This window comes from Staurois parvus, unplaced genomic scaffold (genome assembly GCF_062004578.1).
Source record: "Staurois parvus isolate SC_StPar_1 unplaced genomic scaffold, SC_StPar_1.0 ptg000682l, whole genome shotgun sequence".
Taxonomy (NCBI): Eukaryota; Metazoa; Chordata; class Amphibia; order Anura; family Ranidae; genus Staurois; species Staurois parvus.
The window spans coordinates 1,987,211-2,059,299 of NW_028318478.1; the positions used below are offsets into that span (position 1 = coordinate 1,987,211).

The 72,089-nt window shown below is 40.4% G+C and overlaps 2 protein-coding genes across 2 annotated transcripts in view; one reads left to right on the forward strand and one right to left on the reverse strand.

Moving 5' to 3' along the window:
• Positions 1–5,312: 5,312 nt before the first annotated feature.
• Positions 5,313–38,450, forward strand: LOC149447527 (uncharacterized). The gene is made up of 12 exons (XM_089652336.1): positions 5,313–8,258; positions 9,655–9,719; positions 19,930–20,087; positions 22,584–22,711; positions 24,608–24,666; positions 25,606–25,742; positions 25,821–25,945; positions 32,078–32,133; positions 33,269–33,423; positions 34,795–34,904; positions 36,365–36,487; positions 37,592–38,450. The coding sequence occupies exons 1-12, from the start codon at positions 5,313–5,315 to the stop codon at positions 37,595–37,597; spliced, it is 4,068 nt and encodes a 1,355-aa protein (XP_089508462.1). The 3' UTR covers positions 37,598–38,450.
• A 23,019-nt stretch (positions 38,451–61,469) lies between these two features.
• Positions 61,470–72,089, reverse strand: part of LOC149447528 (uncharacterized) — a 97,005-nt gene continuing 86,385 nt past the window's right edge. Inside the window, exons 19-20 of the mRNA XM_089652378.1 lie at positions 67,867–67,974; positions 61,470–63,069 (exon numbers count right to left, since the gene is read on the reverse strand). Of these exons, the coding sequence (XP_089508504.1) occupies positions 63,043–63,069; positions 67,867–67,974 (135 nt within the window). The 3' untranslated portion in view covers positions 61,470–63,042. The remainder of the gene's footprint in view (positions 63,070–67,866; positions 67,975–72,089) is intronic.

A 72,089-nucleotide genomic window follows, 5' to 3' on the forward strand; every position in this document is an offset into this window, starting at 1 on the left:
ATAGCGCAACAAATAAAAAACGCACAGGCGATCAAATACCACCAAAAGAAAGTTTTATTTGTGGAAAAAAAGGACATAAATTAAATTTGGGTGCAGCGTTGCATGACCGCGCAATTGTCAAATAAAATAACGCAGTGCCGTATCACAAAAAATGATCTGGTCAGGAAGGGGGGAAATCCTCTGGAGGGCAAGTGGTTAAAATAAAATTTGAAAATTTTTTTTTTTTAAAAGTGATCCTACACAGTGGACCCCAGTGTGTGTTATATTGAGCATAACACACATGGACTGGTGAGAATGGGCTCCAAAGGCTTCAGCAAAGTTACTTGAAGCTTGCGGTCCTTACAAAAGCTGAAACCAGTGTGAACACAACCATTCATGCTGTGAAAGGCTGTACTGGGTGAGTGGCTGCTGCCCCATGATTTAGATTAGCAGACAGCTGTGTGATCTCTGCATTCACCTGACTTGCATCAACCCTACCTGTAGCACAGAAGGGATAAACACTAGAGGAAGCACTGTTACTCTTCATCTTTTCCATTGCAATCACATTTTTCCCCCTTTTGTTTTTTTTTAATTAAGAGAGTTTGTCATGGTGTCACTGGTCTTTTAGCTCAGCAGAATATGTAAGGTTTATGGTAAGTTACACTAACATATATACTCATGTTTGTTTTATCTTCTAAAAAAGATTTCTCAGATAAGGAGACTTGGAAATTGATATTCAAACAATGGAATAATATACAAAAAAAAGTGACCATGTAAAGTTTCTTTGTATGAGTAAGTATTTTATACAGTACTGTGCAAATGTTTGGTGTCCAATCCTAAACAATACTTTTATTTTTATTTCAAGTACTTGTATAGCACTGTCAATTTATGCAGCACTTTCCATATGTATTGTACATTCACATTGCTCAGCAAGTAGACAGCCCCTTCTTCAATGTACACCTGTAATACACACTGGGCCATGTTTGGTTATATTTGTTATGTGTATTGTGTTTTTCCCACTGACCCGCTCTGTCTGGCAAGTGTTTAAAAGAAACCTTTCCTGAGACATATAGGCTGTCATTTCTGATCTGAAAATACTGGTTGCCTGTACGTTTAGCTGACCCTATGCATTCAATCCTATCAGATGCAGATCTGGAAAATCAGGGTAAAGTTGTAAATTCTTAGCTGCATACCTTTATGGGGTCATTGACTCCAAGCATTGAAACAAGGAGCTTGTCTGCATGCTAACCAGCATTTTAGGAGAGATCCACAATGACATCCTTCATGTTTCTTTGCCTAGGTTCACACTAGTGCTGCGTTTTTGTAGCCCATTTATGTGCTATTTTATGCTAGTTATTGGCAAAAATAAAAATGCAATATCCACTGTGACATCATTGGAAGAGACTGGACTGGGGAAAAAAAATGCACTTCCAAAACACGTCAAATATGCTCTGTGATCCCACTGAAGTCTATGGGGCCAAAATCACACATGCACTTTGAAAAATTGCACCGCACCATGTTGTATTAATGTGCGAATGGGCACCATAGACAAGAATGTGATTTCTATGGTCGTGCGTTGCAGCGCAGACCAGTGCAATAACAAATTGCACTGGTGTGAATGGATGCTTGGGAAAGCTTTTCTCTACAGTAGTAGATTTTAGCTTCTCTTTTCTGCTGTAGCTAGAATTTTTGACATCTGAACAATTTGGTGTCACCATCATGCTGGACATACTATTTGTTTTTGTTTTGCCACTTGGGGCTCATTCATATACATGCGTTTGCAATGCATTTTTCTGAATCATTTACCTGTATTTCCTATGAGGCCACTTCCTTGGTTTTTGGGGTTTCTTTGTTGTGGTTCACTTTCATATGAATCTCCATGTATTTTTGTGGTGCACAAATATATATATATATATATATATATATATATATATATATATATATATATATATTTTTTTTTTTTATTTTTTTTATTTTATATATATTTTTTTTTTTCTGCACTGTAATAGTGTGATGACCTGGATTTTGGACTGCCTATGCAGAATGGAAATGTACTAAAAAATGCATTCCACTGCATCTGGTGTGAATGGGTCCTTAGGCTTGGTTCACATTTATGCATTTTGCATTTGATGCTTTCTCCAGTGCTTTTTGCAGTTTGTTCTTGTGTTTTTCGACATGCATTTTTGACACATTCTTACCATGCTTTGCATTTTTGTTCAGCTCCCTTTTTTTTTCCTTTTTTTGTTAAAGTGGAATTTTTTTTTTTTAATTGCTTGGCAGAATAAGAAGGCAAAAACACGACCAAAATGCACTACCATGCATTTCAGCAGCTTCTCCATTGAACTCTTTTGTAGCAAAAAATGCTGCTTTTTTTGCTTTTAAAGTCCCTGACCCTTTCCAAAAATGCAGCAGCACAAAAAAGCATAGATGTAAACATGTTCCATAGGAAACCATGTTAAATGGACTGTAGTGTGTTTTTGCTAAAAGTACTAAAAAATGCATTGGTGTGAACAGAGCCTTAAAGTGGTGTTTGCGACTGCTTTACCTGGTCAGCTAGTTCCTGAGCAATCCTCCAAGCTTCAGAAGCTGAGAAGGCTGGAGCTAAAGGATAAACTAGGCATCAGAAAATGACTTGTTTGGATGGGACCTGCCATTGCTACATTCTGCTGAAAATGCTAATTGCCTGGCTGTCCCTTGACTTCAGTGCTTTCTTTTATGGATTGCTGACTTCAAAACAATCAGCATGTCAGCCAGGAAACTAGCATTTTTGGCCATCTTGATTGGCTGGAAGGATGTAATTCATTTGCAAGGGACTGGGCCAGGAATGTTTCTGAGCTGTGTGTGAACAGAGTACATTCTTCACTTTCTTTTTTTGCAGAAGAGACCTAGTATATCTAATCTGCAATAAACATCCGTACTGCTGGCAAATTTTTGTTTTAGAGTCCAAATGTTATTTTCCAATGCAGTGCTTTGTTTGCATTATCACATAATTTTGCATCGCAGCTGCGGTAAATGGGAATAAATGAAATGTAATTTGACATTTCAATAAAGTAAAAAAGAGGAAGAACGGTAAATGGCGCCCTGAATTGTAACACCGTAAGGCTCCACCCCTCACCAAATGTACAAAGATGGCATTGGCCTGCACATTAAACTAGCTGTGGTGTGAACAAGCTCTTAGACTGCTGTCTCTGCTTTCCCAAATTCAAAGCCGGAGGTAAAAGGAGATTTCACCAATGTAAGGGGATATCTACTCTTAAGCTGACCATACAATGTATAAATATGACGGTCATTGAGGAAGCGGTTGCAGTCAATCAGATGCAGCCACTGTACAGGTATTTTTACAGCCAGCAGGGCTGGCTGCCAAAATATATCGGCCATATCGGGCGATTCCTCCTACCACACTGTATAGCATGGATGAAGGAATCTGTCGTTCTGTGGTCAGCTTTAGACCATTTTGTCTCCATAACAGGTTTGCCCATTGGAGGATATCTTCTCCTATCCCGTTCTGTTCCAACTGGAAAATGTTGGATTTCTGATCACATTCTGTACCTCGGATCACTGTAACCAGAACCAATGAAAAGCGTGAATTTCTACAGTAAAGACACAAGAATAAAAACCTGACAGAGGATCTAACCTTTCCACATTTTACACTTTTTAAATGGAGCCTACAAAGATGGTAATGAGATTCATTTCTGACGTTCCGTATCCTAGATGTAGTATCCATTTGTATCTAAAGTATAATAGCAATTGGTGGCTTCAATATGCCTCATACACCAGGTCACATGAGCAACTTTTTTTTTTTTTTTTTAATATGTATAGTGCAGGGAGGAGTAACTATTGAGTTTTAACTGCGCTATAGCCGAATGACAGCTACAGTGCGGTCGTCCAGTTCTGGAAGGACATCTGACATTCTGCCAGAATGCGCCCCCAGTGGTGCACACCCGGCGCTCTGTGATCGTTGCGGACACAGCTGATCACATGACACAGTAAAGGGCCAATCAGAGCGGCCTTTTACCATGTGATCAGCTATGTCCAATCAGAGCTGATTACCATGTAAATACACTTCCCGGGTTTATACATTTTTATTTATTTTTTATTGCTACATGTTTTCCCCTTGGGGTAAATGGGGGTGGGGGAGATTTTTCCAGAACTGAGAGATCTGCCAAATAGGAATGCAGACAGCAATAAAATGTTGATCATTTTTATAACCCTTTAATACATCAAAATCTATGATGAAAAAAGACTGTAGTGGGCATTAAAGTGTTTCTTTTCTTAAGTTTACATCTCTCAGCAATGGGTAAAAAAGAAAAACAACTCTTGCTGCAATACTCTCCTCCTCTCTGGCACTGTGCCTCATGGGAAATCCTTTTGCCACACCTTGCTTAAAGTGGAAGTGTACTCAGAACATTAAAGACTGCTAAATAACTTCAGGCTGGCCCCTTCTGCAGGTGTAACTTTGTAAAACATTAAGTGCCTATACTTTTTAAAATCTATTAATGCACGTTCACTCTGCACATGCTCAGTTGCTCTCTCTTTTTCGCTATTGTACCGAAAATGTAGAGGCTGATTTACTGACCAGCTAAAGATTTAATGCTACTCTGGACTTCAGCAAAATGGCAGCCTCTTGCAAAAAGAAACAGGAAAAATGCTGGAGGTAATTTACAGAGCGTACTCATTTTGATAAACTAATTTTTAAAGTGGAATGTATGTTCTTTGCTAAAGAACATTATCATTTTTCAAGTTATGGGTAAAGTTCCACTTTAATTCACCCAATAGATTGAGGATGTACTGGGAGTGAAGGGCCTCATAGACCTGCTCTCTAAAGGGGCATCACCACAGCACCCAGCAGGGACAGTGAAATAATGCAGAGAGGAACATTGACATCATAATATCAGCTCCACACTCTGCATTATTGGGGACCATCCAGTGCTATAGAAAGGTTGATGAGAACCCTGTGTCACATAACTGGATAGAAAACTTCAGAATTGAAAACGCACACCCACTGTGGTAGGGGCACTGGTGGGAGGAATCTGGAGTTGGACTTTAATAATGCACAAATGGGCACACTTTGGCCCCTTGGCTGCTGATGCTGTACAAACCCCCAACATATGCTAGTAAACGGAGACTTGTAGTTCTCAACAAAAGGACGGTAGTTTAATATATGTTGTAAGTGTTGGTCCTAACTTAAAAGCTAACTAACTCTTATCTGTTTAATGTTTCAGTATCTTGGTGATTTACCTGAAATGTGGAGTTCCTCTAACATTCACAAAAAGTAGAAAGTTGGAATACCCCCTAAATTGTTTGATTCAAGCTGTGCTTCCCAGAGTAACAAAATGTATCCTTGGTGGCAGAGTCTCATTTTCGTCTGTGCTATTGCATGCTGTGGTGCCCAAAGAGAGAGATCCCTCTCTGATTCATTAAACTTGCAAACAATTCAGAAAATTTCATTTTCAAAAACCCTATTAAAATTACTGCAGTCCCCTGATGTGCAGCATGCTGCACATCAAATACTCTTCTGGAAGTCTCGGTTAATGCCAGATATGCTGACTCTGTACCCTGTTTCTGGTCACTATAAAAGTTTACCAAGGTCTCAACGTTGGTACAGCAGAAGACTCTTTAGAAGAGCAGTGGAAACTCCAGATACATTTATGACTGCTTTTAAAGCTGCTATAAAGGAAGCTTTAAGAGAGATTCTTGCTGAAAACAAAACTCTTTCTTCTCAGTCTAACATGGCAGCTTTTTGGTCAAGAGTCAATGAAAACGCTGGAAGTTTGTCATCAAATGCAGAAGTTAATTTTTTAAGAAGTATTGGTTTTCATGCTGAAGATACCCCTTTAGATTTTGTGCAACCTTCCTTGGAACATGGCACTTCTGAACCTGGTCAAGGTATGCATATCTCTTCAACCATGATATTGCCTTTCACTAGCAACAAAGGTACAACAGTGAACTCTTTAAATGAGCAAGAATCAGTAAAGTCACTGCCTGTTTTGCAAATACAACAATCTGTAACAACTTTGCCTTCTGGGAGTTATTCTAGTAATACGACAAATATGGAAAAGTCAAAGACCTACACAGAAGTTACAACTGCACCTGGTTCTAGTAAAACATTTAATTTAAGACCTCTAACGTCAAGTTACAGTCAACGTTCTGAAACTCAAGAGTCTTCAAATCCTGTTACAAAAGACCCTTCTATTGTGGTGGCCAATCCAGTATTTGAAAGCTCAACTCTAGGGAAAAGCCTGACCTCTAATTTTAAAACATCTGCTGGGAAACTAGGGTCAGCTGTATTGCCTATTACAGAAAAATCCCTAACTAGTTTTGGCATGGTAAATATCACAATGGCTGTAGACCAGTTTCCTTTTGATAGGAAGACCTCATCTCAAATCAAGCATTCCATACCACAAAAAGACCATATATCAAGTCCCATATTTAGTTCAGCTAGTGCATACTCAAAACTTATCTTGTCAAATAGCATTTTTAAGATCACAAGATCCTCTATTTTGCCCACACCTAGAGAAGCTTTTGGGACCTCTGTTTACTTTACCTCAAATAATAAATCTGCTAATGTCAATCAAATAACTAGCATAAAAGAAAAGATGGCTCCATCTTTAATGATGAAGAGCACATCTGCAACTGCTGCTATAACTTCGGAGATGCCAATTAAATCTGTCTTTACTGAATCACAAATATTCTCTAAACATAAATCAATTGGTGCTGAGAATACGAGCAATGAGGGGAAGCTGGCAAACACTGCAGGAACATTGATGAGCTCAACCTTATCCACTCCAAAACATTTCAGTGCTATAGAGGGAAACACTGTATCAAGGGAAGCAGTTTCTTTTGAAATGAACTATGAAATGTTTTCCAGTATTACTCCTTTACCCATTGTGGCAAGTGATCAAGCATGTGTACTGAAAGTTCGTAATACAACAACCACTGAGCAGACACCTTTTAAAGAGCAGACTACATATGAAAATGATAGAACTGAGTATTTGGCCAGAATAAAGACTTCTCTTAACCCCAAAAGTGAAGCTCCATTTACTGGCACTGTTACTTCAACAGAATTCCCAAGCACTGTGGCTCTATCCCCATTGACAGACTTTTACTCTACTGACCAAAAAGAAAACTCCAGTATTGTACCTCTTTATTACTTAATGGGTACCCATTCTCCTTATCCACCAAAATCGGATCCTGCTGCAACTTCTTCATTTACAAATGCATTTCCTGCATCCCCTGAGTCGTCAACCTTCCCCAACACAGCAACTCTTTCCTTAGACTATGACATTTTTCAAGATGATATTAATGAAAATGTGAATTCACACCAAGTAGCCCCCCTTGTGACAAGTACATTGATTTCTACAGTCTTTCCATTTTTGTTCAATAAGTCTTTGGCATCTGTAACACCATCTTGGAAATCTACAAGTTCATTCTTTCAAAGAGAAGGATCTGCACTACCTCAAACTGCAGCTAATCAAATCTTTGATTCCAACACCGCATCAAAATCCACAAACTTCTATTCGACACAGATCACTCCACAAAGCCAAGCCAATCTTGGCACAACACATGTGACTTCTGAAGTATCTGCTTCTAAAATATGGAGACCTCTATCTACAACTAATCATCATGGCTACAATATGTTTACCATGCCACCAAATTCCAGTATCTTTTATCGCTCCACTTACATCACTCCACAGAGCCAAGCCATATCCAGCACTACACAGAGTAGGTCTACAGTTTCCCAGTCTTTTCTTTCCACAGCCATAAATCCACTCTTCACAGGATCCCAATCCAGAAACAAAACAACCATAAGACCTAGAAGTTCTACTAGGGCATCTTTCAAGACCTCTCAAATGTCTCCTAAAATATGGAAACTCCAATCTTCTGTTGCCCCTTCAGAATCTGCTACTTCTGGTCACCCCCTTTCAAAATCTACAGCTAGATTAATTCATACAGAAAGAACAGCAAGACGTCTAACTGTAGCTAAGCGTCAAAGGTTTACTTCCTCAACTCGTACCCCTGGAAATACATCAGAGATTCCTGCTCTTAAAATTTGGATACCCCAATCTTCAGATGTAATTTCTACAAAATCTACCACTTCTGTAACTATGAGCAAGGACCTTCTGGAGATCCAGGCAACCCATCACACCACATTGTCCTCTATTTCAGCCTTAGTTGCAATGCCACTGACCTTCCATCTCTCTGGTGTGTCGTACAGTGAGCGGCTTAGTGACCACACAACTGATGAGTACAAGACACTGGAAGGAGAAGTCATACTTGTGGTAAGTATAGATGGCCAGTATGGTATGTAACCTTGCTCACAGCAGGTCTAAAATCAATCACTGAAATCTGATTTAAGCCTTAAAATTAAACATTTTTGGAATGTTATTACTATTTAAATTTGTGTTTTGTCTTTAAAGGAAAGTATACATTTAGACAGTTTCCTTACCCTCTTGCTCCAGCTCCCTTAAAGCTGGCCATAGATGAGTAGTAGCCATAAGGCTGAACAATAAAGTAAATCCTCCAACACAAATGAGGAACATAATCACTTTCCAATCCACAGCTACAAATCGGAACGTTTTTCCGTGTCCATTTAACATGTCTGTGCTCAACCGTCCTAATTATGATCTATCTATGGCCAGCTTAAATAGGTCTAGTCTTCCAACCCCCCCCCACTCAATTGCTAGACCTTGCTTTAAGGTCCATGACATTGTTAGTGTTACTAAACCCGGGGCCCTGCATTTACTATATCTGGTCTCCTACAGTACACACATGGAAATGCAATTATTTTAGTAAATGTATACTTTTAAATACTTTTTCTCATCGGCAGTATATAGCAGTCTTGTGACTTCTATCAGTGTCAGGCTGCGCAGTGGTTAATCTTGTAGGAGTTTTCATTCTCCTCTGACTGTCCTATGAAGCTGTATGACCCTGACCCTCTATCTGGACAGTGCTGATTGGCCCTGTGCTGATCACATGCACCCTCACAAAGGGGGAAAAAAAAAAACCCTCTAGCAATACACACCAAACTGAGCATGTGCAAAGTGACTCCCTAGAGCTCCATACTATCAGCAGATGGATTGGGGACAGGAAAAGGGGAGGATCAGAGAAGACGGGATCAAACAGCCTTTTTAAACAATGCAGAATTTTAACCCAATAGGTTCCACACTTGGTATAACAAGCATGCTTTACTGCATATACAGACTGATTTTACTAATGTGGGTTTAGTAACACGTTAACATCACTCTGTAAGTATCTTGATCTGACAGCTGCTCATGTGCAGTTAAGCCCTATAGGCTTCTATTGCAAAAGTAAAATAGAAGAACATTTTTTTGTAAGCTTTTCTACATTTTAAGATATCTGATGGGGTTCCAGTTCCTGAAATCCCTCTAATTGCACATGGTTAAATTCCAATTCTGGGAACTTCCTAGGGGAAATAGCTGCATATAGCAACCCATAGATATACGTCATGAATTTTTTTTGTTAACCTTTTTGGAATGTGTCTGCTGTAGGTTAACTGATATTGTTACATGATTTCAGCTCTTTCAATTACCTTCTCTAATAAGCCGCTAAAGTGTCACAATCCATGCCTAACCTATCCTAAAGTGATTATGCTGGCTTTAGAGACTGTACTGGTATAGAATTGTGAAAAACATTATTTTTTTTTTAATTCTACAGCTGAACAAAGTTTTTGCTACCAAATACCAGCAAGAGTATGTTCAAGCAGAAATACTTGGATTTTTGTAAGTATTTCCACAGGCTATTCTATTTCTTCTTCCTCTTTTTCTTTCTTTTTTCCCAATAACCCTACAAGAAAATATTAGTGCATTGTCATCATCTAGTGGTAAGACATGATATCGCAATAACTGATTTTACAAGCACATAGGCAATGCATGCAAGTGTGTTTTTTTTTTTTTTTTCTTCTTTTTTTTTTTTCCAATAGCCGTCTGTTGGCCATGAAAAGGCTGTAGATTTCCGGGTGGACGCCATATGGCGTCCTCCCGCACATGCGCAGTTTTTGCGCTTGCAGAGCCGCTTAGCGGCGCGATCTGTCACCGGCCTTGTACCTCAGACACGGTTGATGACAGATCTGAGTACCGCCCCCCGTTGCCGGTACCATGTGACCTGCTGTGACCAATCACAGCAGGTCACATGACAGTTGTGTACAATGGATGGCTTCATTCATGTCGTCCATTGTATACTAGTGTCTAGCTGTGAATGGTCACAGCGATCACATGCACATGTCATGTGATTAGCTGTGGCCAAATCACAGCTAAGCACAAAAAAAAAAACCCTGAATGAATCGGTCATTCAGGTAAATGCTTGCTTATAGCAAAGTAATTCTTTGCTATAAGCAAATTGTGTGGTTAAAAAAAAAAAAAATACTGATCACTTCCCCAAAGTCGTACAAAGTAGTAGTTACTATGGTAACATTGTACTACTTTGGACATAGTGGAATATGAAAAAATAAATCTTTTAAAAAAAAAAAGAAAAAATGTAATTAAAAAAAAATATATATATTTTTTTTCATACTGTCACCAGTCAGTGTCCCTGATCACTGCCATGCCAGTTATATGATGACGCTGTACTGCACTGGTGACAATATGTCAAAGAAAAAAATTGTGAAAATACTTTTTTTTTTAATTTTTTTTTATTCATTTTCTGAAAAATTATGAAGAAAAAAAAAATACAAGTTCAAATAACTCGCCATGCCTCTTATGAAGTATGTCGGACTGTCTACTCTGCAAAAAGGGGTCATTTGGGGGATATCTGTAATGTCCTGACATTTTTGGACCTCAAGAAATTAGATTGGCTGTCAGTACTTCAGGATTGATCAATATTCAGATATATCCCATAGTTTGTGAACTCTATAACTTTCCTACAAACTAAAAATACATCCTAATTTGGGTTATTTTCACCAAAGACATGTAGTAGAATACATCTTGGCCTAAATTTATGAAGAACAATTATTTAGTTGCAAACTTTTATAACAGAAACAAAGAAAAACATGTGTGGTTTTTTGTTTTTGTGTTTAGTTTTTGTGTTTTTTGTGTTTTTTGTGTTTTTGTGTTTTTGTGTGTGTTTTTTTGTTTTTTTTTGTTAATTTTAGGAAAAAATAAAAACCCCGGTGGTGATTAAATACCACCAAAATAAAGCTCTAGTTGTTGAAAATGATAAAATTTTAGTTTGGGTACAATATTGTATGACCGCGCAATTGTCATTCAAAGTGTGAGAGCGCTGAAACCTGAAAAATGGCCTGGGCAGGAAGGGGGTAACAGTGCCCGGTATGGAAATGGTTAAACAGTTATTTGATTTTAAAGACGCCCAACTAAAGTCAAAGGCTTTTTATTATAGTTAGATTGAGGAGAATAAGTGTTAAAATTTCTGGAAGGTTTTTACTTCTACAAAATGAAAGTTTATGTGCCAAAGGAAAGCCAAGAGTACAGCAAATTCTTACATAAACATAAGGAAAATAATTGTGCTAAACACTGTCCTGAATAACCACAAATTACTTTTGTTGTTATATTGGTCTCCAACTCTGCTGCTGAATATATGCAACCAAGGAGGTGATTCATTTTTACTTTTGGTATATATGGAGCAGTATAGTTTGTGACATAACAAAAATACTCTTGAGAGGCAAATAATGCAGTGTAGACTTTTTTTTATTTTAATAGGTTTTTATTCTCTATGACCCAGTGGGGAGATTTTAATGAACTTCCTGTCCCTGTGACACCCATTCAAGAAATAGGCAGGATTCTGGAAAGCCCAGACAACAATAAAAAAACAAACCTGGACATGGGCATATTCAGTTGACTGTTAGTGGAACTTCACTCTCTCAATCGACATGGGCTGTTTTTAATCCTTATCTTGCATTAGTAAATAGATCAGAAAGTATATCATTTACGTGTTAAACTTGTTTTGCATTTCTTCAGTAAGATTCCTAGTTTCCATGCCTAGGCAAATGATGTCATATATCCCAGGAGTCTTCAGGAGGGAGGAGGGGTATTTTGCAGCTAAGCACACCCTTCTGCCTGCACCGTTGAGCGAAGGGCAGATTAATTCCAGGCAGTAAATGCTATATGAATAATCTGCCCTTACGCAAGATGGCCGCTGCCAGATATGCTAGTGGGTGTTTTTCACAGTGATTTCGCAGCAAAATAAAGCACGGAGCCATGGATGGATGGGGGAGTTTATTAAAAATGACTTAAATAGTGTTTTTGGTTTGTTGTACTGTAGTTACCTGTTTAAACATTTACTACTTCTTCTTCCCTTTTTTTTTTTTTTTTTTTCTTTTCTGAAGTGGTTTAAATTTACTCTAAAATACTAATCTGCTTTATAAAACAATGCATTTAATAAAGAATATAACTTTATGCTTTATTAAATGCATTGAAATGCCTTAGCTTGCATATGCTTTTACGGTACCAATTAAGTTGGCTATATATTCTTGGAAGCCAGTTTGTTCATTTCATACATTGTAACTTTCCACATGTACCGTATATGCTTGTTACATAGTCTGGCTGAAAAAAGACAAGTTCAACCATTAAAAAAAAAATAAAATTTTAATCCTACACCCACAGTTGATCCAGAAGAAGGCAAAACCTGATCCAATTTGTTCCTGCAGGGGAAAACAAATTTCTTCCTGATCCTCTGAGAGGCAATCTGATATTCCCTGGATCAACTTTACCTATAAGTGTTAGTATCCAGTTACCGTATTTTTCGCTCCATAAGACGCACTTTTTTTTTCCCCCCAAAATATGGGGGGAAATTGTCTGTGCGTCTTATGGAGTGAATATGGAGCAGCCGATCTGGTATTCCCACCACTGCCGTGTCAGAGTACTGGGCCGGCCGCTTGGTTCTTCTCTGCAGCAGAACCTTACCTGTTTCTCGGTCCACCGTACAGTCGCTGTACAGTCTTCTCTCCTGGCGCTGGCATCTTTAGTGTGGGCACCTGGCTGTGACAAGCTGGGTGCGCACTGCGCATGCACGAGAAGCGCTGCGCTTTGTGAATGGTCCAGCAGTATTTTGGGACCTGTCACGTGTCCCAGAAGATGGGGAGGGAGGGTAACTCTGCGGAAGTGGGAGCGGGTACCTGTCAAATTCTGTTACCCGCTCCCCCTCCCTCCCCAAAGGTCCGCCGTCTCTGGTCATCCCCTGGACTGTGTGCGCGGTCTCTGGTCATCCCCTGGACTGTGTGCGCGGTCTCTGGTCATCCCCTGGACTGTGTGCGCGGTCTCTGGTCATCCCCTGGACTGTGTGCGCGGTCTCTGGTCATCCCCTGGACTGTGTGCGCGGTCTCTGGTCATCCCCTGGACTGTGTGCGCGGTCTCTGGTCATCCCCTGGACTGTGTGCGCGGTCTCTGGTCATCCCCTGGACTGTGTGCGCGGTCTCTGGTCATCCCCTGGACTGTGTGCGCGGTCTCTGGTCATCCCCTGGACTGTGTGCGCGGTCTCTGGTCATCCCCTGGACTGTGTGCGCGGTCTCTGGTCATCCCCTGGACTGTGTGCGCGGTCTCTGGTCATCCCCTGGACTGTGTGCGCGGTCTCTGGTCATCCCCTGGACTGTGTGCGCGGTCTCTGGTCATCCCCTGGACTGTGTGCGCGGTCTCTGGTCATCCCCTGGACTGTGTGCGCGGTCTCTGGTCATCCCCTGGACTGTGTGCGCGGTCTCTGGTCATCCCCTGGACTGTGTGCGCGGTCTCTGGTCATCCCCTGGACTGTGTGCGCGGTCTCTGGTCATCCCCTGGACTGTGTGCGCGGTCTCTGGTCATCCCCTGGACTGGGTGCTGTGTATCTGAGAAAGAATCCAGGCCTTTTTTTAATGCAATCCACTAAGCTGACCAGAACCAACTTTTGAGGGAGTCTATTCCACATTTTCACAGCTCACTGTGAAGAAACCTTTCTGTGTTCAGAGATTAAATTTCTTTTCCTCTAGACGTAAAGAGTGCCCCCTGGTCCTCTTTGATGACCTCAGAGTGAATAACTCTACACCGAGTTCACTATATGAACCACTGATGTATTTATACATGTTGATCATATCCCCCCTTAATCTCCTCTTCTCAAGAGAGAATACATTCAGTTCCTCTAATCTTTCCTCATAGCTGATCTCCTCCATGCCTCTTATCAGTTTGGTTGCCCTTCTCTGTACTTTCTCCAGTTCCCCAATGTTTTCTTTGTGAACTTGTGCCCAAAATTGAACTGCATATTCCAGATGAGGTGTTACTAATGATTTGTACCGGGGTAATATGATATCTCTCTCTGGAGTCTATACCTCTTTTAATACAAGAGAGGATTTTGCTCGCTTTAGAAACCGCAGCTTGGCATTGCATGCCATTATTAAGCTTGTGATCTAACAGAACTCCCAGATCCCTCTCCACCATTGATTCCCCCAGTTGTACCCCCCTAGTATGTATGATGCATGCATATTCTTAGCCCCCAAGTGCATAACTGTACATTTATCAACATTAAACCTCATTTGCCACATAGTTGCCCAGTTAAACAGTGCATTGAGATCGGCTTGAAAGTTGGAGACATCCTGTAAGGACGTTATTCCACTGCACAGCTTGGTGTTATCTGCAAAGACTGAAATGGGATTTTTAATCCCAGACCCTATATAGTTTATAAATATATTAAATAGTAGGGGTCCCAACCATGAACCTTGGGGTACACCACTGACAACCCTAGACCATTCAGAGTATGAATCATTAACCACTACTCTTTGAATATGATCTTTTAGCCAGTTTTTTTTTTTTTTTTATCCATTTACATACAGATTTTTCCAAGCCTGTAGACTTTACCCTACACATTGGCTGTGTGTGGGGATCTGTATCAAATGCTTTTGCAAAATCCAAGTATACCACGTCCACTCTGTCCAAGGTCCTCATAAAAAGAAATCCGATTTTGTTTGACAACTTCTGTCTTTCATCAATCCATGCTGTCTGTTGCTTAAAATATTTTTTTCCAGCAAGAACTCATCTATGCGGTCTTTTATTAAACTCTCCAGTTGTGGCAGGCGCAGCACCCTTTGGTGCCTAGTGCGCTGTGGCTTTAGAAAAATTATGCAATTGCTGTTTCTTTGTTTGATTAGACTGACTTTACTCTGTAATTCCTCCAATGCCACTCTATGGATGCAGTAGGTTTAAAGAGCACACCGAATACTTTAGTTAACTTCTTTAATAACTTCAATCTTCTTCATATAACACTGCTTACAATGGCTTGTTTCGTTTATCTTACAGTAGCTTATTTCTTTCATATTACAGTGGTTTAATTCGGTGGATTATATCGATAACTTATTTTGTTCTGTATATTTCGATAGGTTCGATAGATTTGTTTCGTATTTACTTTACAGTGGATTGATTCGGTGGAACTACAAGTAAACACACACAACAGTTTTTACATACAGATCTACCTGCATTGCTAAACAGAGGGACACACAAGTGCATTAAATACCTATTTGGCCTTCTCTGCTTCCATGGAGCTTTTCTGACTGGAACTTGTCTGTTTCCTCTTCTGTCTGGTGAGCAAGTGTCTCTAGAACAGGGGTGGGCAAACTTTTTGACTTGAGGGCCGCAATGGGTTCATATATTGGACCCGGGGGCCAGACCAAGAGTAGATGAATGATGTGTATGTGTGAATTAATATAAATTAAATAAAAATTTTACTTACCTTTGCTCCGCGCGTTCCTCTCGCCATGTTCCCGCGCCGTTCCGGTCTTCAGGACTAGCTCCCCTCGCGTTCGTCACGCTGCCCCGCCTACACACATCCTGACAGCCAATCACTGGCTATCAGGATGTGAGTGGCAGCGAGACTGGCCAATCATTGCATTTGAGCGCGCTGAATGATGCAAATGTTTGCCTGCCCTGGCTGTTTTTTTTTTTTTTTTTTTTTGTATCACGCTTCGTGGGCCGGATTAAAAGGTCTGCCGGGCCGTATACGGCCCGCGGGCCGTAGTTTGCCCATTCCTGCTCTAGAACAATCTAGCAGGGAGTTTTACACAGGCATAAATGTGAAACTGGCTGTGATTGGTTAAGGCTCTGTACAGTGTGAGGCTGTCTGTGATTGGCTCAGCTCTATACTAACTCTTAAAGGCATATTTTCCTTTTCTGCTTCTGCTAACACAATGAATATATAAATGTCATAACAATCAAAGACATAAATTACAGCAGTGATTCTGCTTTTGGCTTTTACATATGCACATATACACTGTACTGAGGTTATTGGCAGGTTTGGTATACACATATATATGTGAACCATATTAGCAACCTAGGACTGGTCTTAGCTGGCCAGCTACACCAGTATCTTCCCAACTATAAAAGTTAAACTAACAGGTCTATAATTACTTGGTAAAGATTTTGACTCCTTTTTTAAATATTGGCACCACATTGGCCTTACGCCAATCCAGTGGTACTATACCAGTCATTAAAGAGTCCCTCAAAATTAGAAACAATGGCTTTGAAATGACAGGGCTCAATTCTTTAAGGACCCATGGGTGTATGCCATCCAGTCCAGGTGCTTTTTTTTCACCTTTATTCTGTCTAAATATTTTTGGATCATATCAATTGTGAGCCAATGTGGATCATCTGGAGCTGTGCCAATACCATGCCCATTATGGACGAGCTCCCCCATGCTTCTTTGTATACACAGAGCTGAAGAAGGTATTTAATAAATTTTGCCTTTTTGTTTGTTCCCAGTCACCCACTCTAGATTATTTTGTAAAGGGCCTACGTGCTCGGACCGGATCTTTTTTTTTACTATTAATATATTTGAAGAATATTTTGTGGGTTGGTCCTGCTATCTTTTGCAATCTGTCGTTCGTTTTAAATTTTTGTGGCCTTTACTTCCTTTTTGCATTTTCTGTTTGTATGCCTGCTATGCTAGAAGATTCCATTTTAAAAAGTTATATAAGCATTATTTGTAGCACTACCACCTTGAGAGCTGTTGAGTTGGGGTCCCCCTATTTCCCTGCACAGCCAGGCAACACACAATTTTTCAACTTTTAGAGTGAGTAACCAGTCCATGGGCTTAATTGTTTTGTTTTATTTGGGAATAAACAACTTGGATAGGGTCCAGGGGTATATGGAATGCGCAACTTCACAAAATATAGGATCCTGGATGTTCTACTCCATCCAGATAGGCATCAGTCTGTTCATGGACCAGTACCAAAGTCTCTGTGAGGAGCACTTGATCCCCTCTAAGTGGACCTCTTCAGATCCCAGTTAGAAACTCCCCATCCACCCAGGGGCATATCATGAAAAAAGTGGCCCTGGACATCAAGGAAACTCAAAATGTGGTGTGCACAGTGCCCCACGGCAGAAAGTGGGCATGGTTTAAATTGCATGAAATATTGGGTATGGCTGAAAGAGGGTGTGGTTAGTCTGAAATAATTTTCATAGTGCAGATTGTGGTAATGATAAATGGGGAGTGTATGGTGGTGGGTCGTATGTGTTTAGGGAGCGGAGTGTATGGTGGCGGTGGGTCGTGTGTCCTCCCCATCAGACTCGCCATATCCTCGGAATCCTCATGCAAACAGATACTCCCCCCCCCCCCCCCCCCTTCCCCCCCCATGCCTGGACTTGTACAGACGTCACCACTGGCACTCTGAGCAGCCTCTGCACTTCCAGGTTGAAAATACAAGACGTGGGGGGCAGGACTGCCAGTCAACCCAGCAGCCTGAGGCTCCTTGGTCCCTGGACCATTTGGGGGTTAGAAGAGCAGGTGGGGGCAGTTGGACAGGGGGGGCAGTGTTGCAGGAGAGGGGTCTGAATTACAGGAGAGGGGACAGCATCATAGGACACAGGAGAACCTCTCCAGCATCAGGCAGGGCTGAGTGGTGGGGTGTAGCTGGCCAGCTAAGACCAGTCCTAGGTTGTTAATATGGTTCACATATATGTGTATACCAAACCTGCCAATAACCTCAGTACAGTGTATATGTGCACATGTTAAAGCCAAAAGCAAAATCATTGCTGTAATTTATGTCTTTGATTGTTATGACATTTATATATTCATTGTGTTAGCAGAAGCAGAAAAGGAAAATATGCCTTTTAAGAGTTAAAGATGAGCCAATCAGAGACAGCCTCACACTGTACAGATCCTTAACCCAGCCAGTTTCACATTTATGCCTGTGTAAAACTCCCTGCTAGCATTTTCTAGAGACACATGCTCACCAGACAGAAGAGGAAACAGACAGTTCCAATCAGAAAAGCTTTATGGAAGCAGAGCAGGCCAAATAGGTATTTAATGCACTTGTGTGTTCCTCTATTGTTCAACAGTGCAGGTAGATCTGTGTCTAAAAATGTTGTATGTGTTTGCTTTAGTTCCACCGAATTTACGAACTTATTGAACTTACGAATTTACGAACTTACGAATCAAGTCACTGTAGAGTAATCTAACGAATTTATAAATCCAAGTGAATTTATCAATCTATCGAAATATACAGAACGAATTTATTGAACCTATTGAGATAAGCTATTGAATCAACCCAATGTAATACGAATTAAACCATTGTAATATGAAAGAAACAAGCCATTGTAAGCAGTGTTATATGAAGAAGATTGAAGTTATTAAAGAAGTTAACTAAAGTATTCGGTGTGCTCTTTAAACCTACTGCATCCATAGAGCGGCATTGGCGGAATTACAGAGTAAAGTCAGTCCAATCAAAGAAACAGCAATTGCATAATTTTTCTAATGCCACAGCGCACTAGGCACCAAAGGGTGCTGCGCCTGCCATATGGGGCTCCTGCAGTCCTAGTTGATGGGATGAAGTGCTGCTAATCCACAGATGCGGGGTCACCACGAGGTTATTGGGGGTTGGGGTGTGTGTGTGGCAAATTCCCAGCACCGCTACAGAACTGAACACAGTTGTGTTCTCCTGCCTAGTGTGGTCGGTTTTTAATAGGAAAGTTGAGGGACTGGCAGGAACACCAGGGATTTCACACAAGGGAAACAATACAAAGAGAACAGGATGCTTTCATGCAAGTACATGGCACAGCAGGCACATACAAGATCAGGAATATGAAGTGTTGGGTTTTCATATTCTTTAACCCCTGATCGACCTATATGCAGGCTGTGATTTGCGCGGGCACGAGAGCCAATTCATTTGACACGCAAGAAAGAAGTCCTTGCACTACTTTGGAAATTGCAGCCTGCAGGGGAACTGAGATTCCAGGTACAGTTGCGATTTCCAGTGCGGGTGGCGTGCCATTAGAAGTTATTGCACCTACCTGCGGGTCCCGCATTCCTCTGCGTGGGTAGTGCAGCTGCAGGTATTTGTGTGGGTCCCACAGCGGCTACACCCGCACACATGTAAACCAAGCATTTAATTGTATTGTAAAATTAGTTAAGCCTTTAAACCCTGTTCACACCTTCGCAGTTTGCTTTTTGTCCATTTTTGCAGTGCTTTTCGTGGTTCATTTTGCATTTTTTCTACATTTTTGTTTTTGTTGAGCTCCCTTTTTTTTTTTTTTTTTTTTTTTTTTTTGCTACAGTTGCTGGGCAGAATAAAAATGCAAAGCGCGGCAAAAACTCACTACCATGCATTTCAGCAGTTTCTCCATTGATGTCTATTGTAGCAAAAATGCTGCTTTCTAAATAAAAAGTCCCTGACCCTTTCAAAAAACACAACAGCTCAAAAAAGCATAGATGTGAACATGTTCCATAGGAAACCATGTTAAATGGCGTTTATGCAGAAAGCAATAAAAACCGCATTGGTGCGAACGGAGCCTAAAAAGCCACAGAAATACAAATCTTGTGATAGTCTGTATATTTTGCCACAAAATCTGTATTTCAATGGCTTTTATATATTGACTATTACAAGGAGTATAATAAATGACGATTAATTTTTTGTGTCCTAAAAAATCCATGAATTTCTGTATTTTCAGTCTTTTTTTTTTTTTTGCATTAAAGGCTTAAACTATTTGTTTAAATGTTTGTTTTTTCTTTTCTTTTTTGTTTATATAGAAATGGCTCTGTTGTTGTTCAAAGTAAAATTGCATTTAGTAGCGGCTCATCTGCCCCTAGCGGCTCTGATATAGTGAGAACCGTTCTATCTGATAACATTGCAACAAAGAAGAATTCTTTTGGGTGGAACATTAATGCGTCTACTGTGCAGTGCAATGGTATGTTCATTGTAAATTTCAGGATATAAAAGGTCTGTCATTGCTAAACCTTCCTTTCTAAACAATGATTGATAACAAATGATTTAATGGCTTTTAATGTGTTTAATATTTCACCAGCGGTCAGGATGGAACGTGTATTAGTGCCACAAAAAAAAAAATTGTGCATTCAATTGATAATAGTAAATATGCCCCCACCTTCTTTTTTTTTTTTTTTTTTTTTTTTTTCCTTCGTGTGAACATTTTTAGTGAATCGACACCATTATGTCTAAAGGCACAATTAAATGTGGTTCAAACGAAAAAAAAACCCTGTACATATATAAATATTGCCCTGTACCACCACAAATGCTGCAGCTAATGTACCAGTGAAGGATAATTCAACTAACTGATACAAAAGGAACTCCCCAAATATGGTTCCAAAGTTGCTAATGTTGAATAAGGACACGGGTCCATCCAGTTTCGGGAATTTGGTAATGTATGAGGTTAAATGAGAAGTGCAGAAATCACATCTAGCTGTTGAACTTGTCTACACTCTCCACCAATGATGGTTTGGCCTCTTGCACACTGGCTTCTGAGTGTGCAATGTAAATTCTGGAAAATTTCCCCTGCCAGGTGCAGCCATTCATGTTTATGGGCAGCAGTGTGCAGCACCTGGGCTCCCCGGCAAGAAAAATATTGTGTGGAATTTGTTGCATGGGCTCGGACACCCATGTGTGTAAGGCTTAATTGTGGAAGCTTCACATCTTTACTACTCTAATACCAAAGAATCTCTTATGCAGTTTAAACATTAAACCACTTCCTCTCCAACTTCATTGTGTGGCTTTGTCTCTTCTTAGATTTAACTGTTTTTGAATATCAGTTTTTGTAGCCCTTAATAAATGTATAAATATCATACTTTAAATATAGCAAACATTCATAAATGTCAAAATAGCCTACATTTTAGAAATTCTAATCTGCAAGTAGCCTAAAAATCTAAATTCTTTGAACAGAAGACATTAACAGTTCACTGCCGTAGACCTGGACTATGCAGGGCAGGAAAATTTACAAGGACGACCTGCGTGGGAACGCAAAAAAAAAAGTGAAGGAATCAAATGCAGAATAAAGAGCTGACTTCTGTGTTCTGGGTGTCCACTTATGCAGCTGGGGTTGGTGGTGCACATTTTTAATTTTATTATTATACAGGATTTATATAGCGCCAACAGTTTGCTCAGCGCTTTACAATATAAAAGGAGACCATACAGCAACGATGCAGTTCAATACAAGAGGGTCAGGAGGGCCCTGCTCCTTGGAGCTTACAATCTAGGAGGGAGGGGCTGGTGGTACAAAAGGTAATAACTGTGGGGGATGAACTGATAGGCGGAATAGAAGATTTGGTTATTAGCTGAAGGCAGGATAAACTTCTCTGGAGAGAGGCTTTCAAAGATCGCCTAAAAGTGGGCAGAGTAGTAGATGGTCGGATAGATTAGGGTAGAGTGTTCCAGAGACTGGGGGAGGCTCTGGAGAAGTCCTGGAGATTAGCATGGGAGGAGGAGACAAAGGAGCTAGAGAGCAGGAGGTCATGGAAGGAGCGGAGAGGACAGTTTGGGTGATATTTGGAGACAAGATTGGTGAAGTAATTTGGGGCAGAGTTTTATAAATGGCTTTATACGTTATTGTTAATGTTTTGAATTTAAGATCTGCTTTTAAAATTTTTATAAAGTCCTCTAAACAAAACCACATCAAATTACTTCAACCATTAACATACATGGAATTATGTATTTTTGGAACGTTCTGAAATATGGTCATTTGAGTGAACAGTGTTTCTAAATTAACTTACTAGTGTAGGGATCCGTTGACCTCTATTGTCAGCTGCTAGTATCACACTGTAATGTAAAATTATGTGTGCCACTTCCTGACCCTGGGGCTGTAACAAGTTGGAGGGGGTTTTTGAGAGAGAAGATCCTGAAAGGAGGGAGAGAAGGCACACCACAAGTGCTCTCCATGCTGCTAACGCCAGATCAGAGGAGATGATTATTGCCAGGTAACAAAGGCTGTGTTCCAGACTGGTTCAGTAACAGCTGGAGGATATCCTCATCACCGCATTTCTTTTCTTCAGGTCTCCAACACAACAGACACTACACTATCCTCAGGGGCCCCTGCAATGGGACATTGCTGCAACATTCATCTGGTGGTATCTCTGTAAATACCTGGGTATATGTGCACAATTCCACCAGGACACCTATTGATCCCTTTTGCTGATAATCTGTTTGTACGTTGAATGTGTGTTCTTTAATTAATCTTATAACGCTTGTGTTTATTTCTATTCCTTTTTAAGGCTATTGTTATATGCTGGTTCTGCTTCCAATTACTTTGATGAAATTACTAGGCAATTTCTCAGGAAGTGAATCCCCTCTGTTCACAAAGGCCCTGTCAACTCAGGAATTCCATATTGGGTGAATTTTGTGAATTCTGTGTAATAACATTGAGATTTGTGTGTTTTTTTTTTTTTTTTTTTTTTAGGATATACCCCAAAGAACTTGGAGCAAGAGTATTTGTCCATCACTTTTGTTGTTCTTCGTTTTGGGTTTATTGCCATTTCACAAAATTATGAAGAAAAACTCAGTTATCTGAAGAGCTTACAAAAAGAGGTACAATAGGATGTCTGTATCTTCAAATGTTTTTAGTATCAAATTTATATGTATTTTAAAAGAAAAAAAAAGCTAAAATGTGCTATCTTACTAAACGACACATGGTGTAAAAATGTCCTTATATACATTCTCCAACGCTATGACCATGTGTGCAAAAATAAGTCAACTGTACATAAAATGCTTTAAATCCCTTATGACTTCATGCTCCATATGAAGCCTAATATTTTAAAGTGACCAGTGGCAATTAAAACATATCTGCAAAAACTCTCATGAAATAGATGTATTCTTATCTGATTAGTGCAATCCACCAACATTGCATGGTGTAAACCTTGACTGGTGCTAAATGTTCAAAAACTCCCTCCATGCAATATCTTTTTCCACTTAGTGCAGATCTTGTTCCAGGCTTCTACCCCAATAACACAAGCATTCACAAAAAAGTAAGATCTCTTTAAACTAATAAGTGGGTCCAATGCGCTTAATGGGTACTCAAGAATAAAGCCACCTTTCATTCCATTATATGGATGCCGATCAGAAAAAAACCCAACTCCCATAGCGTGTAAAGCATAGTTGCTTTGCTGGTGCCAACGCTGGCACTAGGTTGATGCAACAATGTGCCACATCTATGTCGATTTTGTAATATGCTGCATGTACCTAGTGATGGAACCTAGTGAGCATAAGGGGTTGTGATACCCTCCCCCATACAAGCGCGGGAAACGGGCTAAATTGTTTCCCCAGTCTGTGACCAGGTGTGAACCTTGCACTGTGGCAAATCCATACATCATTCCTATGCAATATAACAATGTGAAATATTACTGTAGACTTGTTGTGCCGCTGGAGGTCCGTAAAACAGTCCATTTCCAGTAATTCTGCTTATACACCAAGGAAGATTTTCCTTTTCTAGACACGTTAAATCGTGCAGCAATCCAAGTGTTATACTGTGTGTTACATGGTTAGTCTGGCTGAAAAAATACAAACGTCCATCCAGTTCAACCATTTAAAAAAAAAAGTTATAATCCTATACCTACAGTTGATCCAGAGGAAGGCAAAAAAACCCAGCAAAGCATGATCCAATTTGCTCCTGCAGGGGAAAATTTCCTTCCTGATCCCCCGAGAGGCAATCAGATATTCCCTGATCAACGTTAACTAAAAATGTTAGTATCCAGTTATATTCTGTGTATCTAAGAGAATCCAGGCCTTTTTTTTTTTTTTTTTTTTCTTTTTTTAAGCAATCCACTGAGCTGGCCAGAACCAACTCTTGAGGGAGACTATTCCACATTTTCACAGCTCTCACTGTGAAGAAACCTTTCCATGTTTGGAGATTTAAATTTCTTTTCCTCCAGACGTAAAGAGTGCCCCCTTGTCCTCTGTGTTGACCTCAGGGTGAATAGCTCTACACCGAGTTCACTATATGAACCAGTGCTTTATACATGTTGATCATATCCCCCTTTAATCTCCTCTTCTCAAGCGAGAACAAATTCAGTTCCTCTAATCCTTCCTCATAGCTGAGCTCCTCCATGCCTCTTATCAGTTTGGTTGCCCTTCTCTGTACTTTCTCCAGTTCCCCAATGTTCTTTTTGTGAATTGGTGCCCAAAACTGAACTGCATATTGCAGATGAGGTATTGATTTGTACAGGGGTAAAATGATCTCTCAAGTACATATCTACAATAAGGTGTATTTTATTTTATGGAGACCGGAGTACATGTGAAGCTAATGCCATAATTGCCAATCGGGGTTTATCATTCATTCTCTGAAATGTAAAGCAAGGACTGTGGCTCCCTCCCTTTTTTTTTTTTTTTTTTTTTTTTTTTAAGGCAATTGCTCTAGTTTTGGCATGTATATCTTTGATTTTCATGGCCATATATGACACTGATATACCCCCATTTTTATTTTTACAGGTGCTGAATGCTGTTAATACAACATTTCCAGTTACCAATATTTCATTTTCACAAATTCGGTAAGCAATCTATTGCACAGCACAAACGTTCTAAACCTGATTACACAAAGACTCAAAGCAGTCGCTCATTAAGGGGTGTTTTGGTATAGAGCAGGGCTATTTAAAACAGATGCTTGCTGCAAGACTGTGCTGTTTTGAGAGATGTAGGGGGGGGCAGTGTTGTGGGGAAATGTGAAGGGGGCACTGTTCTGCTGGGGTTATGTGAAGGGGCAGAGGACAGTAATGTGGGGCAGGGGTGATGATTTCAAGGGGGCTTGAGGACTGCTTAAAATAGGGTGTACTGTAAAGGGCTGGGTGGGGGTGATGTGCAGGGGGCCTGAGAACACTGTGAAACTGATGTGAAGTGTGGGACTGTGACGTATAGGGGGCTGAGGACACTGAAGTATAGGGATTGTGATGTACAGTAGGAGAGGGCTGAAAAAAACAAATATGGTTTGTACTTCTGTTGGAATAAAATTTTACTGGTCGGACCTCCATGAGTTTTAATTCAATACCCCTGGTATACAGGTTGCTAAGATTTTTATCCTCAAGCTTACAGTTACTTGAGCATCCCATATACCTCTAGACCCCATCCAAGTTGTTAACCGCTTAAAAAAACAAAAACAAAAACAAAAACAGCTCAAGGACTGTATTACGGACTCTGTACATACGTGTAGAGTTGTGAACAAAATGTGTGTTGCCTGGCCGTGCAAAGTTAAGGGGGACCCAAAACTCAGCAGCCCCTAAGGGGGTAGTGCTACACAGTGTAGTTCCACTTTAAAGCGTGCGGTGTGTGTTAAACTGTTTTAAACACTGTTCCTGAAAATTATTTCATTTTCTTTCTCCACGGAAAAATATTTAACTTTACTAAATTCACTTTCCAAAAAGTACACTCTTGGGGAAAAATGTTATAATATATTGTGTGTTTTTTTTTTTTTTTTTTTTCTGGTCTTGATCCAGGAATCTCTATGGAGATCTAGAGGTCAAAGGGATCTTGTGTCTACAATCTAGAACGTTTACAAATGTTCAGGATCTTTTATCCACCCTGCTGCCACTTGCTAATGTATCTGTGGACCTTCCTTCAATCACTGTGGATGGTTAGTATATTTATTTATTTATTTTTTTGCTTTTTGTTTGTTTTTTTAATTCGGTTTCAATTTCTGCATTCTTTCTAGGCATGCATAAGGAATTAAAAGTTTACTCTTTTAATTTTCGAATAACAAACATGCAGTTTGTTGTAAATTTGATGGATAGGGCTTCCACTAAGTCTCAGAAGCTCAGCAACGATCTTTCAAAAATGGTGAGTAATTATACAGTTTATACTTCCTCAAGGTGATGGATATCCTTGAAGTGTAGCACCCTCTAGTGTGCTATTAGTGTTAGTGTAGATATATTTGTTGTATGGCTCATGGTAATTGTGTGAGACTGTAATTAGTTTGGGTTACTGCAGATCAGGCTGGGTGACTCGCCTGGTTCTGGAGGACCATGGAAGCTTCCAGAAGCCAGTGGGCGGAAGGGGTGGAGACCTAGATCTGATTGTTTTCTGGAAGTCTGACCAATGTGTGGTGAGGTTAACCAATAAATATGGTTGAGTTAGGCCATCAGGGGAGTTCAGTTGAAGATGGGAGTGCTGAGGAGGCTGTTGGTGGCCTGGAAGGGGTCCCCTGGGTCTGGGGTGGCTGGGCTTGGGCTGGCTCAGGACTATCCATTCAGCATCATGGTATAAACAGGATCATTGCCTGGGAGGAAGGACTACAAAACAAGCACATCAGCACACCCAGGGATTTACATGTAGCAAGCTTTCAAAGGACAATGTTGTGCTTAACCCTTTATCTTTGTCCTGGGAGATCTTCAGATCAGTCTGGAGGGCTGGTAGTGTCTGCAGGCTGTTAAGCTGGGAGCAGTTCTACAGGGGAGAGGAGATACTTCTGCATGTAGTTGCAACAATCAAAGCCAAGCTTTAGAGGGGCTGAGAGTCCCTAGCCCGTAAGAACTTTTGCTACTGATCTGTAAAGACTTACCTCATTTAAGGAGAAACTGTCCAGGATCTTGTTCTGTAACTAGGAAGGAAGTTGTCCCTGTATATTGATTCAGTCAAGTTGGGCATTCCATAATCCCTATTGCCCTATTCAAGTTATATCCCCTAATAAAAAAAACAAAAACCAAGCTCATGGACTGTGGATGCAAGTGAGGAAAATGCTTGTTGCCTGGCTGTGTGAAGCTTAGGGGGGGGACCCAGAAACACAGTGGCCCTCAAGAAAGTAGCACTGCATAAACATTTTGTGCAGTATGTTTCCCTCATCTCTATTACCTTTTTTTAATCTTTTCATATCAACATCTATGCACCTATTAGGAGTGAGAACTGTACAACCAATATTTATCTTTGGCACTACAGGCCCTGAAGGGCCTTAAAGTGGTAGTAAACTCTGTATTTTAACTTGTACCTACAGGTAAGCTTACAATCAGGTTTACCTGTAGGTACAATAAATATCTTCTAAATGTGCAGAGTTGAGGAGATATTCACATCGACAATAGCTGATGGCATCGCCTGCTCATGTGCAGTGATGTTGTACATTCAGGGCACACTACCTGTGCAGGCAGGTTTACTACTGCTTTTGACCTCCTGAACAATTTCACCTCTTGTTCTCTTTTGCTCTCATCTTAAGAAACCCCATTTGGAAGACCATTATAACAAGTCGTCAGATAAGTGTACATGTGCACTGAATGTATTTTTATTTTGTTCGAAGGTAAAGGTAGGCATGGAGCAAATTAACCAGCACAGATTGTAATTAGGCTCCCCTTTGAAGAGGAAAGAGCTGTGATGTGGCAGGAGGGGGCTGTGCTGGGAAATGACTCCACCTGAAGTAGTTAACTTTCCTAGCAAGTTTAGAGAGACATGGTGCAAGTCAAACTTTGGTGTAACCCAAAATCTGTGCTCAGAGAAGAACACTACTAATATATAGCAGCTGGACACTATACCTTGATACCAGGCATCTCATACAAAGTGTTCAAATAAAGTGCAGCGCTCAAAACTCAATATTCATTGTAAATTATCACAAAGTGTTCATAAATTGATCATATGGTGAAATCAGATTAGATCAGTCCCTACATGCCATGATGACATCAGAAGGCTTCCAAAGATAGCCAATGTGACACCATTCACTACCATGTAAGGCTTACCAGAAGGCATGTGACCCCTTTCTAAGAGTGGTCAAGCTATGCTCTATAGAATATTGTTGATGACATCAAGGAAAATGGATTATTATATTGCTCTGGCCACCCAAGGTGATGACAGATGATTATTGCACAGGAGATTGGCAGTCATTTCAAGAACAAGATCAACACAATTTGTGACAAGATCTCCAATGTCAAGCTTTCTCCTCCAACCAACATACCTGGCCCAACACCATACTCCACACTCTCCTCCTTCGACCCTGTTACCACCGAGGAAGTTACCGAACTCCTTTCCAAGGCTCACTTCACCACCTGTCACCTCACGACTGTTGCAGCCTCCTTCCTGCTCTATCCTAAACTCTCTAACCCACATCTTCAACCTCTCACTCTCCATGGGCACCTTTCTCTCCCTGCTCAAACATGCGCTGGTTACCCCAATACTAAAAAAAAAAACCCTCGCTGGACCCCACCTGTTTGAATAACTTAAGACCCATCTCCCTGCTCCCGTTTGCCTCCAAGCTTCTCGAGCGCCTTGTTCGCAACCGTATGAACTGCTAACTCACCGACAACAACCTTCTTGATCCCCGACAGTCTGTCTTCCGCCCAGAACATTCCACTGAAACTGCCCTACTAAAACTCACTAACAACCTACTAACTGCTAAAACCAATGGCCATTACTCCATACGTGTCAGGGATGCAGGTGTGACCAGAAGTGTGTGTACTGACACAGGGAAATGCAAGCTTCAGATATGTTATAAATAAGACGCTTTATTAAAGACTAACAATACAAACATAAACACAGTGCACCAAACCCCAAGCTAACACAAATACATACAACAAGGTGAAACAAACCCAAACCTAAACTGATACAGATACCCAGGTACATACACATGTAGAGCACAACATAGTTAGGCAGGCCGGGTCGATAACTATCGGGCAGGTAGGTACAGGAGGAGCAGGCGGAGAGAATGGTCAGGGTCACAAGCCAGGGATCAAAACGGGAGAAGTCAGCAGAGGTCAGGATCAGGCAGGGTCGGCAACAAGTCAGGCAGGAACAGGAACGCAGGTTACAAGATACAGGGGCCCATGGAAAACCACACACCAAGGCACAGACTGCAGGTTTGGCCATCCCTTAAATACACCTGCAATCAGCCCCAGGTGATGGCTAATTGCCGAAGTGAACCTCTGGTTGTTGAGAGCACCCGCTGGCCAGCCCTGGTACTGCAGCCCACAAGGCAGGTGAGTCCCACCACTATTGGCAAGTCCATTCCTGACAATACGCCTACTCCTTGACCTTTCTGCAAGTCCATTCCTGACAATACGCCTACTCCTTGACCTTTCTGCTGCAGTCGACCACCCTCTCCTCCTCAGTAAACTTCACTCAGTCGGCCTCCGGGACTTTGCTCTCTCCTGGTTCTCCTTTTGCCTTTCTCAGCGCATTTTCAGTGTCACAACTCCTCCTTTCTGTTCCTCTCCCTCTTTCCGTTGGGGTACCCCAAGGTTCTGTCCTTGGGCCCCTTCTTTTCTCTCTACACCTCCTCCCTGGGCCAATTGATAACCTCCCATGGCTTCCAATACCACCTCTATGCTGACAACACCCAGATCTATCTCTCCATTCCCCAGCTCGCCCCCTCAATCTCCTCGCGTATTACAAATCTACTAATTGACATTTCAGCATGGATGTCACACCACTAAATTAAACTCAATCTTTCCAAAACTGAGCTTGTAATAATCCCCCCCCATTCCCCACTCATGACTTTACCATTTAAGATCAACAGCATAACCATTGGTCTTTCCCCCTCATGTCAGGGTGCTAGGTGTAATCTCAGACTCTGACCTCTCTTTTGGCCCCACATCCAATCACTGGCTAAATCCTGCCACCTCAACCTCTGGAACATTTCCAAAATACGCCCCTTCCTGACCAATGACACCACAAGAACTTATCCACGCCTTGGTTTTATCCCGCCTTGATTACTACAACTCTCTCCTCACTGGTCTACCGTTACACAGGCTATCCTCCCTTCAGTCTATTATGAATGCTGGTGCTAGACTCATACACCTTACCAACTGATCAGCAACTGCTGCCCCTCTCTGCCAATCCCTTCATCAGCTTCCACTAACCCAACGTATAAAATTCAAAATACTAACCACAGCTTACAAAGCCATCCACAACACTGTCCCTAGCTATATCGCCAACATCATCCGCAGATATCGGCCAAATCACCCACTCCGCTCCTCCCAAGATATCTTCCTCTCTAGCTCCCTCATCACCTCCTCCCATGCTCACATCCAGGACTTCTTCAGAGTCTCTCCCATCCTCCTGGAACTCCATACCACAGTATGTCCGGACAGCGCCCACTCTGTCTGCCTTTAGGCGATCTTTGAAAACTCACTTATTCAGGGAAGCCTACCCCACCTCCACCTAAGAACTGTACTTGAATCCCCTTCACCAGATCATCTCCTGCAACCATCACCTTTTGTATCGCCTCCCCCTTCCTTTTAGATTGTAAGTCCACAGCAGGGTCCTCCTATTCCTTCTGTACTGAAATGTATTATAATTGTACTGTCTCCCTTATATTGTAAAGCGCTGCGCAAACTGTTGGTGCTCTATAAATCCTGTATAATATCCTCCCAGATCGATCTCCCTAGATATAATGGCCTCAATCACTCCAAGACCAGTTAATAAAGACTGGAGCTCGTAGCATTAAGCATGTAATAAAAACATTACTCCACATAGTATAAAACCATCAAAGATCTAAAATGTATTCAAGTAAAATTGCACTCGCATGATAGAAGGCACAAATAAACATGTATAAATGTTAATATCCGGTTTTCATTTAAAATTTTTTTTTTTTTTTTTTTTTTTAGGATTTATTTTTTCGTTTAGTTTTTTGATTTGTTTAATAACCTCTAGCCAAAATATTGTGTTGTGGTATACCTATGAATTAGTAGTCCTAATATTTTGTAAATTTTTTTTGACTGGTTTAACAACTTCTAACTACAAGATGGAGCTGTGGTATACCAATGAATTAGTAGTCATGTATTCTATATTCTCTTATTTTATTTATTTTGGCGTCAAAGTATTTCACCACAAAATGGCGCCGTAGGGTATCGGTGCCTTTTTATGATTGTCTATTTAAACATAGTGGTGCATTAGGCTGCAGGTGTTTGACCACCTCCCCCCTGTGACTTTTAGCCTATAGTATTGAACCTCTATGGTGGCTTTCCCTATTTAATAACGTGGAGTGGCGTGTGTGCCCCTGATGTCACCTGTGAAATGCATAGGGCGCAGCCACGCGATCACGCATGCAGAATCGTCCGGTGGCCATTTTGGAAAGACTTGCTCTAGCGTTTTCGTACATGCCGCTTTGTGCCTTCGATCATGTGAGTGCACTTTTACTTGAATACATTTTGGATCTTTGATGGTTTTACACTATTGGAGTTATTTTATTACATAGTGCTACAAGCTCCAGTCTTAACTCATCTTGGAGTGGTTGGAGCCATTTATATCTAGTGAGATTGATCTGGGAGGAACAGCTGTCATCACCTTCGGTGGCCAGAGGAGGACTAAAATCATCTATTAACCATATTCTCTAGAGTGCAGGTTGACCACTCTTAGCAAGGGGTCACATACCTTCTGGTAAGCCTTGCATGGGGGTGGATGGTGTCACATTGGCTATCTTTGGAAGTCTTTTGATCTCATCACAGCAGCATGTGGGGACTGATCTAATCTGATTTCACCATATGATTACCTAATTTATGAGCAATTTTTCACGCATTATTAATTTTGCTTCCTCTTTTAAGGAGAAACTTTCCCCAATATTACAAATCCCCAGCAGATACAAACACTGTAGCAGGTGCGTTTTCTAAAAAAACAAAACTAACAAAAAAAAACAGGTACTTATTAGCCCATGCAGTACAGTGCTGCCTCCTTGCAGTTGATACTTTTCACTGCTGGATCAGTGCCATAATTCTATTTTAATTTTTTTTTTGGGGAGCTACTTCCTGATTAATCTCAGCCAGCTCCTCTATGGATGTGGAAGATGGCACAGTACAGGGAGACTGGTCTTGCAGCCTCCAGGGACATGTGATGTGTCCTAGGAGACTGAAGATGGTGAGGGGAGGATGGGGTGAGGCAAGTTCCTCCTTGCCTAAGATGGGTTTGAGGAAGTGGGTGCAGGTACTGAAGAAAAAAAAAATAGCACATACATTTCTTTTGTAGTTGGATGTTTTTCAAAGCTTTTCTTTCTCTCTGTAGATTGAGTTGGCATTACATGACAACAGTCTTCTCCAGGTGGTGGTTCGGGAATTCTAGTGAGTTCAAATATCTAATTTTTAAAGCAGTCTCATTTCTTATCAATGAAACCCTTGAAATTGTATCCAGGTCTCAGGGAATTAGTGATATATTTAAAGGGTTTTTTTTTTTTTTTGGGGGGGGGGGGGCTTTTTTTTTTCTTTCGATATAACCTACTGCAGCAAAGCTGACGTTTACAAAAGAAAGGCTCCCGTCTGAACCATACCATACCACACCACACCACATGCCCCCCAAAACGGGGAATGGTACCTTTCCAAAGTGGTCTTCCATGGCAAACTTGTACCCATATTACTGAGGACAAGGACCCCTTCTCCCATAACCCTGGTGGCAGTGGTCTGCTGGTGGGTATTGGAATTTGGAAGCTCCCACGAGAATAAGTAAGGATTATATAGTACAAAACTCATTCACCCAAAAAAAAAATGGATATTAACATTGATTACAATGAAAAATGGGATGTTCTGTGGTTTTAATTGGTTGATTTTAATTCAGGCATTGAAATAAAGCACTGAGTTCATTTTTTATATCTATCGATTTTGTAATATAGTTTTTTTTTTTTTTTTTTTTTTTTTTTTTCTTCTTTGTTTTGGTAGAATACTGAAAGACCCATTCATTATATGAAAAAAGTCCTCAACCTGGCTTTCCCAGAAGAATATGTATGCATGTCAAGACATGCATGTAATGCGAACTGTGGTGGATAAAGTCACCAAACAGCATGGGCAATAGTTAAACAGGAGACACAAAATATCACAAGTAAAAACACTTAACTGCCTATAGATTGACACAGATAATAAATGGCTTCTGAGATACCTTGTAATAAACCGGGGTCACTGTTAGGACATGGCTAATGCTTTCTATTTTTCACCAAAGAAAATAGCAGTGTCCAGGTCTATGTGACAATGTGTAGGAGTCCCGACACATCTTGCATAAATGGGCGCCCTTGTACAGCTGCACATTCTGCACAAATAACTTCCACCACTGATGCTACATGTTAGAAAAATGTAACTTCCATAATTTTATTTCTGACTATAACCACTTGTTGACTAACATTTGTGTAAGAATAAGTGAAGACTGAGATGGATACAAGCACTGCATTTTTTTCCAGTTACAATCTATTTTTTATTCTGTTTGCTTTAGTAGTGGCTCTGTAGTGTGCAAAGGGGATCTGATATTCCGGTTTCCAGCTCCTGGCAGTGGTGAAATATTACGACAGTTTATTCAGGCTCTGTCATCCGATGGCATGTTGGGGTCATCAACCTACAAAGTGGACTTTCAGTCAGTAACCATTGGCGGTAAGAAACATTTATTTTTGTGAGCCTCCCTCACCGTTCACGCAATTGTATGTATTTGGGAATAAAAATGTTTTCATACTGCGACTGAGTATTCTACAAAATGGTTATTGGCTCTTGACATAATTTAGTCTAACTCTTGTTTTCTTATACTACTTTTTTATTTTAATATGTAGTTTTGCTTCAGCTATATTCTGTGAATAAGGGTCTCCATGACCCAGAGATACATAGGTTTGAGTATTCGCACATGTTTTATGGAATGTTGATCTCTTAAGCTATCTAATAGCATAATTAATAAGTTAACACCCTAAAAAAAACACCAAAATGTATTATTAATGAAACTAATATCTCTGCTCAGAAATGGACACAAAGGCATCGTTTAGCAGTTTTTGTCTGTCTACTTCTCTAGCATCATGCTATATTTTAGGTTAACCTTAAATCTTTTCTTCTAGGATATGTGTGGTATTTGAATTCAAACATTATCTTAAACACTAAACAAAATTTTGTGGTTTTTCACACTGAACGTGATAAAACTAAAACTGCTGAATAGCAAATCCTTTATCCTGTCTGCAAAATATAAGATGGATTTTGTAAGCTAATATTGGAGTAGAATTTGGAATAAACAGGGGTTGAGTCACCTGTCCATGAAGTCTCAAATATAGATGTGTTAAATGGTGTTGGATTGTTCCAACTTGAGCAAGAAACTATTGAGCTCAGTATTGTTGTAGACAGGAAAAATTAATCCGTTCTGAATATGGGTTTGGAAAACAAGCATTTACAAAAAACAGAAAAATAAAGAATGTTGTATTTATACCACACACACGGTAAAGTGTCATACAGTGGAGGACTGGTACACTTCTTCCCTCATGTTCTTGGTGTCAATCCATGGATACCTTATTTTTAACCTCCTATAAATCTGTCCACAAATGGTTTTCTCTTTCACTACTGAAGTAACAGATAAAAAAAAAAAAAAAAAGAGGGACAATACGAACCTTGTATGGATGTCACTGAATAAGAGTATATGGAATATGTGAGGGTGGCAACTGTAAAATTTAGATATTTAACCACTTCTGTAACAGAATATAAAGAGATCTGGTTTTAGGTGTATAAAGCGAGTAATAACTGTATAGCGGAGGAAGGTGCTCTATACTTTGAGTAATTGATGCTAACTAATACAAATAAAGGTCAATCGAAAGAAAATCATTTGAAGGATACCACCAGTGTTTCTGTATGTTGGCTTGCAAGTAAGGGCAACAGCCCTTTTAGGTCAATGGGTATATAGACAGTGAGCAGAATGGATGGGGGGGAGAGTAACATTTTAATTCTCTTAATCTTTTGTTACACTGATTTTCTGCTCTGTGTCTTCACCTCTAGATTCCACATCAAGACCTTATAATGAATATACACATGTTCCTGGCTATGCTGTGGCCATAATAGTGATGTGTGGACTCTCGATCTTGATTTTACCCTTGCTAGTCTATGTGGTAAGTATTCATATATTTTGTGGTTTTAAAACTGACCACATTCATTTTTAACAGTGTCTTTTTAATTTTTTAACCAATCTCTGTCCATATTCTTCCCAAGGGGGTGCTATTTTGCAAGCTATTATTTAAGGGTTTTCATACAAAATCTCAAAGCTGCCTTAGTCATAAGAGGACACTTGCAGGACGTGCAGCACTTTGTGGATGTATCCTACGTTTTGTGTTTTTTAAAGTGAACTTGTGGCCAGGCTATGGTTAGTCAAGTATTGCTTTGTCTTAATAAGCAGTATATTAAATTGGAAAACGCACCTTCGTTGACCTTTTGTAGATGCAGGTAATCCATTTTTCATTTTCATAAGAAAAATATCTACCAAGTTAAGTCTCTGAGCACTTATGGATGTGTGCACCTTCTTTGTATTTACATTGGAGACTAAAAGGCTGGCAGGGTGTCGGGTCACTGCTGGGAGAGAACAGGCTAAGCTGATTTGCTGAGAAAAAGTGAAGATATTTTCTAGTGTAAATGTGTGACTGCCTATAGCCTTGCCACAGGTTCACTTTGCTAATTATAGGTGGAGTTTTAAGAGGGCCTGGTTTATCATAAGGGTTGTGGAAATGGGAAGGTTAGGATGGCAGGGGGTAGCAGTTAGACAAGGTTTTCAAACTTGACCAATGGGGTCATTGGTGTCTGCTGTGTATATATGCTGTCTAGCTGACAATGGCCTCAACATCTGTCTAGCACTGCTTCTTGGAACCCATTTAAATCTTTGTGCTGCTTCAAAGGATGCACATTATATTACACGTTAAAGTGCAACCCATTATGTACCATGTCACAGGCAAGAGGGCATACCGATAGCTACTGTCAGAAACCTACACTGTTACTGCTGACAGTAAATTGCGTGGGTTTTTTTTTGTGCTCCTGTTTTCCATGTGTGACCTCCAGCATAAAACACTTATGAAAATGACAATTGTTTGAGACACATAGCTTTGGGTATAATAAAATGGCACCCCGGATTTACATCTACTTTAAATATTCACTCTTAAAATCAACCCCTAACACTAAATAAATGGTGGGGTTTTTGTTTTTTTTTGTGATCTGTCCTGTTAGAGACTTTCCTAACTTCTGTTCTGTAGACACAATAGGAAGTAACAAGAAATCTCTCAAAGTGAAGAAAATCTTTCTGTTCCAGTGGCAGCTCACATTTTTAGATTGCATATCACTTGAGTCCCAATGAAAATAATATATTGGAACAAAAAGGGTGATTTACTTGGGGAGGACACAGATGGCAATAAAATCACGACTGGTTCTAATTTTTCCCCATCCACTACAATACTGAAAAAAAGAGGTTTTGGCTATAAGAACACTTTTTTTTTTTTTTTTTTTTTTTTTTTTTAACACTTCTTTTAAGTCTTTAGTCTTTGTGCTCCCTTACACCCATACTTAATTTCTTTTTACATTTTTGTAGTGTTACAAAACCCGAATGCTTGGCCATAGAAAGCAAGCAACAATTCATCGGCGGCATGATCCAGATCAGCAAAGTCACCGTTTTGAGATGGATAACCGGGCATTCAGAGCATCCATAGAACAGGTAACTTTTTTTAATTTTTGTGTTTCTAGAACGAACACACCATGGTAGTTGCACAGCTGCATTTGCATTTCAATTATACAAGTTGGCATAATGTCAACTCCTTTGCTCATACTACTAAAGCCACTGGATCAGAATGACAGATGTCAACTAAGGCATTGTGCATATTTCTTCTGTAGAGTTTTTATGTCACCCTTTCTAATTTAAAAACAACAACAAAAAAAAAGATGGTATGTGATACTGCATAAGAATTGTATTCGAAAACACTCCATGTACATATTCATTCCTTAAAGCTATGAAAGTGTTCAACTTGCTTACTTTGCTTTTTCTCTGAAGGCAACTCTCTCTTTGGTTCTCAGTTTCCCAGTGATACCCTATCATTTCCAGACAAAGCATTAAAGGAGTAGGGTTTTTTCTGCATTGGAGTTTTTTCAGTGTCTGACCCTGTAACAGGGAGCATGGGAACTCTTGATCACATCTTGTGGGATTGGCAAGTTTTATGCGCAGTTACAGTGGTTACTGCTCCAGGTTGGTCAACAAACCTGCTTCAGCTACACTGGGTGTGTTTTGGGCTTGCCATCATTGATGCATATAGCTGGAATGGATGAAGGCACAAGCTACTGTTTGCTGCTTAATTGCAATATTGAGTGAAATACATCCGTGAGAGATCATACAATTCTAAGTGTATTATTTGCCTTAACGTCTTCATCAGAGAAGATTGGTTTACACCTTTGTCCATTCTTGTTAAAAGCTATATGCATCATGTTTATCTGTTGATGTTTCAGGTTTATAATTTTTAAAAACTCAGTTTGTTCATTTTTGACTTTTTAACCTTTTTATTTTACTCCACTTCCCTCCAGCATCGGCTCAAGCATTCAATTATCTGATGCAAAACATGCATGTTTATACAATGCAAAGGAGGTTGTTTGGCCTAACACTGCATTCACAGCCAGTTACCATCTAGTGTCTATTGGCACCTTAGAACATAATTCATGGCTGTCTGGTCTTGGATGTAGGTTTTGGTTTCTGAAAGCAGATATAAATAATCTGGTAATGAGTGGCAGGACTGTTTGTTCATGGTTTTATATTCTTTCCCCCCCCAAATAGCCCTAGTGGACACATACAAGCATTCTTGCAGTCGAGCAAATTTTAACTGGAGCAAAGAATCCAAAGATGCTGAAATGGCTGTAAAACTCTCTGGAAGAAGCTTTGAGATGGAGCTGTACTTTTTACTCTGGCGGTATCAGCTGGCTCTGTGTCTGCTATAAACGTGGTTAATGTGGAGACTGGATGGCGATTCATGCACTTTAGAGGACATAGGACCTTCCATGTATAGGAGAAAAATTTGTTTTTTGTTTTTTTTTCTTTTTGTCCATATTTTTCCTTTTTACTTTGCAGGAAAGGATCAGAACATTTGCATTCAGTGAAGAAGATATTTCATTGCTCACAGCGCACCTTCCCTGTGTTGTGTGTGGTTTTTTTTTTCCCTCTGATTTGTGCACTATGGTGCAGCCTTTAAGCTGGAAGATCAGCCTTTAGGATGTAAAATTAAAAACAAGTACTCTCCATCTTGGTTCATGTTTAGAAACATTAACAGAGGAAAATTTTTTTGTCTTACATGTTCTAAGGTGAAAGCTTGTGTACCTAATGTCTTGTGAAGAACTGCGCCACAACATAGTTATGCAAGTGGTATGAGCAGCTATTTTGTAGATACACTTGTAACTTCTATTTATGCAGAAAAAAAAATAGAAGCATATGATAGATTTTGTATCCTATGGAAAGGTGACTGGCCTGGTTTTGAATCTAAGAAAAAAGATGAAACAAATAATAAATCTTTTGTGTGAGATGCATCACGACTTAATGGTTTGTAAGGTGGTGGTAAGAACAATATTTTAATGGTTTTATGGCTAAACTGAATGCTTTTATTTTAATACATTGTGAAATGAAATAAAGACCGAAAAAAGTGGTGGTATAGTATGTTTGTTATGGATTTCATAAATGTTTCCCGGTTGAAAGAAACCGATTTTGCTGCAACCTCTGCAGAAAGCACCAGCTGTGCCAAGACCACAGCTGGACAAGCTGTCAGAGGCAAACATTTACAAACCAACCTTTTAGTTTGTGGATGTTGAACTTTTGATTGTAAAGGTTTGTGAAAAGAAACTTTTTTTTTTTTTTTACTTAAGAGTTCCATTTAAGCCCATTTCACACAAATGTTCGACTGGGTCTGCCTGTCTGTTTTTCAGGTGGACCCGATCAGAACCTCTCTTCTCTATAGAGTGGTGGATGTAAATGGGCATGTGTCCATTTTTACACCCACCTATAACCGCCATCTGTCTGTTTTTAGCAGATCAAGTTGATCTGTTCCCCTTCCATCTTACGGATCGAAAGGCAGTTGTGTGTAGGACAGGCGGTCCGTTTACATCTGACCTCCCATAGAGGAGAGCAGGCTGTGTCCTTATCCACTCTGCACAAGTGGAGCAGACAGACCTGTCATCTGCCTGTTCTGTGGGGATCATCGGACAGATCCCCCGCTGAGCAAGCCGATTGCAGCCAGAGTCTGCCCCGTGTGAAAGGATCATTACTCATGTCCAATTTAGGCCTTTCCTGCTTGCATAAGCAACAATATTAGATTTTATAGCAAAAGGATTTTATAAGTGCGCTTAAAAAAAAAAAAATCTACATTAATAGTGTCCAATGTCTGACTTTCACTCCCCGTAAAGTGAAGTCGGTGCTGACCATTTGGCATGAGTTACATTTCCAGTTAGAGCATCCAGATCACAGTGGATTACTTGCACATCAGTGAATTATTTTCAGTGAGGCTCATTCACACCATGTCCAGTGACCTGCATTTTTCTGCACTGGATAAATATAGGTTACTGCTAGGGCACCAAAAAAAGCAATTTATTTTTTTTTTAATGTACATCGTTCATTATGCAACACACATTAACACACATATATTCAAGGCAACGCGCAAAAAAGTATGCAAATGCACATGCATTTTCAGTACATGTCGGTATGGCGTGAAATTAATATACCTCTCCAATCAGAGCTCTTTCATTTCCCTGAAATGAATGTAAAATGTTTACTGATTTTGCAGGAGCTGAAGTGGAAGCAACCCACTGTGATTTAAGAATTCCATAGAGGCAACCGTTTTGAATGGCACCCCCAATGTACCAGGGCAATGCATGTGTGTTGCAGTGTCCCTCAATGCATTGTAGTACAATGCAGCAAAGATCTTGTGATATGTTTTTTGATACATCAGAAGTCCATTTTTAACAGGTATTTGTGAAACAAACATCCAGTATTCTACATCCATTATTCTAATAAAGCATTATTTTACTTTACTTGACCGTTTGTATTTGTCTTGGCACCTTTAAAATCCCACCCTTTTATGTAAAGGATTTAGTAAAATATGTAAAATTCTAGGGATGTGGTGCCTATGGTCACCCTTTACACCAGGAAGTTGAGTTGAACCCGTACAATTACGCACTGCGCAAATGTTAACGGGCACTTGGTAAAAGTATTTGTGCCTGGAGGCCTTTTCCTGAAGGTGCTACATCTGATTAACTGTTTTCATGTTGATTTCCCTTACATGCAGCAAGTCAGCCCCATGTTTCTTTACATTTCCAGCCCTCAACTTGCTGCTCACTATTCATGAGTCGCTCACCAGGAATTACAAAGGAAACATGCCAATCCACCTATATGCGCATCAGCTTTTTCATGTCGAACCTGTCCATCCACATGGCCATGTTGTTGAGATGTGCTGGTTTTGAAGCTGTTGCCTTATACGTAGGTGGTCTGTGACCTTATTTACAGGGGTGTGTATATAAGCTATAGCCACAATGCTTTGCATTAGCGTGGGGTATAAATTATTTCCACTGTCCATTCAGCGATCAGTACTGCCCACTGATCATTATCCATTTAATTAAATTGAAGTGCCCCGCAATCACATGCAATGTATTGGTGGGGTTCAAAGGGTCAATGCAGGAAATATAATACCTCCTCACCACTTGTCAAATTCTTTCAGCAACAGCGATCTGAATGCGGATTCCTGTTCAGAGAGCAATGCTAGTGTAAACTAACCCTAATTGTTAGCATTTGGTAGAAGTAGCTGATGCAATTAAAAATGGTATTTAGAATTATTTTTGAATAACTTAGGTTTAAACTTTGACAGAATTTACATAATATCTTGATGGTTTTATACTGTACCTGGATTCCAGTTGTAAAGTAAACATGTACAGCATATGACCAGCATCGGGCACTTCATACTTGGCTTTTTCCCTTCAAATACTTGCCTTCCTTTTTTGTTCCTTTACTGATCTTGCTGCTGTGAGTAAAGAAAAATATCCAATACGTCCAGGTATATGGTTCATGTGACTTGAATCCTATAGTTGCTGACTTCTATCTGCTGCTGGCACTCAGCAGTATAGGAGCAGTGAATACACTATAACCTAGTCTGTGTCATCTCCATGTTGATCACCATAATTAGTCAAAGTGCCTACAGAAAGTATCGGCAGTAGAATGTGAGACTCTTGATGGGTACTGTATGCAGGAATAAAAATAAATCTGCTGTAGCAATGAACCCTGAAGACTAGTCACAGGTACTTTTTTTTTTTTTTTTTTTTTAAAGTAATGAAGTCTCCATGAAATGTCCATCCAGCAGCTTCTACTAAGCTGGACATTCTTCTGCATAGCAGACTGTGTTGTTGATGCTTCAGACAGGCAGCCATCTTCTTGTTTCTCCAGGCCAGCTTAGATTCCTTAGTCCCCAGCTCAGGCCTTAAACCAGACCTCAGTTTCATCCTTCCCGGACAGTGGGCCTGGGAGGCAAGGACTGGACCCCACAGAAACACCCTTTCCAGGCAAAACCTGGGAGGTTAGAACCCTTTAGAGGTTCTCTCCAAATATTCTAATTTCAAGCTCACATCACTGGAATAAATCCTTCAGGTATTGTCCTGGGCAGAATAAAAATAATCTTGTGCTTGCACAAGTGGAAAAGGGTTGTATGTGTAGTGTTAAAAAAAATAAAATAAAATAAGTGAGGCATTTCTTATTACATTTTAACAGCAAGCTTTAGATTTTCTTTGCTGACATTATGTTGCTGTTTGGTTGAGTGTCACTTTTTCCAAATTGCCAGTGATTTCCTCCTGCAATGTCAACCATCTTATTACCATCACATTGCATAAAGGAAAGTTGGCTTTTCATGTTATAATTTAGTAAGAATGTATCTTCTGAATCTAACTTACACATAGACTGCAAGCTGAATTGCGAAAAAATAAAAAAATCTGAGAGCTTCCCCAATCCATGTCACACAGCACATTATGGCCATATTTGGTCAATAACATCACCTGGGACACTCCACTCCTCTTTTACATTTAGCAGCAGGACCCAGGAGATGTAATTCAGCACAAGTGAGGGAAACCGATTGTGTTGGTGGCCAGTGTGCTTTTTTTTTTTTTTTTTACTTTCTTTGGGTTGGCAGGTGTATTTCCTTGGTAACATGGATTTGAATTGCTGAAAGATGTGGTTTATTATTATTATTATAATACAGTATTTATATAGCGCTAAAAGGTTTGCTCAGCGCTGTACATTATAGTGGGGGACAGAACATGAGAAATACAGTAACAAAACACGAGGGATTCAAGGGCCCTGCTCTTTCGAGCTTAGGTTTACAATGGATACACACAGTTAGACATTTTCTTTTTATTTAAAGGATTTGTTAAAAGTGCGTTTGTTAGACTTTACTATTGTAAATGTATTTTTTTGTGAATTGGTAAGGGTGTTATGTACCCCTTTTTCATTCACATGCAGGTGGTAGTTTTCTTAAAGAGGCTTCTAGATTTTGATCAGCCTGCCCACCCGCGGACAAGGTACTTTTCCAGGGGGAAGTCTCCACTGGGCAAGGTACCCCCTGTAGCAAACTAGCTCATCAGAGTTGGACGCGGAGTTCCCCTTTTTTTTTTATTTAGAAGTATTCCTCAGTCTTTCATTCCCTACCCCCTCCCTTCCTGAGAGGCAAACGGTATAGCCTGACAGATGGTGTGGGGTCAACCCAGGTTAGGCATCCTCAGTCCGGTGCCAGGCAGTCTGCGAAAGTGTAACTTTCCTCACCTAAGTCGGAAACACTGACCCGAGAAACTTGTGTAGACTCACCCATCATAAAACAGATAAGGAAGCTTCTCCCCGGACTTGAAAGAAGTTGAAACCTCACAGAACCTAACAGTTAAAGATGACAGATGTTGGTTCTAATTCAGAGTTCTCTTGACCCCTCCCAAAACAGCGTAATGGCCAGTATTCAGAGCCACCACCCCCTTGCAGCTGGCAGGCCTGGTAGAAGAAAAACACATCTCCTAAGGTTAACATCGAAAGAGGAGATCAAAGAACCTTCCTGCTCTGCACTTGGATCTACAAACCAAGGCATACTGGCAAGTAACCTAACCCTTTAACTTCCTTCCTATTATCTTTGCTGTATCTTTATATACACATATATATTTTCGTGACATCTTTGTAAATATTTTATTGCACCTGTTTGACTCTTTTAGTAATAAATCTTTCTTTCTAAAAGTATTAAACTGTTTTTAAGCGCTTATTTGCTATTCACAAATTCCTGTCTTTTGAAGAGACGCTACTGTGTTTGTTTAATTCTCTGCCCAATTGGCCTGCGGGGTCCGCATTGGACAGGCGACTTTTCAATCATTATAGTGTATATTTGATAATGATGATTTTCTGACAAAAAAGACGGTGGTGGCAGGTAGAGGGTTAGTTGCGTAATTAACCCGACCCAGTAACAAGCGCATTCAGGCTGCAGGCACCGATTGTTGCCCATTAGCTGGACAATTGCTGTGCAGGGTGCAGCTGGGTGGGGCCTTGTTACACGTGTCACACAGTGGTTTTAGATCGGCCGGTCCTTCGGACACGAGTTGGTGAGAAGGTCTGGGGTCTGATGCCGTGGGCGTGACGTATTACTGTTAGTTGCGGTCATGCGATTGTTGCATGTTGGTGGCGGCGATCGAGACACCCCCCCCCCCTCCCCATGTTGAAAGCAGGTGGCTTGGTATGGCTCCCCCTCCCTCTTGGCCAGCCAAGATGCATACTTTGATACAAATCCTGGCATGGATTTTGGAAGGGAGGGAGCAACAAGTGTTCAGGGTTTCGGTTTTAGTTTTTTCTCTTGGTTTGGTTTTGGTTTGTTTGTGTGTTTGTGTGTTTTTTTTTTTTTCTCTTTGGGTTCTTGGTAAACATTAAGTTCTAAATTCATAATTCGGCACTTATAGGAATTCTATTATATTTATGGCAAGCTCATATTTGGTTTTCATGATTAATCATAATTTTAATATTAAAATGTGTGGTTGGCCTTGAACAACTGATAGTGTTGAATTCTAGCTGAGACAGAAAAATTATCGGAGTATTTGGAGTCAAGTTAACTAACTGGAAGCTGAGTATTTAGGACATTTCTATAGATGTGTATAGCTGGTTAGAAGATCTCTGGTATAGGATATCATGGGAGTCCGAAGTGAACCAAAATAGAATTCGTATGAAATAATAAATATTCTATAAGTATCTGTGTGTATTTAATTTGTTTTATAAGTTGGTAATATGTGTTGCATAAGTAGCTTGTTGGTTATACAACATTATTGAGATATGTTGTAAAGAGAGATTTTTAGTTATACTGTCCTTTAAACAGAGTAACACATCTTTATAACATTAGTAGGCTGATGCAACATTGTCAACGTATGAAGCCACTACATATGGGCTTGTCAATCAAAAGACCATATATGTAGTATCCCCTCCCTTCAATGAAATTGCTCTACTAAGCAGAATTGTTTGCCATACAAGGTTCTGAGTTATGAGAATTTGACGTCTACATGTAACATAAAGACATCCTAAGAGATGTGAAGGGGCAATACACAAAATCCATCCATTCATCCATCCACACACATACAAGTATGGCATGAAGATGATATAGTTATTCAGATGAAGCTGAAACAGATGCATTCTCTTGGAGACTCAAGATCACGTCACTTCCTTCTTGCTCAGACTCGGCTGCATTGAACAAGACAAGAAGCACATGGCAGGACAGCCATGACAACAAGGTTGACACATCTTTATAACTTCTGTTTTTTATATTTTTGTTTTACCTACACTTAACTGTTATTCATGATACATTTTACATTGTTATTTTAAGCCATTGTGTGATAAAATAAAATCGCAGTTTATTTTTATCTTGCCGGCTTTTTGAGTATCCAAACTCGCCTATAGGCTCTAAAGAATTATGTCTCAGAAAATTCTACTGTTCCCTCTTAAAATTCACAATAGAACAGCTTGGTATGGAATTTAGGGGAACCCTTTCTTGTTGCTTTTTGCGTGGAGTCAAGGATAATGGTCTGATGTATATATTTAGAGGGAACACCATATGGTTTTGTTTGTGGGGTCCCCATTTAACATACTAGACATTTATGACATTCACTGACCCTAATATAATGATCCGTGCTAATAAAAAGAACTGACACTGGACAGGAAGGAGTTAAAAACCGGGGTGACCAAAGTGTTACCTGTGTGCTGTTTTACATGATGTGCTGTGTGTGTTTTACTAGGGAGACATGCTACTTTTTTTTTTTTTCTGCTGTGCAGAGAAATACACAGCAGCATGTTCTTGCTGGCAGGTGAGAGACCTGTGTTTTACACACAGTTCTCTCCCCGTCCAGTATTACACGGCGATTGCCGGAGGCCGACAGGGATTCTCTGGCTGGAACTCGGACATTAACATCCCTAGCTGCCATTGGCAGTGCGGGGGGCTGCGCACGTGCCCCCTACCTGGAAATGCAAATCACGTATTTATATGTGATTTTGCACAGCCCTGCCGCTTTGTAGCAGTAGTTCTACTATAGTGTGGTGGGAAAGCGGTTAATATCAGAGGAAAAAGTCCGACATCTACACAGTGGGCTTTGTTTACTAAAGGAGTCAAAACTGTTCACTAAAGTGAGTTTATTTTGTACAGTGAACGTTGGCAAAATATGCAAGGCTGTGTTCACTCTGAATTTCTAATATGCATAGGTAACTTAAAAAATAGAATACATGCATGCTTGAATTAATGAAATACAAGTTCACCTTTTTATGAAGGCTCACTTTGCGCTTATTCCATAAAGCCACCCCTGTGCATTTGGAGATATGCATGTTTGAGGATATGGGGAATAACAGGTCTGATTGCATTTCTACTCCTTCCATCTGCTGCTGGAACTAAATAGACAGCCTGGGTGTGTCACTGCCATTCATGTCATTCAGGAGAAGCCTTGTATTTTGATCAGTTAATCCAATGTTAGAAAGGCAGGTTGATATTCTGATTTCCACCTTACTTAGAATTGTGGAGAAGCACTCAGGCCCCCTCCACTTTTTTTTTTTTTTTCTTCCAATTTCAGCGCAGATGGGAAGTTGCTGGAGCAAAGCACAGCATACTTGTAAGCAGGTGCTTCCAGAGGGTTAATTTTTTTTTTTCTATGCTGACTCGTTTCTTTTTAATTATCTGAGTCAAGTTACATAGTCTGGTTGAAAAAAAACTAAAGTCCAACCATAGAAGGGAAAAAAAAAAAAAGTGATAATCCTATACCCACAGCTGATACAAAGGAAGGCAAAAAAAAACACCAGCAAAGCACGATCCAATTTGCCCCTGCTGGGTAAAAAAAAATATTACTTCCTGATCCCCCTAGAGGCAATCTGATATTCCCTGGATCAACTTTACCTTTAAATGTTAGTATCCAGTTGTATTCTGTGTATCTAAGAAACAATCCAGGCTTTTTTTTGAAGCAATCCACTGAGCTGGCCAGAACCAACTCTTGAGTGAGTCTGCTGTCTTTCTTGTGTTACAATGTTGTGGTATACTCTAGGACCTGCTAGAATGATGGGTCCAGGAGGAAGGGGTTAATGTTGCTGGCCAAATTTTCCCACCAACATCCTAGGACCCACTACAGGTAATCTCATACAAATAGAGGCTTTTCTGTGTCCCAGAGAGCTGCCCTTGCTGAACCACAGCCTAAATGTAATCTCTAATGCTTTTGGGCTGACCCCAATCCTGGGGCTAGTCAGTGTTCCCTAAGGGAATGGGAGCCTAGGGACTCCCTGCACTTTTGGGTATCAAAATGGACTGATTACCTTTTGAAGATCACTGTCAAATTATGGACTTTTATGGACTCTTGCCACCTCCTGTAGATTATTTGCTAGCCATGGACTCTAGAGCCTCTTTTCTGGTACTTGGGTATTACTACTCCATGGGAAACAGAGCACCACTGACCAGGAGTGTATATGAAAACTTGCCTGGCAAAAACTGTTCCTCTACATTTCGTTTAAGTTTACTTAATATCTGGTTTGAAGTCTCTCTAAGTGGTGCATTGCACGGCATATCCAAAGAACAGGGCTTGTATCCACTGTTAGAGCAGATATGGTACGTTTTAGTCCAGCATGCAGTTTGCTGTCTATGGCAGGTTATATTGCCATTGCTAGGGCCAACTGTACATGTATCATTGTTTAATGCAGTCAACCAGCCAGGGAACGGGTGACTTGGCATAGCACAACAGTTACTTTGGTAGTAAAGGAGTGTTGTGCTTGTCCCCTTCACTAACTGCTGGCTCCCCACATACTGGGTTTGGATCTGCGGTGCAAAGTACCTAGGGACTTAGCCTGGGAGTCACAGGAGAGTTATGTAGAGGGGCCCCTGAGAGAGAAAGCAAGTATGTGGTTTACAGAGTGAAGTGCATTTCCGGTATCCATTAGTAACTGTGTACACTTCACTGGGAGTGAGGTGACAGGTATTGCTGGGATTGTGGCTGCCATTACAGGCTCTGCGGTAACGGTTTATAAATGCATTATCTAACTGTGGTAGTGTTTGTCGTGCTTAATGTTAACATTACAGCAAGTTGGCCACGGGTTACTAGAAGGTTAACTTTGCTCATTGTAGCTCATGTCTAAGTCTGGAGTTATGCCTTAATGCTGATTTTCGCATAAGCACAAACTCCTGCCTAGGCAATCAGTGTAGTTCCTAGTGTCCCCACTAGGGTGCCTAAGCCCTGCCCACATACTGTATAAAGCTGATGCTACCACAGATTATAGGACATGTATTGTTTAGAAATAAAATAGTTTGGGGAAGCTTGGCAAGACAAAACTATTTAAAGTGACTGGAAACTTAGAATTCTACAGTAAAATAACACATACAGGTCTTGACTCTCTCTCTCTGCCTTTTGATGGGACAATGAACAGAGAAACAGCAAACTGATGAGCTCATCTCTATGTCTCTCTGCTCTCTCCTCCTATCAGCTTGTGTCTTGCCAACACATGAGCACTGCAACACAACTGACTGGCTTCTTGTGCTGCGCCTCTCGTTAAAATTCAGCATGGCTGATGCCAGGCAAAATTAGGATACTACTAGTTGTATTAAATAAAAATATATATTGAATGATGTAATACAGAGCTGCATTCCTGTCTTATTTCTGTTTAGAGCTCAGCTTTAACCACTTGCCCTCCAGAGGATTTGCTCCCCTTAATGACCAGGCCTCTTTGAGCTATTTTGCGCTGCAATAATTCATCTGATAATTGCGCGGTCATGCAATGCTGTACCCAAGGGAAATCTCCGTCCTTTTTTTCACTCAAATAGAGCTTTGTTTACGTGGTATTTGATTACCTGTGTGCTTTTTTTATTTTTTGCTCTATAAACAAAAAAAAAGACCGAAAATTTTGAAGAAAAACTATATTTTTTACTTTCAGCTATAAAAAAAAATATATAGTAAAGTCAAAGTTAGTCATAAATGTAGGCCAAAATGCATTCTGCTACATGTTTTTGGTAAAAAACAAAAAACCCAATAAGTGTATATTGATTGCTTTGTGTGAAAGGTATAGCATCTACAAACTATAGATACTGAAATTTACACCAATTTGTTTTTTTTTGCTATACATCACTGCACTAGTTTAACTGACAATAGCGCGGTCATGCAATACAGTACATAAATTAAATTTATGTCCTTTTTGTTCACACAAGTGGAGCTTTCTTTTGGTGCTATCTGGTCATCTGTGCACTTCTCATTTTTGGTGCTATAAACAAAAATTTTTGCAAAAAAAATTAAAAATATATATTTTCTCATGTCTGTTATAAAAAATATCCAAAAAACTGCAATTTTATCATAAATTTAGGCCAAAATGTATTCTGCTGCTTGTTTTTGAGAAAAAAATCCCAATAAGTGTATAGCAATTGTTTTGTGTGAAAGTTATAGTGTCTACAAACTATGGTATAGATCAGGGTTTCTCAACCTTTTTTTTTTTCAGTCAAGGTACCCTTTGAAATTTATGGACCGTTCCAAGACACCCTTTAAAATTATGGACAGTTTTGAGGCACCCCATTCTAAAATGTGAAAAACCTATTCTAATAGTTTTATATATATAATGCAGCAACATTGTAGGACACCGAATGTCAGAGGTGATATATTCTTCCACAGAAAATACACCTTTGCACACTGGTACTGAGTAATATTCCAGTGTTTCTCTTCTCCCTCAGTTTTTCTCCATCACTGAGATAATGTGACCCCAGCACTGTTAGAGAGGGGCAGGGGAGGGTCAAACTAGAATGCTGTGCAGGCAGCTGACATTCTCATCAACTGATGATGTAATTTGGTTGTCAGGACACCAGCAACTAGAAGGTCATAATGGTGCACAATGAAAACCTGTGACTTTGTGTAACTAAAAGGCAGGCTTGTTCCACCTGCTTGTATACAAGTTTTGGAAATTTTTTAGACATTTTTCACAGGCACACTGTTATAGAGTTATTATGCAAATACTGTGACCCTACTTGTATATGGTAATATTGCATTGCCTTATACTTCCTGCTTTGTGTTCTATGCCTGACCTGGATGTAGTTCTGTTGTTCAACATGATTCCTCATACCAGCAGCTTGTGTGGTCTTCATTCCTGTACATGAAACACACACCTGAAGAAACCTCAAGGCACACCAGAGTGCCTGGGCACCCTGGTTGAGAGAGGCTGGTAAAGATAATGGAATTTACACAACTTTTACTTTCTGGCTACCCATCACATTTCTTGAGGTACTAAAATACCAGGACAGTACAAACACCCCCAAATGACCAATTTTTGGAAAGTAGACACCCTATGCTATCTGTTGAGAGGCATATTGAGTCCATGGAAGATTTATTTTTTTCCCACAAGTTTTTGGAAAATGACAAAAAAATTTTTTTTTTTAACAAAGTTGTCATTTAAATGATATTTCTCACACAAGCCATGGGTATAAGTGTAATTACACCCCAAAATACATTCTGCTACTTTTACCAAATATGGGGGTACCACATGTGAGACTTTTTGGGAGCCTAGCCACATACAGGAGCTTGAAATCCAATGACCACTTTGAAAGCCTGAAGGTGCGTAACTTCCTCATTACAGTTCCTCACTACCTATCACAGTTTCGAAGGCCCTGACATGCCAGGATAGCACCAAACCCCCCAAATGACCCCTTTCTGGATAGTAGACACCCCAAGGAATGTAAAAAGAGGCATGCTGAGTATTTTGCAGATCTCATTTTTTTTTTCTCTCAAGGTTTTGAAATATAAAAAGTGTTTTTGTTCTAATTTTTTTTCTCTCAGGATTTTGAAATATAAAAAAAGAAATCTGCAAAATACTCAACATGCCTCTGTTTAAATTCCTTATTGTTTTTTTTTTACTTTCCAAAAAGGGGTCATTTGAGGGGGGGGGGGGGGTTGGTGGTATCCTTGCATTTCAGGGCCTCCGAAACTGTGATAGGTAGTCTGGAAGTGTAATGAGGAAATAAAGACCTTTTTGTGACAATTTTGTGTGGGGAAATAAAATTTTGTAATTTTCAAAAACTTGTGGTAAAAAAATAAATTCTTCTATTAAATCAAAATGCCTCTCAGCAAATAGCTTAGTGTGTCTACTTTCCACAAAGGGGTAGTTTTGGGGGTGGGGGTATTTTATGCCCAGCATTAGTTTATGCCACACATCATTCACTCTAGCAGCCTGAAGCTCAAGCCTCTTCTAACACTTTGTTCACATGAAAAATCTGTATTTTTTTGCTAGGAAATTACTTTGAACCTCCCAAACATTATATATTTTTTTTAAAGCAGACACCCTAGTCAATAAAATGGTGGGTGCTGCAATTTTTTATGTGACATAGTATTCACGCAGCGATTTTTTCAAACACTTTTTTTTTTACTTTTAATGCACAAAAACACATATCAGCCAATTATTTCATAACCTATAAAAGATGCAGAGTAAATAGTTACCAAACATGATATGCTTTAAAACTGCACATGCCCCTTGCAATGGTGACAAACTGCTTTCAATTTTAATATCTATAGGCAACAATTTAAAAGCCTTTACAAACTACCATTTTACATTTACAGAGCAGGTCTAGTGCTAGAATTACTGCCCTTGATCTGAAGGTCGCGGCGTTACCTCACATGCATGGTGCAACTGCTGTTTCCATACTGGCTCCAGCAACGCTCCAGCACATGGGAGAGGGGTGAGGGTGCTTTTTTTTTTTTTTGATCACTTTTAATGCTATCACAGGAAATGCAAATATCCCCTATAACTTCAATGGGCATTGTCATATGTTATTTTTTTTGAGAAATCTGGGGTCTATCAGACCTCTAGATCTTTCCTCTGCCCTTACATTATCTAATCTCACCAAGATTGGTGTGATCAGATGCTTTCCCAATTTACAAATGGCGCTGTTTATTGAAGGGATTAGCCCCTAAGTTTGATGTTCCACCATCTTGTCTCTCTGAGCCAAAGCCCTTCCATCTTAAGAATCAGCATCCATTTCAAGCCTGTGTTTTAAAAGAATTGATTTTCTTGTTTTAAACGGTATTTTGTCAGGAGTTAGGAAGTTCCTCTTTTTTTCCTTGTCCAGGTGCAACTTCCCCTTTTTCCCTTAACTAAGCCTAAGACTGAAAGTCTGCGGTGAGCTACATCCTGTTGAAAGTGTATTAATAATTTTAGGCCAACGGTAAAAAGGAACTGTCTGCTTTCTGAAGGTGTCTGAAAGTTCAAGCATTGACGCATATACTAATAATTAACATACAGTCATGGCCGAAATTGTTGGCACCCTTGATATTTTTCCTGAAAATCAAGTATTTCACACAAAAAAGGTATTGCATTAACACATGTTTTGCTATACACATGTTTATTCCCTTTGTATGTATTGGAACAAATATAAAACAGAGGCAGAAAAGCAAATATGACATAATGTCACACAAAACCCCAAAAATGGGCTGGACAAAAGTATTGGCACCCTTAACTTAATATTTGGTTGCACACCCTTTGGAAAACATAACTGAAATCAGTCGCTTCCTATAACCATCAATAAGCTTCTGACACCTCTCACCCGGAATTTTGGACCACTCTTCCTTTGCAAACAGCTCCAGGTCTCTCTTATTGGAAGGACACCTTTTCCCAACAGCAATTTTAAGATCTCTCCACAGGTGTTCAATGGGATTTAGATCTGGGCTCATTGCTGGCCACTTCAGAACTCTCCAGCGCTTCTTTGCCATCCATTTCTGAGTGCTTTTTGACGTATGTTTGGGGTCATTGTCCTGCTGGAAGACCCAGGATCTTGGACGCAAACCCAGCTTTCTGACACTGGGCCCTACAGTGCGACCCAAAATCCTTTGGTAATCCTCAGATTTCATGATGCCTTGCACACAGTCAAGGCACCCAGTGCCAGAGGCAGCAAAACAACCCCAAAACATCATTGAACCTCCACCATATTTTACCGTAGGTACTGTGTTTTGTTCTTTGTAGGCCTCATTCCGTTTTCGGTAAACAGTAGAATGATGTGCTTTACCGAAAAGCTCTATCTTGGTCTCATCTGTCCACAAGACGTTTTCCCAGAAGGCTTTTGGCTTACTCAAGTACATTTTGGCAAACTGTAGTCTTGCTTTTTTATGTCTCTGTGTCAGCAGTGGGGTCCTCCTGGGTCTCCTGCCATAGCGTTTCATTTCATTTAAATGTCGACGGATAGTTCGCGCTGACACTGATGCTCCCTGAGCCTGCAGGACAGCTTGAATGTCTTTGGAACATGTTTGGGGCTGCTTATCCACCATCCGGACTATTCTGCGTTGCAATCTTTCATCAATTTTCCTCATCCGTCCACGACCAGGGAGATTAGCTACAGTGCCATGGGTTGCAAACTTCTTGATAATGTTGCGCACTGTGGACAAAGGCAAATCTAGTTCTCTGGAGATGGACTTGTAACCTTGAGATTGTTGATATTTTGCCACAATTTTGGTTCTCAGGTCCTCAGACAGTTCTCGTCTCCTCTTTCTGTTGTCCATGCTTAGTGTGGCACAGACAGACACACAATGCAAAGGTTAAGTGAACGTCTCTCCTTTTTATCTGCTTTCAGGTGTGATTTCTATATTGCCCACACCTGTTACTTGCCCCAGGTGAGTTTACAGGAGCATCACATGCTTGTAACATTCTTATTTATCCGCAGTTGTGAAAGGGTGCCAATACTTTTGTCCAGCCCATTTTTGGAGGTTTGTGTGACATTATGTCGAATTTGCTTTCTTTCCTCCCTTTTTTTGTTTTGTCCCAATACACACAAAGGGAATAAACATGTGTATAGCAAAACATGTGTTAATGCAATACGTTTCGTGAGAAATACATGATTTCCTGGAGAAATATCAAGGGTGCCAACAATTTCGGCCATGACTGTATATGCCAACTGATTGGGCATGAGTGACGTATGTAATATTCTAATTGGTTAAATGCATACCTGTCAATTGATTGGTTCTTATATTTCTATGCTTTGTTTTAAGTTTCATATATAAGTTTAAACACGGAAGAATAAATTCAGTTCATTCTGAGATACTACTTTGTGTCTGACTGCCATTCCTTTGTGTCTCAGGTGAACTCCGGATCCGAGGTAATTGTTGGTCGATGCCAGGGGCTGACGGAAGTCAGTGCAGAAGGGAACGAGATTCAATTCCTTTCATTTATATCCTGCAAAACTGAAGTGATGAAATGCTCATAGCTTCTGATTTCTTAGACTATAGAGATGATTGGCACCATTCCGGTCTCCAATAAGCTCTATAGTCATCTGGCAAAAACACCGGCTGAATTCTCAAGTTCCCCGCGATGGCCCGGGACTGCCCGAGAAGGCTGTGGAAGGCAGCAGGGGAGGGGGGGCATTGTCTCCCGCTGCTTGTAAAAGCAATCCTGCAGCTAATTAGCCACTAGGATTGCTTTTATATGAAAGCCGATCGCCGGCTGAAAGAAAAACGATACCAGGATGATGCCTGCAGCTCCACGTGACTAACTTTTCCCTCGTAAATCCGAAACTTCTATGTATAGCCTGTTGCCCTCTCACAGGTCTTATACATCTTGACCCCATATCTGCTGGGGAGAAATTGTTTGAATGCAAGGCTGCCAGAAAAATGAATGAGGGACTCATCAGCGCAGATTTTTTTGCTGGGGAGTATAGACATCTGCAAATTTTTGGTTAAGGTGATTTGCAAGGGGCTGAATTTTGTGGAGCCGGTCAAATTCAGGGTTACCCCGAGGATGACAGAGTGTATTGTCGTTGAAATGCATAAAACACATACTCATATCTATGCCTGGCCATGGCAGCAGAGAACACGGCATATGATGAATCAGGGCTGTGGACCAATACAACCGCAATTCATATTTTTTTTAGTAATGCCCATGTTGAGGGTTAGGCTAAAAAAAAATGTAAATTCGAAAACCGTAATGGGTGTCCATGCGAATAGTCTGGCAAGGTTTGAGTTTGGGTTAGCGGTGATAAACTGTTGTGCATATACATTGCTTTGATCCACAATCAATGCATACATATTCCGTGAAAAACAGCTCCAAAAAAATCAAGGGGAGTAGTTAAATTTGCTGTTTCCATCTGAATTCCGGTTTAGGCAGTGAATGGGGGAAGTACGGGTGCTGATTCTACTAAAACTGCGGATGTGTGTGCAATGTATCAAGTGACGGACCAACTGACACTGCACTTGCTGGATGGAGAAGGGGGGAGGTAAACGCAGGTGCCGGGGCTGATCCCACTAACGCTGCATTTTTGGGGACGCTATACTAATGTGAACGCTGGTATAGTGCTGATCTGATTAAAGATATTGATCCGTTCAGACACTATACTAGCAATGGAGGTTTATTGAGTATGTGAGCGTGTTCCTGGCAATCAAGGGGTTAAATGGTATTACTGGTGTACTGACTGGCTATCTGAGAATGCATGAAAACCACTGGAGCGCGAATCACGTATATATTCGTGATTTTGCGCACCCGGGCCACCCTGTAGCAGTATTTCCGCTATAGGGCGGTCCCTCAGCAGTTACAGAAGCAGTTTGCGTTACAGCGCTGCGTTACTTTAACTGACAATTGCACAGTCATGCAGCGCTGTACCCAAATGAAATTTACGTCCTTTTTTTTCCCACAAATTGAGCTTTCTTTTAGCGGTATTTGATCGCCTATGCGTCTTCTATTTTTTGCACTATAAAAAAAAGGCCAACAATTTTGAGAAAAAAACAATATTTTGGAATGTTTGCAATAAAACATGCCCAGTAAAAAAATTAAAAATCTAATTTCGTCATAAATTTAAGCAAAAATGTATTCTACGACATGTCTTTGCTAAAAACAAAAATCCCAATACGTGTAAATTAATTGGTTTAACGGAAAGTTATAGCGTCTACAAATGGTAGTATAGATACTGGGATTTTTTTTTTTAATACTAATAATGGTGGTGATCAGCAACTTATGGTGGAGATCAGCGACTTATAGCGGGACTGCGGTGGGCATTCTGACACTGGGGGAGAACTGACTTGGTGTCACTAACATCCCCAGTGACACCAATACAGTGATCAGTGCTGAAAAAAAAAAAAAAAAAAAAAGCACTACTAATGGCACTTGGGGAGGAAGGGGTTTACATTTGGAGGCAATCGAAGGGATAACTGTGTGATGGGAGTGTTTTACTAGGGGGTGGGGGGAGTGTGCTTCAGTGTAAGCACACTGACCGGGATGGCTGTGCTCATCCATCCTGATCAGTGTGCCCAAACTGAGAGGGAGGAGGGCTGTCGGTGTTTGCCGGCAATTGCCGGGCGCTGGTAGGTAATCACCGTCCGGTACCTGGTGATTGACAGCCGGAGCTGTATGTATGTATATATGTGATTTTGCACAGCGGGTGCTCCCTGCTGCAGTAAATGTACTGTGGGTGGGCGTTAAGCGGTTAACCAGTTCCCACCTAGCCTATAGTAAAATGACTGCTGGGCGGGACTTTCATTGATATAGGTGGACATCATATGACGTCCTCCCTGATCGCCGCCTCCTTTGCACCTGTGGGGCTGTGCTGCAGTGAGATCTGTCACCAGCTGTATCCATTGGACACAGCTGATGACTGATCTGTGTACTGGCCTGCTGTCAGTACCATGTGACCAACCACAGCAGGTCACATGAAAATTGTAAACAGTGGATGGCTTCCTTTCATGCCATCCATTGTAAACAATTGTGTTGCTAGCTGTGATTGGTTACAATGATCACATGGTACAGACTGGACCACAGCCCATCTGTGTCATGTGATTTAGCTTTGGCTTATCACAACAAAACAAACTGATTTTATTTCATTCAGTATAATGCTTGTTTCTAGCAATGAAATTCATTGCTATAAACAATCATAATGTGTAAAAAGGAAAAAAAATATGGATCACTTCCCCAGAGTAGTACAATGTTACTATGGTAACATTATATTACTCTGGTCACAGTGTATTTATAAAAAAAACAAAAAAGTAATAAATATATTTGATTTTGTACCACCAAAAGAAAGTTTGGGTACAGTGTTGCCTGACCACGCAATATTCATTCAAGGTGTGACAGTGCTGCAAGATGAAAATTGGCCTGGGTAGGAAGGGGTTAAAAGTGTCCAGTATTGCCCCTTACTGAGGTATTCACAATTCACACATTACAGTGCACTATCCACAGGATGTTTGTATGACATTTTACAGTGAATTAGATTGAAATAAAGTATATCTAAACTTAAATGTAAACTAATATATGCATTTCCACATTGTTTTTCCATTTTTTTTTACCGGGCAGCACAGTGGCTAAATGGTTAGCACTTCCACCTGGCAGTACTAGGGTCGTTGGTTCGAATCTCAACCACAGCACTACCTGCCTAGAGTTTGCATGTTCTCCCTGTGCCTGCATTGGTTTCCTCTGGGTCCTCTGGTCTCCTCCCACACTTCAAAGACATGCTGGTAGGCTAATTGGCTCCTGTCTACATTGGCCCTAATATGTGTATGTATGAATGAGTTAGGGACCTTAGATTGTACACCCCTTGAGGGTTAGGGACTGATGTGAATGTAATATACACACAGTGTGTGTGTATGTGTATATATATGTATATATGTGTGTGTATATATATATATTATATTGTGTAAAGTGACGGCGCTGTAGAAGTACCTGAAATAAATTATTAGCCCATTCCTAATAATCTATGCAATCTTGAAGTTTTTATTAACCTGCTTTGTGAAGATTCTACACCTTAACTTCCTTCAATTCTGTAACTCGTATTCTCTATGCCCTGTGAGTAGGCACAGCCGTCTCACACATTTCACAGAGCCTGCCTACTGAACTACAGAGGTTCTCAAGAGGCGGAGTCAGTACAGGAATCACAGCTTGCAGCCAGCAAGGTACCATGGGCTATATAGTTTTTAGAAATTGAATGTTATCTCTTAGATTGTAAGCACCAAGGAGCAGGGCCCTCCTAACCCTCTTGTATTGAACTGTATTGTTTGCGGTATTGTCTCTCTTTATATTGTAAAGTGCTGTTGGCGCTATATAAATCCTGTATAATAATAATGTGTAACAATTTGCGTTAAAGTGGAACTTTAGTCAGAAAATTAAGTTCTGATCACTTCATGCTGGCCCCTTTTGCAGGTATAGCTATGTGAAATGTTAAAAAAGGTGCCTATACTTTTCTGATGCCCAAAGCCCTGAGCAGCAGTAAACTGAAAGCCTCTGGCAAGAAGAAACCGGTACAATGCTGGAGGCAATTTACAGCACACACTAATTTTGGTGGCATAATTATTAATGTGATATATATATATAGTATGTTCTTTGGTAAAGAACTTAAAAAAAGAAAAATTAAGTCCTTATGGGTAAAATTCCACCCCCCCCCGCAGGAGCCACTTGGTAATTTGGCTTCTCTGGCCTGCGCCTCGATTCACCTGGTTGAATGAAAGTTACTCCAAGAATTTATAAGAGCACGAACATAGATACCTTTTTAACTTGTGTTTGAATTCGTATCAGCAAATAGTGACAAGAGTATTTAGTGGTAAGTGAACTCCAATGTATTGATACGGATTAGAATAAATGGTGGTTTGAGCATTGAGAATGCAGGAGGTAGGTTTAGACACCGTCTGTAGGTTGGTGCCTACTTTTGGGGTGCATACTATCTCATGTTGTTAATTTGCACTGTGTTTGTAATAAAGTATGTTTTAGTGAGTTCTTGTCTAGAAGGATGTCTGGAAGTTAGGAAGGGGTTAAGGCTGCTAACTCCTGCGTGCTCATTGCTCTGCCCCCTTTTGGTGGGCTATAAATACAAGGGTAGGCAACTTAGCTGGGTGCTTGGGTGTAGGATGGGAAAGTACAAGGAGGGCTGCAGGCACCGGTAACTCTACTCTTCTTTTTTCTTTTTTTTTTTTGGGGGGGGGGGGGGGGGGAGTATCCAGTCAAGGTACTGAAGACTATTTATGGACTTTGCTGGAAAGACTTTCTTATCTAAGAGGTATGAACTGGGCAGCCTTAGCTAGGATAAACTAGAGCTCTGTATGGAGGGATCTGTGAAAGCCTGTCTTTTTTTTTTTTTTTACCATATAATTTTTATTTTGAAACAAGAAGAAATCAAAGATATAACCTACATTGTACATGACCAAAAATGTGTGCAGTGAAATACAGATAACATAAGATGGAAGTATCGTAAGATGCTGATCTCAGCAACATAACATAGATAAGCAATATAAACCTGTATATACAGTTGGAAAATTCTAAACTGGGTCTCCCTTCTGCAAGAGAGTTATAACTTTAGATTGAGGATAGGTGTCTTAAGGAATGATTGGCTAAAGGAGGGAGAAACTGCAGGCCTGTAAAGCAGAGGGTGGTGGAAGTGCCCAGGTTTCACAGAAGAGAGGCTCGTCTTACACATGTCATGGTTCCTAAGAAGCCAATTCTACGATTAGAAAAGCCAAAACAGGCCATAAATGTGTATTCTGGGAAGTGCGTACCTTTTCAAGCGGTAGAATTTGGCACCTTGTAGGTAATGGGCAGAGGGAGGACCTCTTACGGTTGTGAAAAATTTGCTTGGAGCATAAGATTGGGTGGAGGTGAACTTCTTGGTCTGAAGAAGCAGAGGATGCATGTTCTGCAATGGATGGGATGTGGGGAGGGGAAAGGGATGGAGGAGAAAAAAGTAACAAAAAGAGGTGGGGGGAGAGACATGGGGAGAAAAGGGGGAGGGAGGAGGAACCAACTCTTACTTCTCCTTATTATGGGGATAACTATTGTCTGGTTTTCCCTCTAGTAGGATAAGGTGGTGAGGGGGCAGAGTGGTGTGCAGGGGATTGTGGTCAGGGGCCAGGTTTCTCCTCCATCTCTGTGTGAAACTCGGTGGGGAGGAATTAGGTGGTCAGGGAAGGCCAGTGGATATTAGGTGGTTAGTTTGAAGTGTCAGGTGAGAGAGTTCTACAGTTGTTTGGAAGTGAATCCAACTGTCCCATTTAGATGAAAATGTGGGTGGAGAGCCTCAGGCTATATAAATTAGTTCTTCCATCTCCGCTATTTTGTGAATTTTATAATTTTATGGAGCCATGCCTTGATATGGGGGGGGGGGGGGGGGGTAATACCCAGTGGATTGGTATACATTGTGTCACAGCATTAACCATGTGCATGGCTAATGATTTAAAATAATATTTGTGGGATAGGGAAGAGTGATGAAGTCAGAATTGGGCTCGTGTGAAGTCTAAGTTGTAAGTAGTCACCTGTAGGATGGTGCAGTGTACCTCGGATCAGAAAGATTGTAAGTGTGGGCATGACCACCAAATGTGTAATTGTGTCCCGCAATCAGACTCACATCTCCATCAAGTTTCTGACTAATCTGGGTAAAATTTGTGCAGCAAAGTGGGTGCATCAGCGACTTTATAGCCATTCTCTTGTGTAGAGACGTTCGAAAGACTGTCTTACATTAGTTCTGTATCTGCAAGAAGTTTCAAGTAAATTTTCTAAAAGTTCCAAGAGTGCCTGGTCTGAAGTTCTTTTAAGAAAAATGGAGTGGAAAAGCTTAGAAACATGTAGAGTTTGTGCTTAATGCTAGAAGTCTCAAGTTGTCACTGGATGTGAGGTGACTTGATGGATGGGCTGGATATAGGCTTTGCAGTATCCCCTCAGAAGTGCTGCACCGGGTGGAAGAAGTCTCAGTCCAGTTAATTAAGTGTGAATCACTGTGAAGTGTATCGCGCACAGATTTAATTGCACCAAGAGTTATGCTTGCTTCTAAGTTTGCTGATTTCACATGACTGTGGTCTCTGCCTGCTTAGGTAGGCACTAGTGAGCATTATTGCCAGTGCCCCCAAGTGGGTGTATTAATCCCCGTCCACAAGTCTGCTAGATAGTATATTCACTATGCCAAGGTAACTTAGAATAGAATTCATGTACCACTAGACTAGAATTAACTCATGAGGCAGCAATGTCAGGAATAAACAGTGGATATATGCCTTGACTGCAATGTAAATAGCAATACTATAACTAGTTTAGAGTGCACTCTAGGAGAATGACTAGGATACGGTGCAATGTCCCCTGAGAGGTATCGCTTAGCATAAGCAACAGGTAAAGGTCTCTGTGTAGCAGCTGTAAAGGGACTGTCTTTAGTCCTAACGTTTCAGCCGGCTAGCATTGGGGCCCAGTTGTACATTCCCAATCACACCTACAGGCATCAAATAAGGCTACTAGATGGCTGTATGGTCAGTTCCTAAAGGGCTCAGCCTCTCTAGCAACAGACAGTTAATCCCCACAGCAGCAGCTCACCAGTCCCAGTGATATAGCAGCTCCCCATTCGGTGTCACACAGCAATTAGTCCACTCTCTGCTCTTCACCCAGGTGACCCTGTCCGCAACCCCAAACTCAGTGCCCCGGACCCCACTCAGGCCGCAGATATGCATTAGTGATGGTGCACACTGGAAAGTGATGTGCACTCTCCAGTCCCCCCTCACAATAAGAGGAAGCTGTGTCCTGTACAGCTCGGGAAAATGCAGCTCTTTCCCTTCCATGGGGAATCTGTCACTGAGAAATGTAGTTCCAGAACTTAATTATACAAAAGTGTTTCTCCTGGACTACAGTTTTTGCACATTGCATCACTTCCTGACTCAGTCTAATGAACTCTTCAGCTCAGCAGCTCCCTCCTCTTACTGATAAAAGCTGTTATCCAGTTCAGCACTGCAGGGCAGCAGCTACATTGAGCAGCTGCATCCAGTGTTTCTCTCACGCTCATTCTTAGCCATGCATCTGGATAAACAAATGTGTGGAAGCCACACTGGCTTGTCAAGGCACCTTTGTGTAGTGTGGTCCCCAACTCTAAACTATGAGAGCCTCCATCCTAGAGAATATATAGCACTGAAGAAATTGAGGGAGCATATGCTTGGAGGTAGTCCATTCCTCCCTAAAGGTCCCTGTGCCTTTACAGAATGGTCTATCTCTAGGCATGTCCTATCTCTTCAATACTATATTTGCTCCAAGGTGGAGAATCTCTTAGACTAGTGATAGTGGCCACACTACACTGAGGGGCTTTGATGAGGCAGAGCGGCTTCCACATAATATTTGTAAATGTGCTCAACTGAAACCTATTTTTTTAGCACAAATTGTTAGACACAAGTCCATCTAGTTCAACCATATAAAAACAATTCAATACTTAGCTAAATGCATTTGGAATACATTTATTGCCTTTGGTAATTTCTGTATATAAATGACAATTTTACAATGTTTTTATTAGAAATGTAGTACTCCTCCATTAACTAACAAACATTACATATAATGAAGTACAAATAAGTAAAAAACAAAGTGTAGATGGGAGCCTTGACTGCAATAGGTAACAAAAGAGATTACAAAAGTTATTTTTCTATAACATGATTTCTTTTAACTTTCTTTAATAGACAACGCCTACTTCTCCCATTGGATAGCGTGTTGGATTTATAATTTTTCTAGAAATCATCTGTAATCCACTGATTTTATAAATTAACATATAAAATAAATAATAAAAGTAGCACTGTTTAACCACTTCAAGTCCGGACACTTTCACCCCCTGCCAGTCCAGGCCAATTTTCAGCTTTCAGTGCTATCACACTTTGACAATTGCGCGGTCATGCAACACTGTACCTATATGAATTTTTTTGCATTTTTTTGAGACAGATAAAACTTTATTTTGGTGGTATTTATTCACCACTGGGTTTTTTTGTTTTTTGCTATATAAATGAAAAAGCCCAAAAACTTCAAAAATGTCAAAAGTGTTTCTTATAAAACTTTGCAAATAAATAATCTCTCTTCATAAATCTTGGCCATAATGTATTTGTCTATCTTTTTAGTAAAAAAAAAAAAGCCCAAATTAGTTTATAAACAAAAATTGTAATTTTTTTTAAAAATTTGTTTACATTTTTATTTTTTTATATTTGTTTTTTATGTATTTTTTTTTTTTTTTTTACATACTGTCACCCTAGCAGTACAATGTCACCATAGTGACACTGCACTACTTGTGGGGGGTGATGATTTTTTTTTCTTTGTTTACACCGATTGCTTTTACACCCATGAAGGCATTCCTGCAGCCATTGAGAAATACTGTGAAAGCTGATTGGTCACAACTTGTCACATGGTACAATAGCCTTGTACCATGTGACCTCTGTGATCATTCACAGATTTCACAAGTAGTAAGCAATGATGTCAGGAAGTGACATCTTGTTTACTACTATTCATGTGATCACTGATTGGCCAATCAGTGATCACATGAATCAGGACTTCACACAGAGGTCCTGTACAGCGATCCGGGGCCGTGCGCTTCCAGGGAGTGCACACAGGCAAAGGATGCCGGGGGACATTTAAAAAGCACTCCCGTCCGCCCGTTTATCTGCATGGGCCGGATGGGAAGTGGTTAAATCTCTAACCTGATCTGACCTTTCCATGTAGTCATCATACTGGCTGAGAGTCTTAATACCAATTATAATTATACAAAACCTGCATCAAATGAAAAAATAAAACTAAAATAAACCATTGTGCTTTTTTTGTGTGCTTGACCTATTGCTATGTTTTTATGATTGAGATGAATAAATAAGTAAGAGTAAATTATTGGACAAAGAAAAGAGAAAAGAAGAAGTTGGATGGTCTTTTTGATTTCTTCCATATTTCTTCAAATCCGAACTCAATTGTCCATAACAAAAATATCATGATACATGAATTAGTCCAGCAGAGTACGATCCATTTATCAAAGACAGACTTGCTGGTGATTAATGTGGTAGTTCATATGCATGGGTCTAGAGGAGATATGAAATAAAATTAGGAAAAATCGAACCAAAATTTGATATTCAACAACAATTTCTTGTCTATATTTATAACTATTTCTATTACAAAATTTTTTTTAATTATTTTATTTTATTACATTATTTTATACTATTATACACATATCAGGCCATGCAGTGATTTACAGTACTCAACCTAGAATACTACAACAATTTTATTTTGTCTTGGATACATGGGGAATGATTAGAACTTCTGTAAGGATTTTATTTCTCTCCGTGTCTAATTCCCATCACTTCCCAGTACTGTGAGGGGAATCCATAACTTGACTGTGATTGCTGAAACAAAAGATGAATGACTGGAATATGTTGGGTGTGAATTGTCAGATTGCTGGGGTAGGTGTTAAAATGTCTTTGTGGATAACAGATGGGGGTTTATTTACTAAAGAGAATGAGGCTGTTCACTTTACAAGGGAGTTTGCACTTTGCATGGGAAATTTTCCCAGAGCTTAGCAAATGCGGTGAAAAGTTCACATTTCAAAAAATAACAAAATCATGCACAAGGATAATTAATCAGTACTTTTGTTTGCGCATGACTGGGTGATGGAAATCAACAGAGCTTCTCATCATTAATTAAGCTAGGGGAAAATTTCCCATGCAAAGTAAAAATTTATTTGCAAAGTGAATAGCCTATTTGCCTTTAGTCAATCAACCCACCTGTGTCTAAAGCCTGGAATGGTCATTTCAGCTTAATGTAAATGGCCACTTTCATTTCTTATCTAGACCAAGTGTCCAAAATGTGCACCTTACTGTCCTTGAATGAATGTCTCTTTTTTTAAAAGTGTATGTCCAGTCCTTTCCAAAATTTAACCCCAACCCTTCTCTTCCCCTCTAGAACATGTCCCATAATGTTTTTCTTTTACCTTGTCCCTGTAAGAACAAACAGCTTTAAATACTTCCTGTGACATCAGGATTGTAAAAGGTTGCAGAGGTGGTTGCTGGAACCATAGTTCCAACTGACGTAGGCACACTCCCAGAGCTACATCTCCCAAGAGCCCCTTCCGTACACACAATGGGGTTGATTTACTAAAACTGGACAGTGCAAATGCTGATGCAACTACGCATTGTAGCCAATCAGCTCCTAACTTCAGCTTGTTTAATTATAAAAACTGAAAGCTGATTGGTTTCTCTGCAGAGCTGCACCAGATCTAGCACTCTCCAGTTTTAGTAAATCAACCCTAATGTGCTTCAGAGAAAAGGCAGCAGCATTGTTTTGGTGGAAATTAATCAATGTGTGCATAAAATGTGGAACAGAGCAGTACGGAATATATGGAATTCTGTAGTTTATCAGCCACAGCTGACAACCTTGGCTGGAATGTTAGTGTAGCAAAAGCATTGTGTTGTCAGCCCAAACAAGATTTAAGAGTTTATTGTAGTTCTGGCAGATCAACAGGTATTTTTCTATACTTGCAGTGTATTTAAATGGTTAAAACACAGGGAAATGCATTTGAAAAGCAGACTAAATATATTTTTTTATTTAACTTTGCTCATATAGCTATAATTGCTGGGTTATATTCCTGACAATTACTAGACCCGGGAAAGCTACTTGGAAGAGTGGCAAAATGCCTTCATCATTAAAGGATACATTTACCGTTCGTAAAATGTTACATCCCTCTTCAGAATGTAACCTGTTACTGTACAAATGGACCAGCCCCTGCTGCTCCCTGCTCCCCGTTGTGACAGCTAGCGGGGGATATTCTCCCCGCTAGCTGTAACAATTTTTTTTAAAAATACTTCCGGTGTTCTGTGAATGAATGAACTACAAGTCCTGACAGCCTTTGTGGCTGTCAGCTTGTAGTTCTCAATGAACTACCACAGCGCTGTGAAGCACAGTGGTATTTCAGTGATTCTGTTAGTATATCTGCTTGCTCATACAGTGAGGAAAATAATTATTTGATCCCCTGTAGATTTTGTAAGTTTGCCCACTTACAAAGAAATGAGGGGTCTATAATTTTTATCATATGTGTAGTTTAAATGATAGAGACAGAATATCAACCAAAAATCCTGAAAAAAAACATATGATACAAATGTTATAAATTGAGTTGCAGTTCAGTGAGTAAAATAAGTACCGTATTTTTCGCTCCATAAGATGCACTTTTTTCCCCAAAAAATATGGGGGAAAATGTCTCTGCGTTTTATGGAGCGAATACTGACCAGTCCTCCACCTGTCACCGCCGCCGTGTTAGTGCCAGCGGCTGTCCCATCCCAGTGCAGCCTGTCCCATCCCACTGCAGGCTGACACCGAAGTTCACCCTGCCCTCTCTCAGTGGGCTGTCCCCGCAGCTCTTCATAGCAGGCAGTCCCCTCGCTGAACCCAGCCAGCTTGCTCTGCAGTCCGATCCACCCTGCAGGCGTGGCCTGTCCTCGGAGCTCCTCCCCGCTCCTGGCATGTCTATGTACTGAGCTCCCAGCTCTGCAGTCTGGTCTGCGGGTGTGGCCTGTCCTTACAGCGCCTCCCCTTTCCTGGCATGTGTCCATAGTGTGCTCCCTGCTCTACAGTCCGGTCCTGTCTGCTGGTGTGGCCTGTCCTCGGAGCTCAGTGCGCCCCCTGCCTTCTATAAGTTAAAATGGCAGATGCTGGGAGTTGTAGTCCTTTTCCTTGATGTATGGTGTCAGATCATTTGATATTCTGGGTGGAGGGGCCCTGTTGGGACTTTATATGATGTAGTATGTCTGCAGTCTCTTGTCATCTCCTGTACTGTGTCTGCAGTCTCTGCTCATCCCCTGTACTGTGTCCGCAGTCTCTGCTCATCCCCTGTACTGTGTCCGCAGTCTCTGCTCATCCCCTGTACTGTGTCCGCAGTCTCTGCTCATCCCCTGTACTGTGTCCGCAGTCTCTGGTCATCTCCTGTACTGTGTCCTCAGTCTCTGGTCATTTTCTGTACTATGTCTGCAGTCCATTGGTTCAGAATATTTTTTTTCCAGTTTTCTGCCTCTAAAACCTAGGTGCGTCTTATGGTCAGGTGCGTCTTATGGAACGAAAAATACGGTATTTGATTCCCTACCAACCAATAATAATTCTGGCTCCCACAGACTGGCTATGTGTTCATGTGGTACACAGATTTGTCCTGCCAATTTAAGAAGGTGCTCCTAACGACAATTCTTTGTGTAAAAAATACACCTATTCACAGACTTTTTCTTCCATTCAAACCTTACCATCATTGGCAAATGACCAAAGAGCTGTCAAAGGACATCAGGGACAAGACTGTAGACCTACACAAGGCTGGAATGGGTTATAAGACCATCAGCAAGAATCTTAGTGAGAAGGTGACAACTGTTGGAGCGATTATGCACAAATGGAAGAAACACAAAATAGCCATCAATTCCCCCCTGGCTGGAGCTCCATGCAAGATTTGGCCTCATAGGGTAAGGACAATCTTGAGAAAAGTGAGGGATCAGCCCAGAACTACAAAGGAGGAGCTTGTGAGCTCAAGGCAGTTGTGACCACAGTCACCAAACAAACCATTTGTAACACAATACACCCTCCTAGGAATTGAAATCCTGCAGCACCCATTAGGTCCCCCTCCTTAAGAAGGCACATGTACAGGCCCATATGAAGTTTGCCAATGAACATCTAAATGATTGAGAGAAGGATTGAGAGAAAGTGCTGTGATCAGATGAGACCAAAATTGAGCTCTTTGGCATTAACTCGCCTTACTGTGTTTGGAGGAAGAAAAATGCTGACTATGACCCTAGGAACACCATCCCTACAGTCAAGCACGAAGGTGGAAACATTATGCTTTGGGGCTATTTCTCTGCCAAAGGTGCTAAAGGAGTTTGCTGCATTTAGAGGCCAAGGGACGGGGCCATGTATTGTACAATCTTGGATGAGAACCTGCTTCCCTCACCCAGAACACTGAAGATGGGACATGGATAGGTCTTCCAGCATAACAAGGATCCAAAACATACCGCCAAGGCAACAAAGGAGTGGCTCAAGAAGAAGCACATTTAGGTCATGGAGTGGCCTAAGCAGTCTCCAGACCTTAATCCTATAGAAAATTTATGGAGGGAGCTGAAACTTTGAGTTACCAAGCGACAGCCAAGAAACCTTAAAGATTTAGAGAAGATCTGAAAAGAAGAGAGGACCAAAATCCCTCCTGAGATGTGTGCAAACCTAGTAACCAACTACAAGAAACGTCTTACCTCTGTGCTTGCCAACAAGAGTTTCTCCACCAAGTACTAAGTTATGTTTTGCTTGGGGATCAAATACTTATTTTACTCACTGACCTGCAACTCAATTTATACAGTAACATTTGTATCGTGTTGATATTCTGTCTCTATCATTTAAAATATATCTATGATAAAAATTACAGACCCATTTCTTTGTAAGTGGGCAAACTTACAAAATCTGCAGGTGATCAAATAATTATTTTGCCCACTGTACATCCTGTAGCAGATATACTGACAGGTCTGCAGGAGACCTGCATGGCAGCAGCGATCTACACATCGCTGGTGCAATGCTTTACAGGCTCCAGAAACAAAAATAATAAATGCACATTTTTTTACCTCCAAAAAAATTTGCATTTATTATTTTTTGTAAAAAGGTGAACTTATCCTTTAAAGAACAAGTTCAACTGAATGTCACTCACTACTACTAGATAATTTAAAAGGTAATGCACATTGGGACAATTAAATGGCTCCAACATTAAAAACCAGGACAGGCTATTGCATGATGATAAAGCACTATCAACGGAGTGGAGCTCTGAGAAAAGTCCTGTAAAGGAGGAAAGGTTTAGAGGTAAAAGTAATCCTTACCCTGTAGTTTGTAATGCTAGGCATAAAGCTTGTGCCGTCAATATGCTGATATGGTGGCTTGAGTGCGAAAGCACGGCGGAGTTTTAGGCACATATCTGTTTTCAAAGACTAGAAATGGAAAAGAGTAAATTAATCACAGTAAGTTCATACAATTTATTATTATGAATATTAAAGTACACGTACCCATAACTAAAGGACATTTAGCTTGCACTGTGTATTTAGAGTGCACTCTGTTATAAACAATTACTATTTTTTTTGTAAAATAAAGTACTGTTATCTTTTTTCTCTTTTGTTTGATATCAGCACCGCTGATCTTCTGCAGCCTTTTGCAGCCACTTGTGACCGCATGATCACAATGTAAGCAAAGCTGTTATGAATCAATCTCATTAATAACAGCTCTGCTCCTCTTCCTAGTGAGCTGTGATTGGCCCACAGCTGTCACATGATACATGGGGCCTGTCACAGCACCCTGTACCATGTGATCAGCTCCAGTCAATCACTATCCTGAGCTGTCAAAATGTAACTCATTCATGACAGTCCATGAGTGAATTAGGGTCATGACAGCAAGCTTTGCATTGCAGGAGAAATGATCTTTATTTTTCCTGCAAAGCAAAGTGTAAAAAAAAAAAAGAAAAGAAAATCCCTGATTTCCCCCCCCCCCCCCCCCACAGTAGTACAATGTGACTATGGTCACATTGTATTATTCTGATAAAAGTATTAAAAATAATAATAAAACATTTTAAAAAACATACCATATTGAGAATTTAAAAAAAAAATTTTAAGAGTTTTTTTTTTCAACTACTTGCCAACCGCTTACCCATATTTTGCGGCCGAGCAGCAGCTCTTGGCAAAGTGACGTAATCTTGCGTCACTTCCTATTTTGGGGTGTGAACGCACCTGAGCCCCCTGCTGCCCCCCCCCCCACCCGTTGGTCCAGAGAGAGAAGAGAGAACACGACGCAGAGTAAAAGCACTACATTTTACACACACGTTAGATTAGCACATTTAGCCCTTTGATCGCCCCTATTAACCCTTTGATCGCCCAGCCAGTGCCATTATTACAGTGTCAGTATATAGAATTTTTCACTGATCACTTCATTCCTCCATACTCGGAAGAAGTAAAATAATGTGTTTTGGGGTGTTATTCCACATATACCCATGGCATACATGAGCAATATATCATTAAAGTGAAAAATTTGATTAAAACAAATAAATAAAATTGTCATATTCAAAAAATTTGTGGCAAAAAATAAAATGTTTCATGGACTCAACATGCCTCTCTGCAAAATCCTTGGGATATCTACTTTCCAAAAAGGGGTAATTGGGGAGGGATTTGTACTGCCCTGGCATTTTTACACCTCAAGAAATGTGATAGGCAGTCAGAAAGTAAAAGCTACGTAAATTCCAATATATATACCATAGTTTGTAGACGCTATAATTTTCACACAAACCAATTAATGTACATGTATTGAGATTTTTTTTTTTACCAAAGACATGTAGTGGAATACATGTTAGCCTAAATTTAAAACTAACTTTGAGTTTATTTGATATTTTTTTATAGTCAAAAGTGAAAAATATAATTTATTTTCAAAATTTTCGTTGTTTTTTTGTTTATAGCGCAAAAAAAAAAAACCGCAGAGGTGATAAAATACCAACAAAAGAAAGCTCTATTTGTTTGAAAAAAGGGACATACAGGTGAAACTTGAAAAATTAGAATATCGTGCAAAAGTTCACTTATTTCAGTAATGCAACTTAAAAGGTGAAACTAATAAATGAGACTCATTACACTGTTCAAATTTTTATTTTTTGCCAGTTTTGGAAACAAAAGGATCCATTTCTTAATGAATTTCACATTCTGAGTTCAAATATAACAATGAAATTTGTCAATTGGCTCTAGTTTTTCTGTAAACGGAAAGTTTTCTACTATAGGCGTAATGACTACATAATGCACAATTATATAGATAGATGTCTTTCCACAAATATAAAGCAAGTGATATTGACTACATAACAAAGCCTAAATGGCATAATATATTGCATAGGATTACCAAGAAAAATTATAGCCATAAGCTAAGTTGAATCATTTTAATACTTAGGATTCTCACTAGTTTTGTCTTCAGTTTGTGTCGGTTTTGCTTCTCTTGGCTTTTCTCTTGTATTCGAGGAAAGGGCTAGCTCTTACAACTGCACGTGACTACACTCTTCAGGTTCTTCCTCACTTGACTCAACCACGAAGGATTCTGGTGCTTTAGGAATTGGTAGCCCCTCTCCATGAGGAACTGGACGTATTGCCGATGGAATATTTGGATAGTGCACAGATAACTTTTTCTTCTTATTTAGCCCTTTTACAATTGGAGGCACCATACAAAAGTAACAATTACTAACATGATCTGTTGGCTCTCTCCAAATCATTGGCACAGCGAAAGGCATAGATGCCTTTTTTCCATTCAACCATTGCTCCAGTGCCGTCCCACAAGAATTGCAGCATATATGTGGTGCCCAGCTCTTGTCCTGGTCTCCTATCTTGCAGCCAAAATACAAGTTGTAGGCTTTCTTAATCATTCCTGTTATCCTCCTTTTTTGTGAGATAAAAGTTATTTCACCGCAGATATAGCAGAAATTATCTGCTTTATTCACACAAGTTCGAGGCATTACTGAGTAGCCTATATAAGCATAAAACGAAATGTAAAGACGCTGTCGAACTACAATCAGCTACAGATACTGCAGCTTTTATGCAGTGAAGTGATGCAATTAAAGGCTAATATTGCATCATCTCAGTATACATGCAATTTTCTATTGGTCACTAGTATCAATTGCGCAATATGCAGCTGAAGTTGCATCATAATTTTGAATGGCTTACGTCATTAGATGGGTGAATATATCATGGAAACTAGAGCCAATCAACATTTTTTAGGGTCATTTTCGTTTTCAGCACCCCAAAATTATGTAAGATTAGCTAATTTTATGCCCAAAACTTTTTACCTGTTGAACAGTGTTACATGCAAAGCAAGATAGTTCAAGCTGTGATTTGTCATAATTGTGATGATTATGGCTTACTGCTCATGAAAACCCCAAATCCACAATCTCAGAAAATTAGAATATTACATGCAATCAATAAAACAAGGATTGTACATAGAACAATATCGGACCTCTGAAAAGTATAAGGATGCATATGTACTCAGTACTTGGTTTGGCCCCTTTTGCCACAGTTACTGCCTCAATGCGGCGTGGCATAGAAGCTATCAGCCTGTGGCACTGCTGAGGTGTTATGGAAGACCAGGATGAGTCAATAGCGGCCTTCAGCTCTACTGCATTGTTCGGTCTCATGTCTCTCCTCTTTCTCTTGGCAATGCCCCATAGATTCTCTATGGGGTTCAGGTCAGGCGAGTTTGCTGGCCAATCAAGCATAGTAATCCCCTGGTCGTTGAAGCAGGTTTTGGTGCTTTTGGCAGTGTGGGCAGGTGCCAAGTCCTGCTGGAAAATGAAGTCAGCATCTCCATAAAGCTCGCCTGCGGAAGGAAGCATGAAGTGCTCCAAAATCTCCTGGTAGACAGCTGCGTTGACCCTGGACTTAATGAAGTACAGTAGACCTACACCAGCAGATGACATGGCTCCCCAAATCAGCACAGACTGTGGAAACGTCACACTGGACTTCAAGCATCTTGCAGTGTGTGCCTCTCCATTCTTCCTCCATACTCTGGGACCTTGGTTTCCAAATGAGATGCAAAAGTTGCTCTCATCAGAAAAGAGGACTTTGGACCACTGAGCAACAGACCAGGTCTGTTTTTCTTTAGCCCAGGTAAGACGCTTCTGACGTTGTTTGTTGTTCAGGAGCGGCTTGACAAGAGGAATACGACATTTGAAGCCCATGTCCAGGATCCGTCTGTGTGTGGTGGCTCTTGATGCACTGACTCCAGCCTAAGTCCACTCCTTGTGACAGTCCCCAACACTTTTGAATGGCCTTTTCCTGACAATCCTCTCCAGGCTGCGATCATCCCTGCTGCTTGTGCACCTTTTTCTTCCACACTTTTCCCTTCCACATAACTTTTCTATTAATGTGCTTTGAAACAGCACTTTGGGAACATCCAACTTCTTTTGCAATGACCTTTTGAGGCTTTCCCTCCTTATGGAGGTTGTCAATGATGGTTTTCTGCACAACTATCAGGTCAGCAGTCTTTCCCATGAATGTGATTCCTACTGAACCAGACTGAGAGACCATTTAAAGGC

Coding starts and splice junctions, on each gene's coding strand:
- LOC149447527 (XM_089652336.1), top strand. CDS start 5,313: ATGTATCCTTGGTGGCAGAGTCTCATTTTCGTCTGTGCTATTGCATGC. Junction 9,720..19,929: donor GCAGAAATACTTGGATTTTT/GTAAGTATTTCC, acceptor TTGTTTATATAG/AAATGGCTCTGTTGTTGTTC. Junction 22,712..24,607: donor TGAAGAGCTTACAAAAAGAG/GTACAATAGGAT, acceptor TTATTTTTACAG/GTGCTGAATGCTGTTAATAC.